Source organism: Peromyscus maniculatus, chromosome 3 (assembly GCF_049852395.1).
Source record: "Peromyscus maniculatus bairdii isolate BWxNUB_F1_BW_parent chromosome 3, HU_Pman_BW_mat_3.1, whole genome shotgun sequence".
NCBI lineage: Eukaryota > Metazoa > Chordata > Mammalia > Rodentia > Cricetidae > Peromyscus > Peromyscus maniculatus.
This window is the reverse complement of record NC_134854.1, coordinates 149,709,816-149,781,904: the sequence shown is the minus strand read 5'-3', so window position 1 is coordinate 149,781,904 and position 72,089 is coordinate 149,709,816. Positions and strand designations below refer to the sequence as shown.

The 72,089-nt window shown below is 43.3% G+C and overlaps 1 protein-coding gene across 11 annotated transcripts; it reads right to left on the bottom strand.

Moving 5' to 3' along the window:
- Positions 1-18,498: 18,498 nt before the first annotated feature.
- Parp11 (poly(ADP-ribose) polymerase family member 11) lies at positions 18,499-63,645 on the bottom strand. 11 transcript variants are annotated; one of them, XM_076568027.1, is made up of 10 exons: positions 63,443-63,622; positions 41,076-41,196; positions 38,963-39,091; positions 38,091-38,211; positions 35,486-35,561; positions 33,922-34,092; positions 32,191-32,263; positions 31,974-32,104; positions 22,871-23,022; positions 18,499-21,161 (listed from the first exon to the last, which is right to left on the bottom strand). In XM_076568027.1, exons 7-10 carry the CDS (start codon positions 32,233-32,235, stop codon positions 20,845-20,847), a joined length of 645 nt encoding a protein of 214 aa, XP_076424142.1. In that variant the 5' UTR covers positions 32,236-32,263; positions 33,922-34,092; positions 35,486-35,561; positions 38,091-38,211; positions 38,963-39,091; positions 41,076-41,196; positions 63,443-63,622; the 3' UTR covers positions 18,499-20,844. The 11 variants fall into 11 exon arrangements, with proteins under 11 accessions (XP_076424142.1, XP_076424136.1, XP_076424143.1 ...); XM_076568021.1 differs by lacking the exon at positions 33,922-34,092 and adding an exon at positions 40,865-40,978 and having other exon boundaries at positions 63,443-63,598; XM_076568028.1 differs by having other exon boundaries at positions 33,922-34,110; positions 63,443-63,598.
- Positions 63,646-72,089: the final 8,444 nt, after the last annotated feature.

Sequence of the window (72,089 nt, the reverse complement as noted above, 5' to 3'; positions counted from 1 at the left end):
GGTTCCAGATGTTTTATAAGGAAGAGGGGGAAACGATCATATCTGTGATTAGTAAAATGGGCAGTAAAGTAGGAATGAAGAAACTTCTATCTAGGAAACAGCAAACTAGGGGAGAGAAGCTCATGGTAATTTTGCTGTTGTTTCTTAAATAACAAGCCACTGCCACAGTATGCAGTATGTGCAGTGGAGGAGGGAAAGGCATCAAGGCTGTGGGCTGAAGACAAGAGCAGAAACATGTTCCAGCTGATGCTAGTCATGTTTAGTTTGCATCTGTTTCAGAACCCACCCATGGTCCCAGGATACCTACCCTGAGGATGAGGGGCCTATGGTTAACTGCAACTTCTCTGATGTTCTTGAGAATGGTCACTACTGGTCATTGTCTTCTGAGTAATCACCTACTGTAACAGGCCCTCAGACCTAAGCACAACTGACGCCATGTTAGAGGCACCAAGGCACGATTTTGGCCTAAGAGCCCAGCACATCTTAGTAGTGCTGGGAAAGTCCTGAATGTCATGACCTTGCCTTTTGGCGTCTGCAGCTCTGCTTACTGCTAACTGTTCTTGCTAAATGAAGTGTGTCCACCAGAATGTGGTTTTTGTGCATAAAAAGCCAAGAACTTTTGGGCAAGTTCCCTATGTAGCCCACTGGCTAACGAATAAAGACTTTCTATTGGCTTTAAAAGTCCCTGTCTTATCTGAAGGAGTTACCTCACACAAACCCTCTACTCCTAGAGGCCGTTCTGTTCCTCTTGAGCTCTAGAAGCCTGACCCATCTTGACTGCCAAGAAAACTGAATGCAGCCTTCATTTTCATCGCTGATGAGCTCCTAGGGGAATGGGCTGTCAGCGAGAACAAAAAGCATTGCCTTTGGGCACAGATGTGACATCAGGGTAGCAGCTACCAGGTGGCCAGTGATTATCTCCCAAGAACAGTAAATAGGCCGTTCTATAATATACCCCATCAAATACTCCACCTCTGTTAGAACTCACAGAAGGGGAGAAGTCCATCGTACCCTTCATACGTGGCCAGCTATTGTTGTTGGTTGTTTTTTCATTCTTTGACTCTTTTGGGGGAGCTGCCACCCAGCTCCCAAATAAATACACAGAGACATATTCTTACCCATAAATGCCCAGCCTTAGCTTGGCTTGTTTCTAGACAGCTTTTCTTAACTTAAATTATCCCATCTACCTTTTGCCTCTGGGCTTTTCCCTTTCTCTTCTGTATATCTTACTTTCACTCTTACTCCATGACTGGCTGGGTGGCTGGGTGGCTGGGTGGCTGTGTGGCTTGGTGGTTGGCCCCCAGCGTCGTCCTCTCTTTGTTCTTGCTCTTCCTACTTGTTCTCTCTACCTGCCAGTTGTAACACGAATTGCTAAATGGTCTTAATAATAAAAAACCCAGGAGCCAGGTAGTGGGGGTGAATTCTGAAAGATCTGAGAAGCAGAACAAGCCACAGCTAACTTCACCTCGCCAACTTCTCAGCCAATCCTGTTTCCTCAAACTGGAAGCCTCTGAGTCCTCATCCGAATGGATCTCAGCTGAACTGCTGCTAAAAGCCTAAAAGCTTAAAAGTTTCTAGTTCCTGGTCCTCATGCCTTATATACCTTTATGCTTCCTGCCATCACTTCCAGGGATTAAAGGCATGTGTCTTTTGAAAGCAAGACATGAGATCTCAAGTCCTGGGATTAAAGGTGTATGTGCCACCATTTTCTGGCCTCTATGTCTATCTAGTGGCTGTTCTGTTCTCTGACCCCAGATAAGTTTATTAGAGTGCACAATATATTGGGAGACACAATATCACCACAGCCAGCCCTGCCTATCCTTTCTCCTGCCTTGCTATTGGCCATTCAGCTCTTTATTAGACCAATCAGGTGTTTTAGACAGGCAAGGTAACACAGGTTTACAGAGTCAAACAAATGCAACAAAAAGAATGCAACACGTCTTTGCTTCATTAAAACAAATATTCCACAGCATAAACAAATGTAACACATCTTAAAATAATATTCCACAACAAACCATCCTAATAAGGCGGGCGAGCTGGTGACAAAATAAGGAGTGGAGAGAAGTCAAGATTCCATTTTAGTTTAATGCTAATTCATTTTGTTTTCTCTATTCCATGGTGCTCTGACATCCTGGGAACCTCGCTGGCCAAGGAGACTGCCTTTCCCAATGCTGAAGAATTCCTGGAGAAGCAGAGGCTTCCCTGAGCTTGCCTCCCATGTGCAAACCGACCAATGCCAAGGCCCCATATCCTTACCCTGTCCAAAATCATCATGGGGCCAGATACCGAACAACAGAGGGCACTCTCCTACCCCAGAGCCTGATAAAATTCAAACTGCCCAACCCCACATTTGCTCAAAGCCTCAAACTTGTCCTTCTCACCTGCATCGTTCCTTTTGTCCCCAGAAAACCACAATAAAGACCACAAGCTCTCTTGACTCATGTTGATTATTTCAATGGCTTTGGCCTTTCCAGATCTGATACCTCTACACACTGATTAAATTAGACCACGAGCACTATGGTCTGCTGTGTGCTGCTATAACAAAATGCCCATGATTGAGGAACTTATAAGTATAGATCTTTGTTTTGCACAGTTCCAAGGGCTAGAAAGTTCAAGAGCAAATTCTGGTGAGGGTCTTTCTTGCTGTGTCCTCACATGACAGAAGGCAAGAGGACTGAGCACATTCTCAAAAGCCCTTTATAGTGACAAGTAGCTTTAACCCTGTGACCTAACACCTCTCCTTAGGTGCCACTTCCCATCATTATTCCATTGCAGATTGAGCCTTTTGAGACAGGGTTTCTCTGTAGTTTTGGTCCCTGTCCTGGATCTCGCTCTGTAGACCAGGCTGGCCTCGAACTCACAGAGATCCACCAGGCTCTGCCTCCCGAGTGCTGGGATTAAAGGTGTGCGCCGCCGCCGCCTGGCCAGATTGAGCTTTTGAAAGGTGGACTTTAGAGGAAACAATCAAACTATAGCACTGGGCAAAACCTCGAAGTGATTTACCATCTCTTTACTCACTTGACTAAAATGTCCTGGGTGGTCATTTTAATCTATAATATGGAATGTTGTTGGACAAGAATACCAGTTTCTGGAGTAGTAACTTCAAAGTAAAAACTGCTTTGCTGTTGGACATAATGGCTCATACCTTTAATTCCAGCACTGAGGAGATAGAGGCAGGAAGGAGGATCTCTGAGTTCAAGACCAGCCTGGTCTACCTACACAGTGAGTTCCAGGACAATCATTGCTACAAAGAGAAACTCTGAGGGAAAAAAAGAAAAAAAAAAAAAAGAAAAAGAAAAAAGAAAACAAAAGAAGGGAAAAAGAAAAGAAATGCTATGCTATTAAAATACTGAGCATTAAGCATCCTTGCATTTTAACACACTCCCCTCCTGGAAAGCCCATGTTTTATAGACATCAGCTTTCAAGTAGTATTCAGAAGGTCACTGCCTTAGCTGTTCCCTGATTAATATTGTGCAGACATGTGGGTCTCTTCTGTCTTCAAGAACTCTGTGAAAATAAAGGGTTTGTTAAGGACAAAGAATGTTTCCGTGGCATGGAAAATGATCACTCTTTTGCTGTCATCGAAACAGCGGAGTCTGCAGGTGCCTTGCACCCCCCTTTGTCAGAACTCCCATCTTCCTCTTTTGCCTGTCCTTCGTATTTTCCACCCTGTGCTGGCGGAGCTCAACTCCCATCTGAGGCTCCTTCAAGGTACTTAGCCCGTAAGATGAAAGAGCTTTCCTGTAATCCACTTGTCTTCTCTGGCAGCAGAATTCAAGAGTGTCTTGTTTGTACCACACTTGTCTCCAGGGACCAGATAGACACAAAGACCTTCACAGAAGAAAATCCCGTTTTGTAGATGGGGAGACAGCAGCCTCAGTTACAGGTCTCAGTTGAAATCATACAATGGAGCACCAGGGAATTCAGACTTTGAACTACTAGGCAAACAGTCAGAATCTGGACAAAAATGCTCATTATGGGGGTCAAGATCATGATGAGGAAACCCACAGAGACAGTTGACCCAAGCTCGTGGGAGCTCACGGACCCTAGACAGACAGGTAGGGAGCCTGCAGAGAACTGACCTAGGCCCTCTGCATGTGGGAAACAGTTGTGTAGCTTGGTCAGTTTATGGGGCTCCTAGCAGTGGGACCAGGATCTGTCCCTGGGACATGAGCTGTCTTTTTGGAACCTATTCCCTATGGTGGGATGCCTCACTCAGTCTTGATGCAGGGGGGAGGAGCTTGGTCCTGCCTCAACTAGATATACCATGCATTGTTGGCTCCCATGGGAGGCCTTACTCTGAGGAGTGGATGGGGGTGGGTAGAAAGGAGGTGGGGGTAGGGAACAGGAGGAGAGGAGGGAGGGGAAACTGTGGTTGGTATGTAAAATAAATTTTAAAAATTTAATAATTAAAAAATGCTCATTATGGCCAGGCTATCAGTATCCTCCCCAGTTTTCTATTTTGAAGACCTACTTCCTTATGAGGTAGATAGTTTGGGAAGGTCATGAGGTCATGAAGAGTATTCATGAATGACATTAGTGTCCTGACAGGAGACAGAGACTTGTCTGTCTCTTCTAGCAGCCACTGAGAACCTGGGTGTAGGCCCTCACCAGACACTAGACCCTCCAGCACCTTCAGCTTGCAGTTCTCAGCCTCTGGGACCGAGAAGAGTGGATTTCGAGTGTTTAAGCCTCGGTATAGAGCACTCTGAGATGACAGACCAGACTAAGGCATCAAGTCTGGCAAGCGGTGGGAAGATGGATGAATCTTTTTGTTTTGGGGGATGGAACCCCATGCTTCTGCACATGCTAAGCAAACACTACCACTGAGTTCCAAGCCCCTGATGTGAGCCATTAAGAGGCTTTCAGTCTGGGTGTCCTTCCAAGCAATATACTGTAATAGAGTAAAATAATCATTCAATTCAGGTAGTTCTGGGTTACTTTGACCCCACATGCAGGGCATTCCCCAATGTCTCCTCTCTTTTTGCCCAATGGTGCAAGCACTTTTATGTCTTATTTAGTGGACCAATTTTTTTTGGATAACACAAAGGCATGAAAGATGGCTGATAGTTGAGAAAAAATTAAGGTGAAAAAGTATTTTTTGAAGGTGGGATCATCAGTTAATCCAAGTCAGGTAAAACTTGACAGGAACATTCCCTTCCTTCCCCATGGCAGGAATCTGGACTTGTTATTATTACATGTAGCTTGAACTCTGATTTTTTTCCTAACAGAATATCATGAGCATGCTCCCATGACATCAAATATTCTTCAAAAAGATCCTTTCATAAATATGTGAGACTGTGTCACATGTGGATTATAAGAAATTCAATGCTTCCCTATTTGAGGGCTGGTATATTTCCAGTTACTTATTATGCTGTGCTACAATAATCATTCTTTTGTGTACAAAATAAATAATAAATTTGAGCCAATATAAAGGCCTTTATTTAGGCTTTAAAAATGAAACCTTAGGAGCGAGAGATGGTTTACCAGTTAAGAGCACTTGCTATTCTTTTAGAGGACCTGAGCTCGGATCCTAGCATACTTGTCAGGTGGTTCTCAACTGTCTGTAACTCCAGCTCCAGGGTATTTACTACCTTTCCCTAGTCAGCCTTCATAGGCGCGTGCACGCACGCATGCATGCATGCATGCATACACACACACACACACAAACACACACACACACACACATGCTCACATATAAAAATAAATCATTAATTAAGAAATGTAACTGTATAATTACATACTGCTGTAAGTTTGTGGGTTTGGCTTTTTTTTTTCAATTTTTGAAGAAAAAATTCTGGGATTTTGTTGTTATTGTTTACAAGTGCAACAGTGCTGGCAGGGAAGGGATGTCAGTCTTCCCACGCTGATCTATGTCAAATCTGCAACACCATGTCTGCCCGGCTGCACCTCCCATAGGAAGATCTTAGGAGAATTTCAAAGCCAAAAAGCATGGTATTTATCAGATGATGGATGCTGGAAAAAGTGAGATCTGGCCCCGAAGAAATTTAGAGCTAAGGTCATGAGATTTTAGGTTCTGGATTTCTGGATGGCATAAAGCTGTGAGGGATAGCTGATGGCTGAGCAATAAAGATAAGAGCCATTCCTGAAAGCTTTATGAGGCAGATCATAGAAGCTGTGACCTACAGCAGTTAAAAAACTCCACGGCTGGCAATGACCCGATGGGGTTCACCGTACTGTCTGCTTTGGGCTGTGAAGCATGAGGCCAGAGGGCTGGAGCACCACCAATGCGCCCTCCTCCTCTGCACACTCTTGGGAGCTGGAGTTCTTCTCCTGGCCGTGGCCTCTCAACCACGTCCCTCTTAATCTTAGGGAGCTCAGCCACTTCCATGCCTGTAAAAAAAATAGTCACTTCTCTGAAGATGATCTATATCTATCTATCTATCTATCTATCTATCTATCTATCTATCTATCTATCTATCTATCTATCTATCTATCTCATACACAGATACATATACACACAAACATACACACATGCATGAATTACATGGTTACCTTTGCCATTTTAAAATTTTATTTATTTTTCAAACATATATAGTAAATGCTAAAAATGTTCACCCTCCTCTCCTTTTTTCATCCTTCTCTTCTTTTTAGCCTCCTTTGTTTCTCTAGACCAGTGATTCTCAACATGTGGGTCATGACCCCCTTTGGGGTCAAATGATCCTTTCACAGGAGTTGCCTAAGACCATTGGAAAACACAGATTTTTACATTATGATCCATAACAGTAGCAAAATTACAGTTATGAAGTAGAAATAAATATAATTGTATGGTTGGAGAACACCACGATATGAGAACTGCATCTGAGGTCGCCTCAGGAAGGTTGAGAACCACTGCTCCAGACATATTTGTTTCTACTTTCATGTCATAATACATAATATTATGTATCTATATAAAACTTAGAAACCATAAATGAGAGAAGATACACACTATTATCCTGTAGTGGGTAGCCATTCCAGCTTTGATCTAGAAGTTCCAACCCCCATTGAGGCTTTGGTAACTGTCACGCCTACAAGGTGGGGCTGAGAGAGGACCCTGAAGACCCGAGATCTGGATGGGCTGGCTCTCTTGGTTCCTGGTTCCTGGATCCTGGATGCTGGAGGTAGACCGAGCAGAGTTCTCCAGAGAACACCACTGGACTGCGCTACACCTTTCCCAGACCCTGTAACCTATCCCTTCACTTGTGAGTTACCCCACAAAACAAACCTCCCTTTTAACTACGTGGAGTGGCCTTAATAATTTCACCAATATTAGCCTTTCTGGATTTTCTGTTGTGTTCAATTATTGGGGGAGGGTCTTTTGAAATGTAATATATCAAAATCAGAGCTGTCTTCCTGTCTTCACTAGTCAGGACTCTTGGTTGAATGTGTCCGAAACCCAAACTAGTTTGGTCAAAGGAGTCTCAGAATAACCTCAAGGCTACCCTGGAACTATGTAACCTAGGTTAGCTTCAAACTTATGAACCTCCTGCCTCAGCCTCTTGAGAGCTTGCAGCACAGTACTCATCCTAGAAAGAGTAATGTATTGGTTCATGATAACCAGACCACAGCAAGGGTTAACCCAGCCTCAAATACCCAGAATCATGAAGAAGCAGGAGACCACAGTGGATCCTTTCCACCCCCAGATGGGCTCTGCTGGTTTCCCTGGCTGAAGGCCAGTCTCCTGCACATTACTATTTAATATTGTGCTTGGCTCCGCCTCCTTCATTTGTTTCCACGTGGATGATGAAAGCATGATGCTCACCTCCTGTGAGCCCCATACAGTATCCTCACTGCACTTTCCTCTTTCCCACCAAGCAGTGTCAATTACAACTTCTGCTGTGTCTACAGCACATTTGGGGACATTTTCTCAAGATCCAGATCCCTCTGCAGCTGTTTTCTGCCTGTGGTCACCTAATCAGCTGGAGGAACGGCTCGGCCGTTAAAGGCTAAGACCCACATGGACACAGTGGGGGCAATCATAAGTGACACTGTGGGCCCTGTGGAATGGAGTCCTCAGATGAGAATGGAGAAGGCTTCTCCAACTCTGTCAAGAGGGCAAACTATTGTTTTCTAAAACCACCCGGGAGACTACTCTGGAAGCGCCCTCCATTACTGAACTGTGTATCTTGCACACTAGTGTTTTGGCTGCTCTCCATTTTTTATGGCCTAAGTCTGATCCTAAACCAGAATGACTATGCACGCCAGCCTCTTTGCAGGATTATTATCTTACTCCTACCACAAATCACCACAGGAGTAGAGGAGGCAGAGCTGTGTGCTACCACAAATTTTCTCTGAGAGGGACCACAAAGCCCACTCCTCATCTCACAAATGTGAACCAGGGCTCAGGACAAGGGTGCGAGCTGACAGCCTGATAGAAGAGCCAAGATTGGATTCCAAGTTGACCTAAGTATTTGTAAAACCATCTATGTAAACGTGGATATCTAAGACACTGGGTAGCTGCCACAGAGACACAGGCCAAGAGGACCTTCCAGAACAATGACGTCAAGACACTGGACTGGATGGTACAAGCATCTAAATGCTGTGAGAGTGGTAGTTTCCTGTCACTGCTGGCAGTTTGAAGATGCAAGACCTGTCCACACTCTTCATATCCAAGGCCATGCCTGCTTGCTGCTCAGTCTCTGGAATGGGTGAGATACATGTGTGACCAGATGCCAGGGGTGTAAGGACCCTGAAATACTCTTCTGGTCTAGTTTTTGTTGCCTGGCCTTTAGCTTAGTGTTTCTCTCTTGCATCCCAACATCTGCACTGTCTTGAGATACAGATGGATGGGAAATCTGACACTACATCGTCTCCATCTTCTGGGTCTTTAATCACTGCTCTTCAGAGGCCCTGTCCAGCTAAGTACTGAGCAGCTAGCAAATGTGCCAAGGGCTTCACACCCTCAAACAGCCTCTGGGGTCTCCCCAGCAGCACTAAAAAGTGAGGAGGTAGCAGTTCCAAAAATCAGATCAACTTCTATGTGACTAGTAAGTCGTAAACCAGGGTCGGTAAGTGGGGCGCTCTGACAGATGCCAGTAGCTGACTAGGGTACTTGGCTTTTCAACACAAACTATTATGAAGTGTAGGCACTATGGCTACAGAGCAACAAAGGTACAATGGAAGTAAGATCACAGCAAAAGGAATAAAGATACAGGAAGAGAAGGGGAGGGTCTTATGCCGGACTCTGACATCGAAACATCAGACCCTCGGTCCTTCACTGTGGCAAATTACCTGATCTTGCCTCCATTGTGTAGGAACAATATACACATCACGGCTTTAAACATTTTAGCTTGCCCAAGTTCACCACCTCAGGGAGGGAGGCTGAAACGGCACAGGTTCCACTTTTAAACTAATCTTTTCAGATGCACATTTTATAAAGAGCATGCAATGTGCAAGCTGAGTGCCCAGGTGCTCTGAGCGGCTGTGTGAGAAGCTGAGAGCCTGGTATCTTATCTGCACGGAGAGGATAAAGGTAAAGCTTGCAGGCTCTTTAAGTGAAGTCAAAGGGCAGGACCATAAGCAGCCCTGGGGAGAAGACTAACAGATTAGGAATGAGGGGTGGGAGTAAGGTTTAGTGGAGGGTTGGTGACTCACAGAAAACCACCACAGTGTTCACCGGCTCAGAAAGTGCCAAAAACACTTCCCTGGATTAAGTCACATCTCAGATGAGGAAAGAACACGAGTGAACTCGGGTGTTATTTAGTATGTGACATGGTTTAAGAAAACTCAACTGGCCAAATTGACAACTATGAGTCTGGGTTATTATTAGGGTGGGGCTCAGTTTCCCTAGGAATTGCTATAAATGGGGTAAATACACAACTCAGTCAAAACAAACAATGCTCTACACCCATCTGACTACATGGTTTCTGGAGAGTCCGTTAATCTTCCCTAAAATTTAGACATGAAAGTGGGTTTTTTGCTGACCCAGTCCACAAGTTAGATGCTGCCACCTAGTGGATGCTGCTCTCACAACACTGACCTGTCTAGACACTCACGTGTCTGAAAGCCTCCCAGGATGCCTTCTTTAACATCTTACCTGGGCAAAACAAACCCAAACCGTAAAACCAGTCAGAAAAAGCAATCAATACCAAAATGTTTGCCTAACTAAAATGTCCTTTTGGGGCTGGAGAATGTCTCAGCGGTTAAGAGGACCTGTCACATTGGGTAGCTCACAACCACATGTAATTCCACCTCTAGGTGATCAGATGGCCTCTTCTGGCCTCCTGGAACAACTGGATACACATGGCATACACCATACACACACACAGACACACAGACACACACACACACACACACACAGATGCACACACAGATCATACACACACACACACATGCACACACGTGTGCACATATGCACACACAGAGAAAATGTTTAAAAATTGAAGAAAATTTCTTTCTTGAAAAATAAACCATTCTTTTGAGAAGACTGTAATAAGAGTAGGCAGGATATCACAGTTGACTTGCATCATCTGTGCTGGTTAGGGTTGTCTGGTTTGTTTGTTTGTTTGTTTGTTTGATCACCTTGACACAAGCTGGTCATCTGGGAAGAAGAAATGCCAATTGAAGAATTGCTTCCATCACTTTGGCTTAGGCAAATTGGTGGCATATTTTCTTGATCAATGATTGGCATGGGAGGAGCCAGCCATAGGGGGTATGTCACCCCTGAATAGGTGGTCCTGGTAGATATAAGAAAGGTAACCTTGGAGTGAGCCAGTAAGCAGCATTGCTCCATGGCCTCTGCTTCGGTTCCTGCCTCCAGGTTCCTGCCTGGAGTTCCTGGCCTGACTTCCCCCAGTGACGGAGTGTGACCCGAGAGTTGTATGATGGAATAGACCCTTCCTCCCTGAGTTTCTTTTGAGCAGTGTTTTATCACAGTAACAGGAAGCAAGCTTGGATATCACTCATGGACCAACCATGCAGAGGTACCAGAGAGCAAACACTGGGAACTCTCCTGAGGGTAGACTGGGGTCTCAGAGTTGTAATGTACAAGGAGAGAGATTACATATGGTGATATTTTATTTGTGCTGAAATGTGATTTTATTTGTATGTTAATAAAGTTGCCTGGGGGGGGGGTCAGAGCTAATAGCAAGCCATAGCAGAAGTCTGGCAGTGGTAGGACACATCCTTAATCTGATCACATGGCAGTCAGAGTCTGTGTGTTCAAGGACACCACCAGCATGGAGACACATGCCTTTAATCTCAATACCAACCATAGAGACCTGGAGGTCTATATAGACAGGCAGTAACAAGGAGGTCAAATGGTTGGGTTTACAACTAATGAGAAAGCAGAACAGAAAGTCCATAAAAAGACAGACACACAGGAAGTAGGTCTCTTTCTCAGGGAAAGGATGGCAGCAGCAGCGGGTGGTAAGGTGGTCTTGGTCTCAGCTCTTGACTACTGCTCTTTGACATCTGGGGCTTTTAACTCTGCATTTGGCTGAGTTTCTTATTTAATAAAACCATTCAGAATTACATCTACAATTATAAATCCAGGAATGAATCCACATTAACTGTTTAGTGTGGTCCTCAGCAGGCACGAGCTTCCTGAGAATCTGGACACAGAGAGTCTTTGCAGAAAGCCAGGCAAGGCATAGAAACTAGCAGAATGGCTGGGTGTCTACACCCTCCGATTCTTTCCTACTCCATACTTGGAGCTACTTCCAGGTCGGGCTTGTGTATTTTGCACCGCAGTAATATGTGGAGGATAAAGTGCTTTGTGGAATGAATGAACATATTCACTTACAATTCCACATAGGGAGAAAAATAGCTGAAATCAAAGGTAAGTAGAGAAAGAAAAACAAAGACACCAACAAAAGAGCCCTGACATTTGGAAATGGCCTGGCCCTCTCAGCTAAACCATCTGACACACCCAAACCAGAAAACACCCCAGTCAGACAAGGTTACTGAGCCCGTGAGGAACTGAGACAAGGCAAGGACACCACTTAATTTTATCTAAGCAGACACAGTAAGGTCACTGTGGCACCCACCACCAAAGGCAAATATTAAACGTCCACTCTTATCAATGACAGCTCATCTGGAGTCAGACTTTAGAGATGATGTCTAGACATATCAGATCCAGCTCTCTGATAGTATCCAATCTAATGTGAAATCTCAGCTACCCAGACCACTCACAAACCACAGGACCCAAGCACACGGCCCCTCCCAAAAGCTTCCGCATTCTCTTCCCTGGAATACCCAACCCACAGTGCTCCTGGTGTGTGTCCCCTTGGCTGTGGTAAGCATTAAGGCGGATTTGGTTAGCTTACAGAGTTGCTCCTGTTGGGGTTTGGCTGAAAGACCCTGAACAAAGTGAAGGGTGTGGGAGAAAGCCGGCCCCTGACTCTAAGCGCTGTAGGGCTCCCATAGGAGCCCCGGTTGTGTGAGGCTGTTAGATGCAGCACCCTTCCCAAAGAGGAGAGTCTTGGCTGTCATTTTGCACTCACATGTCCTAAGATGGTATGATACCGTTTCGTGTCTCCTTTTCCCAGTCACCCTTCGGGGTTAACACACCACAAAGAACCAAGCTCAGAGGCTCAGTCCCCTCCCCAAGGCCAGGCAGTAAGTGGTATGGCCAGGAGTCCACTCATACGTGACTCCAAAGTCACCACTTTGAGACAGAAGAAAGGAGTCACCACTTCTGCGAGACAGAAGAAAGGAATGTGTGTCCAAAGCAGAACGGCATGGCTGATGGCCTGAGACTGATCTTAGACTCATCAACATCTGGATAGCAAGACTGCCCCCAAATCTACAGGATCCCTTCTGCTCTCCCCATGGACCTCAGTGCTCATCAGGGTTCCCTGGAAAATGAGTCCCTAGGCAAGGTGCAGGGCTTGGGGGGCAAGACATTTGATTGGTTTTCATTCTGCTACCTTTAGCTTCTGCTTGTTATCTCAAGGATAAGGTGGGTGGAGCCAGGGGGCCATCCTTCATCTCCCATCTCTACATTCCAATGTCACTCCTCAGGGGAATGTTCTATCATCCCCCAGGACTCGGCTTCTTAGAAACTGTGGCTATGACTATTTAGTGCCTCATAACTGAATGTGAGCTTCAGAGTCATATAAATGTGATGCCTGTGGAAAATCTGGTAAAATGTTTCCAGACATGCAATGACCAAAATCAGATGTGTGACGAACCTTTGGACATCATACAGCATCGGCACAGCTCCTGTTCTGCACACACACACAGCATCATACTTCAGTGTGTAAAGCTGATGTACCATACAATGGTGGCAAACGCTGCCTGCCATGCCTCAGCTCACATTTGAGATGTTATAAATTACAGTGCTTTTTTTTTTTGATGACTTTATGTGTATTGGTATTTTGCCTATGTATACTTATATGTACCATATGCTTGCTGGTGCCCTCCAGAGGCTGGAGTTAGAGAAGGTTGTGAGCCGCCATGTGGGTGCTGGGAATGAAACCTGGGTCCTCTGGAAGAGCACTCAGTGTTCTTAACTACTGGGCCATCTCTCCAGCTCCGATCCTAAGATCCCTTATCCTCTCTCATATACCCCATAGTGTTATATAAAGTTTCCTGAACTAAGAGAAACATGATGTTTTAATTTATAGAAAACAAAAACTTCCAGTATTTCCCTACCACCGTTTGTTCAGCCCATAGGCCTCAGAGCCTCGGAATGCTATGTCTTTGGATAGGACTGTGTTAGAATGTTAATTTTAAATATTGTTTGAGTTACTGACTTGAGTTCATAAAAAAAAAATCATTAAATACATTTTGGCTTTGGATTCAGATAGAATTTGCAGCAATTTCTGAAATGGCCCTAAACAGATTTCTGCCCATTCTGTGCTATCCACCCATCTATGCAAAGAGGAATTCTCAGCACTGGTGCTTATAAAATCAAAATATTGATCGAATGAATAGTGCTGAAGATGCTTCACATCCTGCAATATTGAGGATTCAGCCCAGATTTAGTTCCCTATGGAAAAATAAACATATCCATTTTGTTAGTATATAAATTTGCTTTTGTCTTTAATAAATGGTATAATTATATGTATCCCACAGAATTGTTTTAAAATAAATACCTTTATGATTATCAGTACACATTTGATTTATGTACCTATTTACTATAACTATATACCTGGGGTTGCCTAACGATTTCTTGGGTAAGAAAGAGTAGTGAGCAGACAAAGTTTTCAAAGTCCTCTCTGGGGCACAGAAAGCAGGCTTGGCGTTAGAAACACACGCAGAGGACTGGAGTTCAATTCCCAGCACCCAAGCCTGGCTGAAACTGCCTGTAATTCCAGCTCCAGGAGATCTGATACTGCACTCTCTCTGGTCTCCTTGGGCAACCTGCACACATGTGATCATGTACACACACACACACACACACACACACACACACACACACACACACACACACACACTTTTTTTTTTAAAGATCTCTCTGGGATAGGTTAAACACCACCTTTGTCCCAGGTTCTCCAGGGGGCTAGCCACTGTCACCTTTGGCAAAGGTGATGCTCTGCTTGCATACCCTCCTTGCTACTATGAGGGTACAGACCAGGTTCAAGTGGTTCCCCACCTGGCACCCCACACGCAGGAGCGCAGAGCTGTGAGCCTGACGGGCATGGGAGGACGGCTGAACGGCAGGGTTTGGATGAGGCCCAGGGCAATCCTTCCTTCTTCCTACTGCAAGTCCTTGCTGGGAATTCTGTCCCAATCCAAATCAAAATGCATTTAATGATTTTTTAATGAACTCAGATTTAACTCACACAGCAGTGTCTAAAATCAAGCATTCCTTCTCTGCAGGTTCAGGAGGCCTCCAGCTGCATTTTCTCCACCCAAACTGGAACCCGCCCCTTTCAGTCAGACAGCACCCAGCCAAACCCAGCCATGGGCTCAGAGCCTTGGCCTTTTCCTGCTTGGTTTTTCACCAGTTTCACCTTTGTCCTCTGGTGAGTTACCCAAGGTCACCCTGAATCAAACAGTAAAGCCAGGAATAAAATTCACATCAGCTGGCTCCCAAATTGGTACCTAATGTAAGCGGAGCGAGCAGGTTTACCGCTGACTCTCTGAGAGGCTTAATCAAATGTAGGCTTATAAAGCCTGCAGCTTCCCTGGTATTCAAGAGACAATGCAGCATAAAAAGACCCACAGGGAAAGGTATTTTTAAAAAGGGATGGAAAAGTACAAGGCGAACCATCTGGATTTATAATTAACACAGCAAAGCGATTTGAATTCAATTCTGGATTGGGACTCTGTTAAACTACATCACAGAGGAGTCAGCATACGCCAAGGGAGCAGGCAGCCTGCTGTCTGGTGGCTCGGCAGAGGGCACAGCAAAGCTCAGAAGCTGCTGGAAATACTAATGTCTTTGGCATAAAACCCATGTTCTGCTCTTGTGAGACGACACTTGAAAATGAGCAAGACCGATGCTAAATTCCAAGTTACATGGCCGCACAGTGAGAGATAACTGAAAGCCAAGTCCCTCTAGCCTGCCGCGCTGAAGAGCGGGAGCCAGGCAATTAAAGTTGAGAAAGAAAGACAGGAAACTTAGGTCAGACACAGGCAGGACCTGCTGTCTGGTGCTGGGAACCCTGGAGGTGCTTCCTACCTGGGATGGAGCAAGCCCAGGGCAGTAAGCGAAGGGGCAAGAGTAGAGAGGGAGACTGCCTGGACTCTCTGGAGTTCTCCTCCTTCCACCAGATGGGGTGAGAAGGGGAACTACCTTGGGAAAAAGTAAAGATAAAACACATCCTGTGAGATCCTGCCCAAGATGTGCAAGGCTTGTCCCTCCCTGGATGAATTACTCACACTACACCTGAAGCTCTTGGTTCCTTGTCCACTTCTTACTTCTCTGCTATGTCCAGGTCTTCACCTGTTGCCCCAAGTGACATCATAAACTTGTCTGGGGGGAAGTGATGTAGGCTATGTATCACCAAGATTCTTAGGATGTGTGAAGAGATGTTTTTAAAAGAAGGGTTACAAAAAGGTAACATAGGGGGGCTGGAGAGTAGCTCCGTGGTTATGAGCTCTTGCTGTTTTTCTAGAGGACCAGAGTTCAGTTCCCAGCACCCACATCAGGTGGCTCATCAACCCTGTAACTTCAGCTCCAGGGGATCCTAATGCCCTCTTCTGGCTTCTGAGGGCGTCTGAATACATGAGGCATATATTTCAACACAGACACACAAATAAAAGTAAATATTAAATGTTTTACACACAACAACAACATCACTTTGCTGAAGTTTCCCACCAATCCAATTTTTGTCAGACATGGTGGTTGATGCCTCTAGTCCAGTTACTCCAGAGGCTGAGGTAGGAGGATTTCTTGAGCCCAGTATGGGTAACGAGACTCTGAGGACATTTGTTTTACTTTGCTATCTTTCATGACCTTTTGTTTCCTCTTTATCGGAAGATATAATTTCACTGAGAAATTATCTCTTATCTCGAGCGAAAGTATTTGCATGCATATGCATTTTTGTGTGTGCATGTGAAGGTGTGTATGAGTGTGTGTGCACATGCATGCATGTGGAGGCCTGCCAGAGGTAGACTTCAGGGTCTTTCTCTATCGGTCTCTACCTTATTCTTTAAGGCATAGTCTCTGGTTGAACTTAGACCTGACTCAGCAAAAGCAGCTGACCAAAATCAGGACCAACAGACACTCCATGTTCCCAAATTCTGGCAGTTAAACTTGTGAAGCTGGTTCTCTGCTATCAAAAGGAGCCATGTCCCTTATCACTGGCAAAGGGACAAATGGCTGCTGTGGTGCCTATGAGCATACAAAAGCACAGCTGACCTCCAGGCTCCCTCAGCATCTATCTCAAGTACCTGTTACACATTTCAGAGTCCATGCTGGCATCCTGATTCTTCTCACCTCCTCTCCACTCAGCTGAGGAGCTTCCCTATGCGCCCCCACTCGCTCAGCTGAGGAGCTTCCCTATGCCCCCCCACTCGCTCAGCTGAGGAGCTTCCCTATGCCCCCCCCACTCGCTCAGCTGAGGAGCTTCCCTATGCCCCCCCCACTCATTTTCCTTATGACAACACTATTCCTGCTATGCCCCCTCTTTTGCCCTCTCTGTCTTCATCTCTCACCTTCTCCCAGTCTGCCTCCTCCTCCTGCCCTGCTCCTGCTTCTCTCCTGGCCAGGTCCAATCTGCTGGCCATGATCAGTCTACTACTTCTTCTGCTCTGGATTCTTCCAGATACCTCTGGCTGTTTTCTCTTTCAGATCTACAATAAAAACCTTCCCCTTAACCATATCATAGAATGGTCATGTCAGTTTATAGAACCAGCAAATCCCAGGAATCCTGTTTCCACTTCCTCAACACTGGGAAGGCAGGCATGTGCACCATGCCTGGCTTTTCCCAGGGTTCTAGGAGTGTGAACCCAGGTCTCCCTGTTTGAATGACAAGCGCCTTCCCTACTGAATCGTCCCCAAATAGTTTTTAAGCATTTGTTTTTATTGTTATTTTGTGTGTGTGTGTGTGTGTGTGTGTGTGTGTGTGTGTGTGTACAATGTGTGTTTGCATGTGTGTGTGTGGGGGGTATGAACACAAAAGTATAGACGCCCAGGGATACCAGAGGCACTGGACTGCCTGTGGAGCTGGAGTTACAGATGGTTGTGAGCTGCCCAAAGTAGGTGCTGTGAACCAAATTCCGGTCTTCTGGAAGAGTAGTAGGCGCTCTTAACCACTGAAACATCTCTCCAGGCTCCCCAAAGCAATTTTAATAGTAGTAAAGAGCAGACTGGGCAAATCCTGTAATCTGATGCCCGGGAGTTAGTTAACTTACCTGGGCTGTGCACAGTTTGAGGTCACACAGACTATGTAGTAAGACATTATCTCCAAAGAAATTAAAAACAAAGAAACAAACAAATAAATAAAGTGAAGCTGAACAAGCAAGATCCCCTTTCTCCAAGGAGAGAAGGAAGTCTAGAGAGAAGGCTGCTGCCAGGGACAGCGGATGATTACTTCTTAGGTGACTCTTGGATGATCCCTCCAAACATTCGAGGTGACTCCACAGCCTAACTATGCCAGGAAAAGTACCTATGAAGATGGCACACTTACTATCAAGCAACGGCCAACTCAATGTTTATCACAATGATGCTTACCATCAGTTGAACATGTAGACAGGAAAAGACATAATTTTAGGGGTTGCAAACCGGGCCATGGTCACAGGTGGCCTTTGTTACATTTAGCAAGGCTGACTGTGGACAGCTGGGAGTGCTAGTGAGTGGAAGTGTCTGGCACACCCCCAGAACTGACCCACTGGACCAGGACCCTTAAGGGAAGGGTGATGTATCCACCAGGCCTTGATGTGTTCCAATTTCTAACAGCAGAGGACATGACTTCATCCCCAGGTTATCTGATCAGCCATTGCTCACAACAACCTAAACAAAGACTAAGAGGACCTGGAATGAGCTCCACGGGAGATATAGGCAGCAAAATCCTGGAGAGTCTACGAAGTCTGAGAGGAAAATTCCAGTTGGAACTGAGACCCAGAAATCAGAGGCACACACACAGCACACACCAGCAGCCAAGACCTGATATAGAAAACTTTAATCAACAATTGTGGAAACAATACACTCAGACATTAAATATCGTAATTCTCCATCATCACCACCACCACCAGTCTGGAAATAAAATGATCCATTAATCTCAACTGTTCCTGGTGGGAGATAAAAGATTTAGGAAAATGTTTTCCATAAACACATTTCTTTTTACCCCAAGTGTAGACTCCACACAGAGATAAGACAAGTTTGTACTCAACGGAATTTATTCAGCCAGCTTTGTAGCACAGCTCACCACTATGCAATGGCTTCCCCCACTCTCCCCTCCCACTGGATTCGATGAGCAGGGGAAACGATGGTCCACTATACACTTACCAGACAAAACAAGTAAAAGTTTAACATGAGTGAATTCTATGTCGTTATAGTTTAAAACACATATCAAATCACATCTTTCTTGTAAAAGGGGCTGGCAGTCCACCAACAATGCAGTGCTTCCTTAGGGCGACCCTGTGACGGATGTGCCCTGCTGCTCTCATGCAACCCACAAAGGAGACTGACTGCACAGACCGCCTGCTTTCTCAGTCACCTTGACACGGACACACAAGTCTAAAGGAAACAACCCCAACTACAGGAGTCATCCCATTCAAGTACTGAGAGAAGTGTGCATTGAAAGCTGGGGGAGACAGCCTCGAGAGAAGAGGGCCTTCAATACTTCACATGAACACAGCTGTAGAAGAGATGGTTAGATCCTGAATGCCTAATGCCTCGAACACTGGTTTGGTGAGCAGGTAGGCAGCCTAGCCTATTTGCCTCCAGGCACTTCTGCAGTGACTACAGTTGGTTTTAAAATGTGTCCTTTCTGTCCTTTCTTAAACCAGTGGTGGACCTACTCATTGGAGCCAGGAAGTCATTACTGCCACAGTGCTCCCAAGTATTGTGCATACAGTTTTCTGTGTGCTGTTTATGTACTACCCACCGTACACATGTTCAGGGCTATAAGGAAAATCTGGTGATATACGAAGCTGAAAGAATCACCATCCCTAATCCTGTTCTACACAAGTATTTTTTCTAGATGCTTCCCAGTTCAAATGATAAAGAGAACAATACAGGCAGGGGTACCAGAAGCTAAATTGTGCTCACTTTATCTCAGCTAAAGCTGAATGGGGATAGTAGAGACAAGATGCAGTATTGAGAGTTAGGCAAAGGTTCTGGGTGAATGGCCTGGGGAGTGATCTTTCCCATGGGGAATTATGGAAAACTCAATGCTGGGTAGACAATCAGACAGGCAGCTCCTTGTCTAACACTTAAACACCTGGACAACACCATGCTAGGATGTTGTCTAACCTCTGCTAGAACACCGGCGGGCAGCAGGAAGCTGGTACTGTCCACTTCATCTTCAGGACAGCACAGCAGGGAAGCGGAGAGGCAAAGCCATGAGCACAACTCTGTTCTACAGCTGCTCAGGAGTTGGGATCTGTCAGTCGCTACTCTAAAGAAACCAGACTTCTTCCCAGCATCCCATGCTCTTCACATACAATCATTCAAAACGGAGATACCCAGCTACTAATACATGTGGATTTTAGGAATCACAGTCGAACAGCTATATGTGTGTGGGGGGGGGGGGGCGTGGGGGGTGGACATAGATAAAGCCTCTTAGAAATGATCACTGCAGGGCCTGGAAAACAAAGAGAAAATAAACATCTTGGGGCAGGGACCACAGAGCAATTGGGGCTGAACTGTGAGCTAGTGACCACTGGCAGCCACGGTCAGCTCAACTGTGGGAGGTAGGTGAGAAGGGTGTGAACTGTTCTAGGGCTGCAGCCCGCCTTCCCACAGCAGTGGGAAGCAGGCTCTGTCTTGGTCTCTCTTCTGCTAGCGTATCTGCCAGCATGGCAGACAATACCTTTGTTTCTTTCCTCTGGGAGCACCAGGGCCTGTTTCAGGGTTTTAATGCCCCCTTTAGAAGACCAACAAAGGGACATGCTCATTGACAGACAATAATGCCAAAACTCAATTTATAAAGGGCTGGTTCTCCTACTGCGGAACGCAAGCTTAAATCACTTGACCTGATACAAACATGTGACCTTTGAAGACCACCTGGCCTCGGTAATGAGACCTAACCCGTTTGGTTTTACGTGGCTCTCATTGATGTATGTTAAATGGCAACAGTATTGGTCTTTAACAAAACTGTAACTGACAGAAACAGAACAACATGTAACCAACCTGACAGCCAGTACTTCTTTATATATCCAGCCGCATTCTTTCCTGCATCTGTTTCAAAAGTAGCCAATATTTATATTTAGCGGCTAGAAGACAGGGGGCCAAATCCTCCTGCAACGAGAGAGCAAAGCTTTGACCACTGAGCCTGGGAAGCGGGGTCAGTGAAAGTCTATCAAGTACTCTGGGTAGATCTGGTTGGCATCAAACACCACAAAGATCTTTGGGTTCCAGGTGTCATCCACACAGCTGTCATACAAATTCACATAGCTCCCATCTTTGGAAGGAGGTCTCATGTATTTGGAGTCTCCGTTTATGTAATCCCCAATTAGCACTCGAGCAAGAAACATGGATTTATAGGTTCTGAACAGATGTCGCTGCTGCACGCTGACCCCGTGGATCTGGAACGTGTTACCGTGCTTGATGTCATCTTTGCAGAAACGGCTGGAGTACGCAGCGTCTCTAGCAAAATAGGTTCCTTCAACAGAAAGGGCCAAGGTTACTTTGGAGAAAAGATGAAAGGCGGGGACAACATTCTGAATGACAGGAGAACAGACATGAGCAGGGGCAGATGTGGGACCTCCTCCTCTGCACACCTAAAGAACAGGACACAATTCCCACCCTCACCCCATGGGGGCAGCTGTAGGTGTCCCATGCCTCACTAGTGCCCTCTTGTGCCCTGGACAAACTAGGTGCCACACTTGTGTTTCCAAAAGAGCTTGCAAGGCAATCCAGGAAACAAAACACAAAAGCATTCTGGGATGAGAGGTGTGGCAGGTCTGGATTTCACTGGAGGCCGTCCTCCCCAGCTGGGTCCTTCCTCAACCTCTTCCCCATAACCCTCACTCAGCATCCAGTCAAGCTCTTTAGAATACTGCTCTATCCAAGGAGCTCACACCCAAGAGGCTGCTGGCTATAACAAGGGCAATCCAGAAGTAACTCTAGAACCAGGAAGTATACTCAGGAACAAAATTCTGAGACTGTACAAAGCTACAGCTGTGTCTTGGCTCTTCAGTCTCCCTGGGGCCCATGGATCAAAGGCTTAATCTTCTGGGAGCTTGGTGCTAATGAGAGATGTGGGGACTTTAGAGAGGGCACCCCCTTAGAAGGGGATTATGAACCAAAGACCTTCTTCTTCCTTACACTTTCCATGGTCCAGCTGCCAGGAGGGATGGACAGTTCACTTTATATGACATACTCTGCCATGATGGTCTGCCTCAAAACAGGCTCCACAGTGCCAATGGAGCACAGACTGAAATTTCCGAAACTGTGAGTCAAAGTGAATCTTTCCTTTTTTGAAGCTGTCTTGGGTGTTTTGTTACAGTAAGAGGAAGCTATGGAGCACATTTTTTCCTGCCTGAGCATTCCTGAACACTGTCAGTTACTGTCATGAACGCTCAATAAAACGTTCAACGCTCTAGAAATGATTGACACAATCAATCAAGTGCCTCATTCTAAAACATTGGACGCGAATTGCAAAGTCTCATAACCAATCAATATTGATGGAACTGGTGTCTGACTTTTCTGACCTCTGACAGCTACAGTGAGCAGCCCTTATCCTTAAATTAATTCACTGCTTCAAAATTAGCACCTCCTAATCCTACACGCGGGGAGTCAGCTCTTGCTGGAAGTGAGGCACGAAGGAAGGACTGGGAGAACAAATGCCCACCCTTACCCTCCTCAGCTCTCTCCCTATCTGCTAGAGCCATGCCACAGGGTGGAGAACAGAGACTTGCATGGCACTAGAATTAAGGTGGAGTTTTACCCATTTTTCCCTTTAGTGTATGTTGATATTCTTACCTATCATTTTCTAACCAGCAAAACCAACCAAACAAAACACCCAAACCACTAGATGCTCTACCAGAGCGTACTTAACGTGTTTCTATCACTCTGTGCATTTGCTATGGAGCAGTTTGGTGTGTGTAGGCTCATCCATGGAAAGGGCTGACTCAGAGACTACAGGTACTGCAAAGCTTCTCTAACAAGGCTCCTCGTCAGGATAGCCAGAACCCAGGCAGCTACTGACTATGGCAGATGTGCAAGTCCCACTTCCAGCCTGTCTGAAACTAGAGTTCACTAACTTGTAGCTTCATCGCTGCCAACTCTGAATCATAAAGCAACTGATTTTCCCTAGAGAGAGGGAATGCTCCCTATGATTGAACCTGGACCTGAGATTTGGATTATTACCTTTTCCAAAGACAGCACCGTGTACACCATTGATTCTCCAATCAAAGTTGTGAATGCAAATTGCTTCCACAAATTCACTGCTGGTGCCATGAAACAGCATTTGCTCATTGATCTGAGGGACACCTCTCTTTTTCTTGAGCTGAGCCTTTTTCCTAAAATCATAAAACATTCAAATACAAAAACACAGAAAAATATACCAGTGAGTGGTATTTCTTAATTTAAAATGTTAAAGGGCAAAGTTCAAAAGAAAGGGTGAGATAACAATATAAACAAATTATACAAGATAAATGAGTAGACAGAACAATTCTAGCAAAGAAATTGTTTCAAATGCTCTGGGTTACATAAATATCATGTCATCAAATATGACAGCTATCAGTGAGGTGTGGTACTTAGTGCTTGTAATCCCAAGGTACAAGAGACAGAGACAGAAGGATCAGAAGTTCAAGGCTATCCTAGGCTAAAAAAAAAAAAAAAAAAAAAAAAAACATTTTGAAGTTAGCTTAGGTTGCATGAAACTACTTAAAAAACAAAACAAAACAAAACGAACAAACCAAAAAGTATAGCTAACATTGAGACTGAAGGCTAAAAATTACATCCAAAAAGACCGAGCATATAGCTGAGGGGTACAGTGCTTGTCTGGCATGTGGGAAAGCCTGGGTTCCATCCCAGCACTGTGGAACGAAGAGGAAAAGAGGAAAAGGGGAGGGAGGTCAGCTGATCATCTAAAGCAGCTAAGCATTAGAAATGGTTACAAATGAGACTAGAAACAAATAGTACAAAGTTCTTAGATATTTAGACAAAGAATTCTGTCTTTGAGCTGGGACCACATTTTATTCTTTTATACCCACAGTCTATGTCAGTGACTGAATTTTAAAGTTTAAGGAACATCAAGCTCCAGTTTAACATTCTCCCTAGTAAACAAATCTTCAGTGCATCAGAGCTGGAGGACAGATCATATTAATAACAGAAAGACAAAACCAAAAGGCCTAAAACTTTTGTAGAAAAATGGGTCCTTATCTACTTGTATATGAAAATAAAAAGCAGGAGCCAGGTATGGTTAATTCCAGCACTCATGAAGCAGAAGCATGAAAATCTCTGTGAGTTCGAGGCCAGCCTGGCCTACATGGCCATAGGTACAGGGTGAGACCCTGTCTCACAAAGACACAAGTTCAATGTAATAAACTAGGTCTAGGTGCACTGAAATATAAAAAATAATAAGCCTAAATAGAATGTTGTAAAAATCAATGTATTTCTCAAAATGATACTGTGTGTTATATAGACATACATACCCATGAAGTAACAACACAAAACTATAGGCCAGAAAACATCTCCTTTTGAGAAGAAACAAGAAGAGCTTAGGATGGAATAAACACTTTGCCTCTATCAGAGAGATGTGAGATAAAGATAATGAGCCAAGTACTGGAATGTCAAATCTGATGATGGGAATATGGGGTTTGGAAGCTATTTGCTGCATTTGGGGTTTTGAAATGCTTCACCCAAAAGATATTTAAAATAGGGCACCCCCTTACATCTTTGCTAGCTCACTTGAGCTATGCCTGAGACTTCCTTAAAAACATAATACATGGAAACACAAAAGCACACGCAGGACCGGTAAGCGGCCCTTAGGATTTTAAAGAGGAAGGTTCAGCAGGAAGGCTGAGGCACACAAGTCTTCTGTAACATGAACCATGAATGGACAGCAAAGCAGCTTTCTGGAAAAGCCAAGAGTTGCTTAAATCCATTCTAACAGGGAGGACTTGTGGCTGGGTCGTTCTGTGACCAACACTAACTGCTACGAAGTGCATTCATCCCAACAATGGACTAGAATCCACATCCATGTCTACTGACTGGCCTATGATATTCCAGACAGCCACTCCCCAAAAAGCTATGAGCAATTCCCTCAGCTTTGTTCTCTGGGAAATACACATTATCCCCCCAGCTACTCCTCACAATTCCAGCCCTTTCTCCACAGCAAAACACCTTTACTTAACCAGAATTTGCTGGATACCTCTTAACTTACAATCCTTGGGAGGGAACAGAATCCCAGCCAGCTGGTGTGACCAGAGACACTGCACTGGGATAACAGTGTCATTGAATGTCTCCCATACTATGTGCAGTCAAATAAAATTCTCAGAATTTTTCAAATCAGACCTCTCCCAGCTAATCATATTGGGACGACTGACAGATAAACCTGATACTTGAGACTTATTTCAGTTTAAAAATTAAAGTTAATTAGCAAAGTAAAATACCCGTATTATAAATTGACAAATTTTATTGTAACAGGTGACTAAAACACATGGATTCAAATGATGACAGAAATGAAAATGCATATTCCTCAGAGGTCATTTAGTACTATTTATCAAATTTCAGTGCATGGGCTTTGATGTAGAGCGACTGTCTTTCCAGACCACTGCTCATACAGGAGGGGATGCATCAAGCAACTCTTCCATTCACACAGTAACAGCACATTTCCACTAAGAAATTCTACCTGGTTTCTTTTTCTAGGACTGTGTGTATGAACTGTCTCATTATTATTTTTTTTTTTAACAATGCACATATACTTCCCTTAACAGCTAATGGAAAAGAATGCTTTAAAAAAGTAAGCTATCTGTTTTGGTCCATTTCCAACTTCCCAAAGTCTTTTGGACTCGAAGTTCCCTCAGAATTCAAGCTGCCCTTTCTGGTTTTGAATCCTTCCTGAGTGTGACAAGCAACCCACACCTTCACTAAAGTGCCTGATAGCGTTGCTGGGCTGAAGAAGCAAGCAAGCTTGACATTCAAGCCTTCCCAAAGGACTTCTCACCACCTGTTACTCATCCTCTTTGTACCATCACCTGGATCATTGTTTCCGTCACAAAAAAACTTTCTCAACCACTTTAGAGAGGCTGAGTTAAATTATCCAAAAGGCTTTCTCTATTAAGTTTGGTATTCACTAAATCTATATCGTGATGGTTGTTTTGTGGAAGCAAACACCTGATTAATACATTTACCTCTAGAGTCAAGGTTTATGAGCTGTAATGACTAGATTCCATTCTAAAAAAATGAAGATATTTGGGGCTAGAGATGGGCTCAGAGCCTAAAAGCGCTTACTGCTCTTGCAGAGGACTCAGGTTCTGGTCCTAGCACCCCACTAAATGATTCATAATCACTTATAACTCCAGGTTCAAGTGCTCTGGTGCCCTCTGGCTTCTGAGGGCTTCTTACAACTGTGGCATGCACAAATTCATGCAGGCACACACACATAGATGTTTTTAAAAGATGCTCACTTGTCATTACATGTCGGACACAGGTTAAAGCGAATCATGGTTTGAAATGTGCATTTCATAGGTATTATAAACAATGAAATAAAGAATCTTGTGTGGAAAATTCCTTTACACTGTGTGACTATATATCAACATAATTGGCTTAATAAAGAAGTTCACCAGCCAACAGCTGGACAAGATAAAGTTAAGGGAAGAGCCAAATAGAATGCTGGGAAGAAGGGTGGAGTCAGAAGAGTTGCCAAGAGACACAGTGGGAGCAAGACATGCTGGAGGACAGGTAAGGCCAGGACATGGCAATATACAGATTAATAGAAACGGGTTAATTTAAGTTGTAAGACCTAGTTAGTAATAAGCCTGAGCTATTGGCCAAGCAGTTATAATTTCTATTAAGTCTCTCATGGTTATTTGGAAGCAACTGCTGGGACACAGAAAAACCCCATCTACAGTCTGGCACTGAGCATCCGCAGGCCATGAAACACTGCATGGCTACTGGAATGGAGGGAGCACATATACCAGCCAGAGGCAAAGTAGACAGGGTGGTTAAAGGTTTGCACCCCTACTAACAAAGCCAGGAAATGTGGGCTCACAAACCATGCCTTTGGTCTTCCAGAAACCTGACTCCTGAATTAAACTTGCAAGGAAAGACATAAAACTACAGTAAATGCTTCCTAACCCTACCCACTGGATCAGACCGCATTTACTTCTCAATCTACACAAAGGACTGTGGCACACAGCTCTCAATATTGTTGTCTCAATATTCGCATCCTCTAAGGATCGAAGTTCCAAAAAGCCCAGTCTCTGGCCCACACACTGTCACAGAGCAGCAGTGTCTCCATGCTCTGGACTGAGGACATTCATCTGGGTTTAAACCAGTGGCCCTCCATTCCAGAGGAACATCAGAAACATTGTAGAATCGGGGGTTCTGAGTCAGTGGATCTGGATTGGGTGATGGATCCTTCCACCTGTTAAAGAGCCCCAGAGAGGGCTCTGATACACAGCCAGGTCAGGCATCTCTGCTTGATCAAAGCCCACATACTTATCAGACAGGGGCTCTCACTGCTCTAAGACTCTGCTACTCCAGCCATGTTTACCTTGCTGCTCTTCCCCTGTACCTCTCAAGTAAATCACATGCAGCTCCTCTTGGACTCCTCCAGACACCCACATCTGGACTCCTCCAGACACCCACATGCTCTACCTTCACCTTCAGCTTAACCCTCAGTGTGGGAAATCCTGTGGTTCCCAGCTCTTCTGCCCCACTTCCCACAGTGGGCACTGAAGTCTCTCCTTTTTCTATGCCCTTTATCTACATCTCCACAGTGCTTCACTCTATGTAGGTGACTTCACTTATTTCACCATGGAAACTGAAAGGATTACAGTCTGTAGGATAGCCAGGCTCTCACCTCCACGTAAGTCTAACTGGACACGTGTCTACCTCTTCTCTGGCACATGGTCATTGAATCTCATCCCATCATGCTTCTTTCAGAGTTTAATCAATCAACTGCCCTCCCCTCTTGTCCTGTTCTCTCACCTCTCCTTTTCTGTAAGTTTCTTCCAATTATAATGTTAACCATTAAAGAAATAATAATAATAATAATAATAATAATAATAATAATAATAATAATAAACCCTAACAGAACAAAAATACTCTTCTCTTTACCCACTTTATTTTCTCTCCACCTTCCAATGCCAAACTTCCTGAAGGAGTTGTCAAACATTACTTATCCACATGACACAACATCAAATAACTTTCCCTTTCATTATGGTTTGTTTCAAACCCCAAGAACAAGCCTAATATTCATCGTCCCTGGCACTTCCTCAGGATGTGACCCTGCAGATTACCCTCTGATTCCATTAGCTTCTGCAACTCGACGTTCTACTGGTTTCCTTTCCTCTGCTCATACTCTCCAGAGTCTGGTCCTCTTTTCTTAATGTATACACACATACTCTGGTCATCTTATCATTCCTAGTTGCTAGCATCCCATATCTTCTAGCCTTCATCACTAGTCTAGATCAATTTCCTGATGCAACCATAGAGTATCAGCTGCTACTCCCTCCCATGGTCTCTACAAAGACAAAGTCTTCTGTTTACTCGTATTCCTTTAGTCAAGTAAGACAAACCAGGATCTGGGAGTGGCACTGCCTGTCTTCCTCACTCACCCAGTGTACACCGAGAATCATACACCGAGCCCTATGATCTTACATCGTCAATACCTCCAAACCACTGCCTTTGCTCCACCACAGCAGACACCACTTTGGTTGAAAGGCTGTCTGTCCAAAGTGTCTCAGTTTAATTACAGAAACCATTTCCTCAACTGCTCTCCCTGCTTCAAGCTGTGACTGTTTTACATCAGGGCTTTTCAACCTTAGCAGAATGCTATTTGGGGATGGAGAGGTTGTTGTTGTGGAGGCTGACCTGCATACTGTCAGATAGTTGTCATTCCTGACCTCTATCCACCAGCTGCCAATAGCCCCTATACTCCACCACAGACAATCAAAAATATCTCATTGCCAATGTTCCTGGTAGGAAAAATCACTACCAGCTGAGAGCCACCACCTTACAGCTTTTCCTACAGTATTGCCTGGTGAATTATCTTTCTAAACTCTCTCTCTCTCCCACCTGAAGTTTTACAGACTTTCCACTATTTCAGAAAAAACAAACAACAGTAAAGCATGACCAGTTTGGCTTCTAAAGTGCTGCCTGGAAGGCACCTGCAAATTTTAATTTACGGTCTGGACATTGACTGGGAGCTACGGAGGGAAGCTGCAGTCAGCTAGTGGCACCATCAGCTCCTACGTACTCACTTCTTGACTAAGTTTCTAATGCTACTCACCCCAGGGTTCTTCTATGTGAAAGTCTCTGAATTTTCTGTGTTCTAATTTTTAGATATATTTTGGCCCATGATGACCCATGTCTAAGATGCCCTCCTTCTCCCTGGCCCATGCCTAGTATAAATAACACCAGCTTTAGGAAGCTCTCCTTAGTACCCCTGTTCACTACACACACCCTCCTTTAGGGCAAGGGGGAATCAATGCCCTCACTTTGTGTTCCCATACATCTTTGTGCTCACCTTTACATCTCGGTTAGCAGTGGCCTGGTTCTTTGACCTACAGACCTATACATCATCAAATCCCTAGTACCTAGAATACTGCCTATCACAAAGTGGGGGCTAAGACAACTTGCTGGGAAGAGAAGGAGAGAAGTAATAAAGGAATGCATAATATGTAGCGAGGTGGACTCACTCAGGGCCTGGCTATCCAGATGATGAGTTACAGCTTACACGTCAATGAGACCAGGGAGGCTATTTTAGTTCTGCAGGGAGATTTCTGAGTGACAGGTTGCCTATACCACAAGCCGCAGTATTTTGCACTGTCATGGCAGGTGTCTGTGGGTTGACATTACAGAAGATCACAAAGGGCATAAACCAAGGAAAATTTCTAGTAAGTTCTTAGTATAAAATGCTATAGGACTCAGCACTACGTTTTTATGCTTTTCCTGAGAGCTCTGAAGTATGAAGATGAGTATGAACTCCACCTCAGAGACTGAAATTAAGAATAATAGCAACAGGGGCTGGAGAGATGGCTCAGCAGTTAAGAGCACTTGTTGCTCTCACAGAGGATCTGGTTCAGGTCCCAGAACCCACATGGCAGCTCCCAACCACCTACAGTTCCAGGGGACCTGACCCCTCTTCTGACACCATGGGCAGCAGGGGTACATGTGGTGCACATACATACATGCAGGACAAAACTCACACACATAAAATTAAATGTCTAATCATTTAAAGAATAAATAAGTTTCACCAACTCACTTCAGAAAAACTAACTGAATCACTGAAAGAATAAAATCATAGGGAGCAGAGGCTTCTATTTTCCCCTAAATAAATTGAATAAAACCTTCTAAATTCAGGCGAATTCAGTGACTGACAGAAATATAAGGTTTTTGGTCAAACACTCAACACTATAAAAAGCACGAGCTGAAAGCCCCACTGTTACTATAATTTCTTACAACTGAGGCCCAGAGACTTGGAGCCACAGAAGAGTTCCATACGCCATTAATGTGATGGTGAGCTTTGATTGAGGACTTTACATAATGCAGAGTACCTGGAGATGGAGTCTCATTTAGGAGCAGTTTAGATTAGGCTGATCTGTGGGCATGCCTTTGAGGGATTTTCTTGGCTAAGTTAATTGGAATGGGTCACTGTGGATGACAGGAGAATCTGAGTAAGAGTGGAGAAAGCAAGCTGAGCACTAGTAAACATTCATTAATTCAAGACTTGACTGTGGATGTTTATTTATTATATATAAAGTGTTCAATCTGCATGTACACCTGACCACCAGAAGAGGGCACCAGATCTCACTACAGATGGTTGTGAGCCACCATGTGGTTGCCAGGAACTGAACTCAGGACCTCTGGAAGAACAGCCAGTGCTCTTAACCTCTGAGCCATCTCTCCAGCCTGCTTCAATATTCTTAACCTTCATCACCACCTTGACTTCCCTGAAATGATGGACTGTAAGCTGGAATTGTAAGCCAAATAAATTCTTTCTCCCTTAAGTTGTTTTGGTCAGGATATTTTACCATCGCAACAGGAAACAAAACTGTAACAATCACCAAAGGAAAATCAGCCTAATTCTCAAGTACATGCAAATGAAATGGTGGACAGAAATACGTTCCAATAACAAAGCAACTGACTATGTGTGGTTAATCTTGGTCTGTTTTTGGCAAATGTTTATTTGTTTGATTGTTTTTTTGAAAGTCTCACCACAGAGTAGTGCAAGCGGCCTCCAACTTGCTCTGTAGCCCTTGAACTCACAGTCCTGCTTTAGCTTTCTGTGTGCTGGGCTAACGGGGTGTGCCTCCTCATCTGCCTGGGTAGCAAACCCTGACAGATGTTGGACAGGATCACAAGTACACAGGGCTTATTATGGTAGAATTCTACTTCTGTGTTGATTTGAAATTCTTCTGAGTAAACCCTTAAAAGCTTATAATAAAAATGTCAGAAATCAAATCTCATCTACAAATGTTTATTTAAAATATTTCAGAGAACCACTTATTTAAATATCATTTATTACAAAAGTACAACATAACAGGTTAATTTGGATAACAAATTAAGTTTTAGGTAATAAGCTTTATATTTAGGTTAAAGGCACACTGAGAAATCTAACAGTCATTACTAATGTAGATTTAGAAATGAATAGAGATTTTTAAATCCACAGCATAAACTGAGTGAAGCAAGAAATTTGAAGGTAAATTGTAAAGTGTTCTTTCAAACAAAACAAGCAAAAAGCTGCAGGAAGGATACTATTAACTATTTGTTTGTTTGTTTTTTAAGTCAGTATTTCCAGAGAGTTCTAATTCAATCTAAAGTGCTGAGGCAAGCAGCCTCAGCAAAGCTAAAGAGCTCCATTTCAACCTCTAGGATGCAGTTTCAGACCTAGTGAAGGCGGAGCTTCTCCCACTGTGCTGGCTGAACGCATTCCAGGAGACCCTGTGTGCTGTCTAAGGATGGAGAGAGGGCCAAGGGCCAGCAAGGGCCACAGAGATGGCTCGGGTGTTAGGAGCACTTAGTCTCTCGCAGGACTCCCATAGGCTCACAACTGCCTCTAAGTCCAGTACCAGGGGACAGAATGCCCTCTCTGACCTCTGCAGACACCACACATGCACAGGCTGCACAGACGTACACACAGGCAAAACAGTCACACCCATAAAGCAAAATAAATGCACAAAGAAATTAAGGCATGGCAAGAGAAGGGCAGCAGGAGAACACAGCTAACCTTGTGTGGCTATCCCCGCAGTTTGGAAGAGTGAGACAAGGAGAAAAGAGGGACAGGAAACCCACCTACCTGCAAAAGAACTCCCATAAGTCTAAGTTTTGAATCCTTTGAATCCTTTTAATTCGGTTCCGATCCATTGTTTTCCCAAAGAGACTGGCAACTTCGTTATATTCATGGGTTTGGTTCTGCAGGGAAACCAGCTGGGAGAAGAGGTTTGCAGAGTTTAGCAGTGGTTTTCCCACCTACTGCCCCAGGATGGCCTGTCCTACAGTCCATCTGCCCTTACCTGGTAGGGAACCTCAGTATTCACATTCTCCCAGTGGGTTGGCATGGGGATGGCCTCATTTTCACAGATGTAACTTCAAACAGCAAAAGACAGAGCAGAGATTCAGAAGCAGATAATTAGTGTTGGGGATTTAGCCTTTTCTCCACAGCTGAGTGTTCTGTTTGCAATGTATTCATGACAAACTCAATTAAGTTTAACCTTTGGCTTCACTTAAAAATATTTACTAAATGTCTACTTTCCTAATTTTTAAATGCTGAGTTATAAATTTTGATAGGAATACACAAATCTACATAGCTTCAACACTTCAAAAACTGCTAATTCAATTTCTTTTTGTTGTGATTTCTATAAAATGTGAATAATATTTTAACCAAAGAAAAGGAATTTCTAAGAAAAATTAGGCTGACTTAAAACAATATCCCAAGCATCTACGATATTTGTATTGAATGAAATCGGAACCTCCAGCAGCCACTGCTGTCCTCTATGACCTGACTCAGCCCTCCCTTCCCGCCTCCTATTTCCTCAGACAGGGCACCCTGACTTGCCGAGTGCAGTCAATTACTCGGCAGCAAATCTTTAAAAGCCATGTAACATGGTCAGGCCACAGGACACCAACGCACAGATGGTGGCAATGGAGGTTCACCGGGAATGTAAAACAGGCACACTAACCTTCCTCAGAAACTCGGAGTGAGACTAACCAACTTCAACCTATCCTTAGCTCACTTCTGTCAAATTATGGGGGAAACCCCAATATAATACATAATTTTTTCAAGATTTTTATTTGTATGTGTGTGTATCTGTGTACAAGTGTGCTTTCACATGTGTAGGTGGCTTCAGAAGCCAGAAGAGGGCATCCAATGCCCTGGAGCTAGTCACAGTCAGTTGTGAGCTGCCTGTGTGGATGCTGGAAACCACTCGGGAAGGTCTTACAAGTGCACTAAGTACAGCGTGGGAACCTTTGTTCCTGCTCCAGGCAGTGTTCTGGGCAGTGCTGACTCTTCAATCCCCCACACAGTCACTGTTTCTAGACCCAGACGTCCTTTAGAGCTTCCTTAGCTTCAGAAAGCAGAGTTTTACTCAACACAAATGGTAGCACAAAGCACACATTTTTGCCCCTAGGTTGTTCTGTTCATTTAATCAATTCTTATCATGATCTTTATCAATACGAATGCAATCTCCTCATTCCCAGGGCCAAGGGGAGTCCCAGCACATGGCAGACACTCAGTTAACACTCAATAAATAAATGCCTTCTCTGCTGCACACACATGCAATTCCGTTCATCTGTGCATGGCCACGGGGAGCAAGAGGTAATGTGCAGTCCAGGTGCAGGGAACGGGAGCTGGGGTACTTCCACGGTGGAACATCTTCCCTAGGCCTCTTTAGTCACTAGGAGCTTGATGTGTCATCTAGGGACTGCCCAGAGGGGTTCTGCATTGATGCAGGAACAAAGTGGGCGGTTCCCTAGGATTTGGGGCCCAAATAACAGAAGAGCTCGGAGATAGAACTGTAATTTATTTAGCCGCTTGCTTCTGGTGATACTTAGCTTGTTTCAACTTCTGTGACTCCATTCAGAATACTGCAAAGAACAAATCTGTCCATTTGTTATTTCCTATGTCCAGTAATTTATTATAGAATGACATCTCTGAAGTGGCATTTCAGAGTCAAAGGATGCATTTACTGATGGCTGTGATAGATACTGTCTAAATGGAGTCTTGGAACACTGTACTTACTAACCTTCTCACCAGAAATGTGGAGGGTGCCTATCTTCCAGCAACCTCTCCAGAAAGGCATTTCTTCCAGTTTTGAATTTCAGTCAGTTAACAAAGGACTCTGGCATAATTCATACTTTCCTTCATCATGAGTGTAGGAACATTGTAGCAACATTCAAATGGTCCTAAGAGAGTCCTAGAAGAACTTCAAATACTATAGGAAATATTATTTAAATTAACTTAAAACACTGAGTTGTTTTTTGCAAGCTCTCCATTTTCTCCCACTTTGTCCAATGTATCTTTTAGCTATGGGGGCAGGGCTTAACTAACTTGTATGGACCCACAGGCTTAACAGGACACACATTTGCCAGGCTTGTGACGAGAGCCCAGTGTGGTCTTCGTCAGCACCTCCTGACCCCCACCCCCTTAGCTTCCACACTTAACTCCTCCCCTTTCATTACAGCCTCAATTGCTGTCCTCTGCTGTTTACTCCCCCACCCTTGTGTCTTTGTTCTACAGTTGGTACACCCTGGGACAGAAGAAAATGTTTGACCCTAGCATGGACTTCTCACCCGCTCCTCAAAGGGATACCGGCTATACCAACACACAACTGTGAAACACTTCCTGTTACTCTGTCTCATTCCTGTATTCTATTCCTGGCACTGAGGAATGCATACATGATGGAGCAGGTAAGAACAGATTCTCTGTGTCCCAGATGCAGGAAAGCCTTCATTATCTTTTAAATCGTGATGTTAAAATATAAGCCAAACTTCTTGAGAAAGAACACTGAAAGTATTTCCCTCCTTACTAGTCCTTTCAATTCCTTTCTCTGCTCGACTTTCTTAAGAGCTCCTTGGAAGGAGCAGCAGGGCATTCCTTACAATTCACACACTACTGTTTTCTTTCCAGCTGCATCTTAAGTTCTCCAAAGAAAAATAATTCGATATTCGCTTGAGGAATCATTCTAGAAAACAGGAGATACACTCTTGGAGTTTTCCACTTGTCTTCCATTCCTATGTGCAACAATATTTATTTGCCTCTGGCACTTCACAGTTTTTTAGTCTGTATATGGCAAGGGAACCAAAATGAAAACATGCAAGCTGGATCCAGGGAAGATGTACTGCCGCCCGTGGTAGAGCATCCTCCCCAGGTCTCTAGTCAATGTGGACTGGGGTTATATCTAAGAACTGCCCAACAGGGATCTACATCAGTGCAGGGGCAGACAACATGGGCAGTTCTCTGGGGTTTAGGGTCAAATATCTGGAAAGCTCTGTGAGAGTATGTCCAGTTCAAATTCAGCTTAGCTCAATAGGCCATGTTAAGGGTTTTAAACAAAAAACACATGGCATCTTGTAATTATTATGCGCACTGGTCTAAGAATTGAAATATATATATACATATGACAGAAGAGAATGAAAAGAAACAATGGCAGAAGACAATGATAATTTTATCAGCAAATGAGAGGTTTAATATTGGAAAAATCACTGTTAGTCCATGAGATGAATATTAGTCTACTTGATCTCCTGCCAAAGAGTAAGAAAGAGCAGGGAGAGAAAGGCCCGCTCTTTGTGCTACCCCATTTACAATACCTGAAGGCACTGATGGAGAAAGGAGCCCTTTTTATCAGGCGCTGTTTTCCAGTGACGAGATTCATCTGCTTCATTTCTGAACACAAAGACAGACATATCAGATGAGCCACAGAAACACACAGTGCTCCCAAGTGTCATGCAGCTTAGTAGCCACAATACATGGTGGCCATGTGGCTTTGGGAGGAGCTGACAGCTGGGTAGTTATGGTCTTCCATCATCCACCTATTCATCATGTTGTAAAGGTGCCAGTGCAGGGCCCTGCTTCAGTGATTGATCTGGGCCCACAGCACGATGCTCCTCTCACAGCCTGCTCTATGTGCAGGGTGTGTACTGCTGTGCATCACACCTCAGGTGATGATGACACTAAACCACAAGAATTCTAAAGGCAGGAGACTTAAAAGCATAGAAAGACATCATACTAAATCTTCCATTGGATTTGTTACATGGAGAAATGCACTCTGGTTTCTCTAAAAATTTGGAAATTAGAAAGGGGTACATTTCCATATAACATTTGCACAACTCACACAATTTCAAAACTGTGCGTTTCTTTACTCTTTAAACTGTACACCTAAACCAAAGAAAAGGAAAAGAAAACCCGTCCAGAGACAACACATATTTACACAAAGATGGCAGTGACAGAGGCTACTATCTAGTTAGCATCTTCCGCCTGCACCGTGGCCTTGGCAGTGTGTACCAGGTCCCGTTTATCCTCCAGGCAGGCAGTAAATCTTAACAAACGCCACTGCATTTGTCAAATGTGGGCTCTGCCACTCCTGCATTCTCCTAGACTCGGCGCACCACGGCATTGCCACCACTCAGGGAAAAGCAAGATCGTCTCAGGACATGGCACAAAACCTGTGGAATCTTCTTCACAGACAGAAGCTGGACAGTGGCAAGATGGCTGGAGTTAAAGGTCCTGGAAGCAGTCTATGGAAAATGCTAGCAGCTGCACCCTAGACCGGCACATTTGTTTGTCTGTTGCCACATACCACTGCCATACTTTACTATGATTTTTTTTGTTTTTTAATTCAGGGTCTCATGTAGGCAAGAACGGCCTGAACACATTAAGTAGCTGAGACTGGCCTTGAATTTGTGATCCTCCTATCTCCACATCCTGAGTGATGGAATTCCAGGCATGTACCATCATGCCTGGTTCATGCTGTGCTGGGGTTTCATGCATACTAAGAAGGCACTCTACCAAGTGAACTACATTCTGAGCATCTACAAAAGCATTTAGGAATCTTCCAGAGTATAGTTCACTAGTGAATATTCTTAGTCAGAAGTGGCCTGCTGAATTACCTACCACACACTTCAACAATGGCATCCCCTTTACAAAGCCTCAAGTCTGTGTATATCACACTGTGTCTGTTCTGCCTCCAAAACTGTGCTTGTATACAGCACTACACAAAACACTAGTAGCATCTGCCAGACACCTTCTGCTGGAATAGAACACCAATGTCAGCATTCCTTATGAGAAGCCTGCTTGCTTAATGCTACTGTTTAAAGTCAGGATTAATTGGAAGTAAAATGAAATTGTTTTCACTCTTTTCAAATTTAACTTATTATCTATTCTTTGAATCATTCTTGATAATCAGCAATTGCAAGAAAATCAAGTTTGGTAGGATGGTATTTCTTAGCTATGTCTATACTGTCCTTGACAAACCCCTTACCACTTCTGGGAAAGCATTTCAGACTTACACTCCATCCTCAGCACACTGCTACCACCACAGTCAGAAAGACACCACTCAGCAACTGGGAAAGAACAGCTAGAAGACCAAGTGTAGAGTGACTACATGGGCAGTTATTAAGAAGCTGCCCATCCCAATCTCCTTTGCCTCAAGCCATACACAGTGGGTGAAGGCAGCCTGAGAGTCACGGACTGAATCCAACAGTTTTCATGAGACACCTGATAACATGACCCCACATGGCGGGTGAATCCAAAGAGGCACAGGTCTAAACTGAAGCTGATCGGCACAGTAGCTGGGTTCATCTATGAAGGAGCCAGCGAAATGAGGAAACATCAGGAGCAGTATCCATTGAAGAGGCAGCCATCTAAGCAAACTACCAAACAGGAAGCTCATCTGGCTTCATTTTGGTCTTGAAACAACTGCCAGCTACCAGTGACTTTCTCGTTTAATATCAGTTTGATGTTTAAGATAAAAAAAGTTCCCAATTCCAATCAATGTCCAGGGATGGGGTGCTGAGTAAAATAAGCGCTATAAGCTAGGTGCAGCAGTACAGGCCTGAAATCCCAGCTGCTCTGGAGGCGGAGGCAGGAGGATTGTGAGTTCAAGACCAGCCCAGCAATGCACAGAGACCTCATCTCAAAAATCAAAACACGAAACAAGAGCTATAAAGAGCTTTACATGAACTCAAAACACACAGCCAACACCACGTATGTTAACACACATGAACACAGAAACATGCTTTTATAAATGGCAGTGCTGCTCAAGACTAACAGTGCAGTTTTACAGAGCTACTTCTGCATAGAACAGGAGGATTTACTTCATGCTTCAAGACATCTTGGCTAATCCTAAGCTGCAGACTGCACTGTGCCGATAGTCTAAGAACACTCTAGAAACAGACAACTAGGAGGGAAACATACCTGCAAAGTCTATCTTGTAGCTGAATTTGGAAGTAGTAAAGGAAATGGAGCCACAAGGGTTTGTTTTGAAGCTTTTTTCGATATCTTCACTGCTAACTGAACATTGAATGTTGGTATCCGGCTTTAAGACAAACCAGAAAGTTGCATTTACCAGCTGTTCACGGTGATGGGTTGGCCACAGAAGTGGAGCTGAGGTCACAGTGACAGAGAACAGAGGAATGAAGGATGCCTACTGCCTCCTGTTCTACCTCCCGCACACACAGGGAGCACAACCAAACCTGCACGTGGAGAACGATTAACGGCATCCAGGGGAAAACAGCTACTGTTATGATGGTCTCTGCGACAGTCACCTCACATGTCATCACGAGTGTCACACATTACCTAATGATTACACTAAGTGGCTCAAGTACACCTTTCACCAGCCTGATAACCAAACAATGGGAGGGGAAAAAAATCCCCAATCTACAAGTTCTTGTGTGGAGGTTCAAACCTCAGCTAAACTCTCTCTGCCACTTGGACCAAGCAAATGAGCTTTCCTGAGTTCCCCGTTCTTTGACAGCAGATGGAACAGCGCCATCTGCTTCACAGCTGTTGTGAGGACACCCAGGATGCATACAGCACCTAAGAGGACACCCAGAGCTTCCCACCCTCTGTTTCCATCAGATCAAAGCTGGATGTGCTTGTATGCGCCAGAGTCCATCCCCCAGGCCTGCTCCCTGTCTAAGCGTACCACTGCTTCTAAGAGGCTACTGCCAGGGGGAAGAAACAAGACTTCTGGCTACTTGGGTTTCCATCAGGGCTGGTCTCTGCAGGGCCCCGTGAACATGACGACACACCAGCGAGCCCTTGCCTGGGAAGCTTGGCCAGGGTACCTGAAACATGTGCCACTTCCCACACTCCGCCAGGTAGAACCAGCCCCACTGCGTGTCTGATGTGTCCATGTCATCCACATCACTCTCCATCTTCTTGGGAAAGAATTCCTCTGTCTTGTGAAACATCTTCTGGAAAGCCAGTGAGAGGTAGAGGAGGAAACACCCATTAATGACCAATGTGCTTGCTACGGAACATTCTACTTCATCACCAAGAACCAGGTTCCAACTTCTTTCCCACAGTGACATTTGACAGCTATCTGCAGACTGGCCTTGAAGATAAGCAACTTAAAATGTTAGTGCTGCTTAACACATCAGGCTGATGATCCTCCTTGGGTGGGATAAGTCAATACCCATAGAGCCCCAGGAAATAATTCATCATTCCCTTGACTGTCAGGTGCCCCTGCACCACAACTACTTAAGACCAGATACATCTCTTTTTCTATTTCGAATAGTCATCCTATTTAATGTCATGAAGAGACATTTCAAAAATATGACCTGAGGCATAAAAAAGGCTATAAAAGGAAAGAATACTATAATAATAAAGTTTTAGTTAAAATATATCTATACTTGCTTTCATAAACACATGGATATAGCATGAGTAACACATGCACACATGTACACAGGAAGGGAGTTTGAATAGATATGATAACCTGTCATAGTGTCTTCTAAGCACCAAGATGTTAGGAGGGTAATGACAGAGTGACGACAATCTCTGACCCTTATGTGGCTCTTACTATATGTCAAGTGTTGTCTAAGAACTGCAGAGATGACTTATTTAGGCTTAACAACAACCTATATGAGACAGGTACTCCTGGTAGAAATTAGGAAACTGAGACAGAGAGGTCACACAATGGGGAAGCTAAGCTCAGGCAGACTGGCCTCAGGATCTGTACATATAGGCAACATGTTATATTGTTTTATGCTTCATGATCAATGGGTTATAATGTTGACTAGAACATTAACTCATGTGTACCTAATCTTTGAAAAAAGAATTGACATTCTTGGGTGGAAACTGTGATGAAGTCACCAGAAAAGGGACCAAGTGGCTGATCAAAATAATTAACTTCACTTGGAACTTGACTTCCTATCATCATTCTCTAAAGGTTTTTACATTATTGATTTAAATTCACGCAACTAGTCTAGTCTATGGCCATATCACTCTGAACATGCTTGATGTCCAAAGCTGAGAAGGGTCAGACCTAGTTAGTACTTGGATGGGTGACATCCCAGTCTAGACTACAATAGAGAAGCTCTGTAGCTTCTTATAAAGGAGATGTAGAAAAAAACTAAACAAAGCACTTCCTGGGCATAGTGGCACATGCCTTTAGCCCTAGTATTCAGGAGACAGAGGCAGGTATATCTCTGTGAGTTCAAAGCCAACCTGGTCTACAGAGTGAGTTACAGGACATACAGGGCTATACAGAGACACCATGTCTCAAAAAAACCGAAAATACATAAATGAATAAATACATTTAATAAATAAATAAATTTGTACAACTAGCATATGACTTGCAAAAAAGGCAGAGTACTCAAGCTGAAGGCTTGTCTGCCCCCCACAGGCATTCTCTTACCTTCCTTTTCCAGAGTTAACCAATGGTATCACAATGGTATTACAATGCATCTCTCAGGGGTGTGTGTCTGTGTGTATGTGTGTGTGCTATAGAATCTTGTATATACACATCTACACTGGTGATATACCAAAAATATAATCCCCTATACCTTTGATTGTTTTTAACAAAGAATCTGGATTTCTCAATAAGCTGAAAAATATTTTTATGCCACTATATAAAATGTAAAAGCTGTGTAACCCAGGATAAGTTTCCACTATTTTGTCTAGGCCACATTCCCCAACACAGAGTAGAAACTAAAGTTCCTTCCTTGCTGGGTAGTTAGGATGAGTACCTGTGCTCCGTGAATGGACTAGTTAATTTTGATTTTTTTATTCATGTCCAGCAACTTTCCAAGGAATACTTTTCTGATATGTCCTTGGTTTCATTCCTTCCTGTTTTACAACTGCTGGAAAAAACAAACAAACAAACAAACAAACAAACAAAAAACAGAACAGAACAGAAGAGCCTGGTATCAGGGTTCCAGGTTAGAATGCACTATTTACCTTGTGTGTCTCCACTGGATGATAAAGATGATGACTTAGAATGTAGAATCAACGGTCCTGCTAACTAGTCCACACACCCACTCTCCTCTTCCAGCACTCTTCACACTGCTTGGCCATTGCACTGTGAGAGAACAAGAAAGAAAGCCAGGGGGACCCAGGGTTAGTTCTTGTTTGGGAAATACCCTGAAAAATTGCAAAGACAAGCTTGAAGCAAATACCTAAGATAATACTGGGCCATGGTTCGGTATTAGAAAAGGAACAGAGCCACAGAAATATTCCCTCCTATGGCTACAGCCCAGTGTGTGCTCTGTGCTTTGACTCTGCGCCTGAGCTGGCACTGCAGGCCAGTCTACAAGCCAGGCACTGCAGCCTGTCCCAGCTACTGAGGTTGAAGTGGGACCATCACTTGAGTCCATGAGTTCAAGGCCAACCTGAGAAACACAGTGAGATCTGAGGGAAGGAGAAAGGAGAGAAGAATAGAAAAAGAGGGAGGGAGGACAGGAAGGGAAAGAGGGAGGGAGGAAAAGAGGGAGGAGAGGGAAAAGAGGGAGGGGAAGGAGGGGAACTCCCTGCCATAAATAACTTTGACTTGCTAGGCCAATTCCCGGTCACAATTTATACTATTTTTTTCCTCCATAGTCCCATGTTCAGGAGAGAGAAGACATTACTTTCCAATTAAAGTCAGGGAAAATACAAAGCAGCAAATGGTATGATTATTTTGTCTAAAATCACAGAGTGTGCAATACAGAGAAGATTAAAGAAGCCCATGAGACATGCTGGGGTTCTATCTCCCTCCAGGTGTCCGCCCCTCACCTCATTTCCACCAACAGTCAGTCCTCATCTCCTTTGCTGCCAAGCTTCACAGATGCACTGGCTTTCTTTCAAACAATTCATTTCATATCATAAAAGCCACAGCATCTTCTACAGTGCATTTCCTCTCCAAAGGAATGGCTATTTTGTATAATTTGGCATCAAGAGAAATTTGGCTTAAATGAAATCATTTAGAATGCTGTCACTATAGTAAGGATGGTTCTAGTTAGGATACGTCTACAGGTCATCAAAAGGGCACGTCCAAGTTATCTAACACGGAGAAGCACTTAATGCATGTTAGATGAATGGGCCAGTTCAGTGACAATGCCACATTCGGCCCGAGTTTCCTCTTTCTAACTGGGAGAAAACGATGCTTCCTGTGCAGAAGGCTACAAAGAAGAAACAGCCAGCATCAAGTGGCAACGCATCCTTCTCGTTTTTCCAGTGTGCACACTGGTGGAGCCTGTCTCCAAGGCCATCCATTCTAATGAAGAGCTGTATTCACAGCACCTGGACACATTCCATCTGAATCATGCAACTGGAAAGTAGCAGGGAAGATGAGTTCAAAGTCAAATCCTGATCCATATGCTGGAACACAATGCTGCACTGCAGACTTACCATTTCTAGTGAGAGTGTTACTACAAAGTGTAAGTTATTTTATTAGCATAAGCATACTTGAGGAAGTCACACTTGGAGATGAAGACATCTTTGCCTCTCTATAAAGAAGAATCGGCACTGAAACTCATGACACACCTGAATTCCCAGCACTTGTGGGGCTGAGGCAGGAAAAGGCAAGTTCAAGGCACGTATGGGGTATGCTGGGAGACATTGTCTCAAAACACATGTGCATGCACATACACAAAGTAACATTTTGTTTATTTATTGCATTTGTGTGGGCATGCATGTACCATAGCACACACATATCATGGCACATGTGTGGGGGTCATTAGACAACTTGTAGACGTCGGTTCTCTGCTTTCACCATGTGGGTCCCAGAGATGGAATTCAGGTCATGGTGGGGGGGGGGTCTGTGTATATGTGTACATATATATGTTTCCAAAACCTGCTACTAAAAGTTGGTAAGGGGTGGACTTTCCATCCTAATAGAATAAGGAACTCAGGAAGTGGATCCTCTTCCCCGAAGATTGGCTGTTCAACTAGTAAAACTGCTTTCAAATTCATTCCACTCTGGAGAGTGCTTGGGGAGTTTCTGCAAGTGACAGAACACACACAAGAAACTGACCATCATCTGTCCTGGGGCTCTTCCGTGCACAGCCAAAGATGGGGCCCCTGCACCCCCAGGCTGAGGAAGGGCAGACGTTCTGTTCCAGACAAAAACAAGAGAAGACAAACTCCCTCCCCTCCCCAAAGTCGACTTCTATTTAAGCCAGGCAGCCTGAGACACTGTGTCCTGATTGCTGCCAGTCCAAACTGCTCCCGGGGAGAAGTTTCACACCAAGAGGATGGAGCCAGGAAGGTGAAAGAGCTGCTAACTCCCTCACCTAGTGTCCTCTCAAGGAGTAGAATGCCACCTTGGGAAAATAGGGATGCCACCCTGAGCTGCAGGTACAGAGACACAGGGACTCTGCCCAAGGGCAAATGGACACAAGGAAGAAGTCCTCAGCTCTGCCCACAGGAGCAGCTCTGTTTGGAGGAGAGAGCAGAGGACCCTGAGACTAAGGGAATTCTGGGCTACAGTGGACGGCTTCATGAAAACCGGGAAAGGGAGGTGTGGGCCCGAGTGGAATGGCAGAAGCGGCAGTTCATACAGAGGAGAGGAGACTCCAGGGAGGAGCCCTCTCGGATCAGGCACTGCTGCAGATGAAAGACTGTGAACAGCCCGAAGCTTGTACCCACCTAGGAACGAGCAGAGCAAGTCACCGGGCAGACCTGAAAATGCTCCTACATGACAGACATCCCCGCCAACACACAAAGGCAAAGGGCTTCAACATCCCCGCTGACAAACACTGACTACACAGGAAGTTACTCTCATCCATGGGCAAAAGCTGTGAAGAAGGGGCTGATTTTTTTTATTGAATTTTTCTAATCTTGTTGTTTATTTAGTGTGCGCACATACATGCATTTGTGTGCCCTGCACATGTGTGCCGTGGCTCAGAGGACAACTTTCCAGAGTCATTCTCCTTCCACCATGTGGATCCCAGGGGTCAAACTTAGGTTGTCAAGCTTGGCAGCAAGGATCTTTATCCACTGAGCCATCTCACCAACTCCAAGAACTAATGTATAAGTTAGCTTACAAGTAGCAGGTTTCATTATGGCATTTTCATACGATTGAATATATAGCTCAGTTACCCCCAGCAGTATGGAAAATGGTAAGTCCATGATTAGTCCTCTGGGGGAGTGGTCCAAAAGGAAAACCTCTGCCAGGCGGTGGTGGCGCACTGGGGAGACTGAGGCAGGTGAATCTCTGTGAGTTCAAGGCCAGCCTGGTTTACAAAGCAAGTTCTAGGACAGCCAGAGCTATTATACAGAGAAGCCCTAGCTTAAAAAAACCAAGGAAAAAAAAAAAGGAAAACCTATTTCTGGGTAAATATTAATATAGCACCTCTCCAAAAACAAAAACAAACAAAGCCTCCCTCAACCACAACAGCAGCATCTGAAGAGTTCAAACCTGACCACCTAGGGGACTCAGCACAACCTTCACCCATCACTTGTCAACTTGGAAGTGCTGCCTGAGCAGTTAGGACAGGAGGTGAAACAGTGTGAAGAAGGCTCCATTCATACATTCAACCAAGTAACCAAACCACACAGTGACGGAGCCCAAACTACAGCAGCCACCAAGAGGTCAGAACTAATACAATAAACTAACCAGTTTTCAGAGTCAGACATGGTGTTATTTGCCTGTGATCCCACCACTTAGGTGGTGGAGGCAGGAGGATCTCTGAGTTCAAGGCTAACCCAGGTTGTATAAGGAGGCTCTGTCTCAAATGAATTAATTGCTTTAACTGAATACCTAGCTTTCCACACACATACAAAGAAAGGAATGTATGAAACATGCAACCAAAACCAGGGCAATTAACAATGAAAATGTCTAACCAAACAGAGACTATCCCTAAATATGGTGGTGGATGTCTTTCATCCTTAAGCCTGAGGCACAAAGTTTGAAAGTTCAAGGCCAATCTGGGCTACAAAGCAAGCTCCAGGTTAGCCTGGACTACAAAAAGAGACTTTGTCTATTAATTAATTAATTAAAATTAAAGAAAAGAGATAATGTAACAGTGGTCATTCCTTTGGGAATTGCCCTTTGCAGATTCATGTTATCTCCCTTGTACAGTATTATAAATTCTAAAGAAAAGTCACACCTAAATGACTAGAAAATTAACTCTTTCTTTGGATTTATGGAACCCAAAACATCTGGTGGTATTCAGACAACACCATGCCCCTCCTTATTTCTTTAGTTCTGGGCATGGACTGACACAAAGCATGTAAACTGCCATGAGTTTTAACTTAGAGAAAAAGTGTTTGTCTAAGGAATTACAGCACTAGTCCAGAAAGTCAAGGCTGACTGCAATGATCTGGTCAGAGCAAAGAACAGTAAGCAAAGATGTGACCTGGATGAGGAAGAGCCTAGCAACTTACAGCCTTCCACATGCTACCCCTTGAACATCCTTCCCTCCCTCTAAACGCCTGCTCCTGTACCTGAAGTTTCTTCCCCTTTTCTCAGGGTTCTGGCCTTGAATAAAGCTGATTCTTTTCCCAAGAGCTCATGCCCCAAGTATTAGCTTTGGAGTGGCACACAGATCGAACAACAGTGGGTATTATGAAAACAACTAGAAGTTCTGGATTTGAAAAGTACTAATAGCCAAAATGGAGAACTTACTAGGCTCCGGATTAGAGGAAAGGCCCAGCAGAAGCAGTCAGCAAAGTTGCAGACAGATGGGCAGGCATTCTGTGATAAATGCCTCCTAACAGGAGCACGGCCTGAGAATCGCCCTTGTGGCCTTTCCATCTTTCTCCTAGCATCTCAGTATCTCTTGTGTTGTTTTCTTTTCTTAGAACTTCTAAAGCAATTTCCAATAAGGAATGGGCATCATGGCCTTGTTCTTGATCTTAGGGAGAAATGTTGAGTCTTTCACTGAGGTGTATATCAGGAGCCATGCATGGTAGCACCTACCCGGAATTTCAGCATTAGGAATACTGGAGGTAGGAGAATTAGCTTGGGCCCAGCCTGGGCTACACAGCCAGATGTTGTTTTCAGATGTCACCTATGCCTCTCATTCCTCCTTCAGGGTGAATGATTTTCTAGGACTCAGAAGTTGTTGACATTGTAGATTTTATTACAGACAAGGATAGAGAATACAATCAGCAAAGGAAAAAGAAAAAACAAAACAAAAAGCACAAGAGATAAAGTCCGCAGAAATCATGTGCAAGCGTCACAGTGTCACTTCCCAGTACACAACACACAGTTGCTGCTCAGTAAACACTGCAGGATTTCTACTGAGAATCACTGGCATCCGCACACAGTATCTATGTGACAGACCTGGGTGAAGCTCCATACTATGAGGGAAAACAGACATTCCCCTGACCCACTCCAGGCATAAACATCTGGACAAACTGCTGTAACAAAGCTCAGAGGCTCAGGGCCTCAGGCTGTACCTGTGCTTCTCTCAGGGCAGACATTTCCAAAGCTCACTCCTAAAGTTACAGACTACAATGGAGATAAGCTTGTAATCGCCTTACTGCATAGAGCAAGTTCCCTTCTACCCCATGTTGCCTATAGAGTTTTAAATAACTCCAACCTACAACTTCAAGGCCCAAATACTCTTTAAAAAAAATAGGATTTCATTCAGTTCAGACTAGATTCAAACTCACTATATTGTCAAGGACAACCTTGAACTTCTGATCTTCCTGCCTCCATCTTACCAGTCCAAAGATTACAGGCGTGTACCATCATGCCCAGTTTATGTAGTTTGGAAACCTGGGGCCTTGTGCATGCCAGGGACATACTCTTTTATCAGTGAGCTCCACCCCTAGCCCCAAAATAGTCCAGTTTTTAATGCTGAGATCAGGTTTTCAAACCCTAACCCAGTGTTACACTTTCCCTACACTGAAGCAGTCAAGAAATGACTGAAGAATCCGTTTGTTCCTATGTTTGAAACACACCCAGAGCTGTTTAATAATGTAAGGTCGTTTAATCTGACAACTGACAGAGCACTATAAAGAGTCTTCAGGGAGGAACTACCCAGGCATCTCAAGCTGTGTTTGATCTTCAGTCCAAAAGACCTCACGGGGCAAGCAAACACAACCCACACTTATGACATAGGACTTTCTAATTTAATTTTAATTTAATTTCTTTTTAATTCAGTGGGGAAAATATTGACGCACCTGGGTCTAACCTACATCTTGGGCTAACCAGAGTCAAGTGAGACATAGGCACCTTACAAGAGGCTGCAAAAAATGTGGGAGACCCACTCCAACATTTATGTCCAGGGAACCCCTGAGGAGGGAGAGGTAAGAAATATTTAGATAGAAAGAGATACCTAGACGACGAGAGGAAAGCCTCGGGAGGACCTGGATCCTTATCCACTGGCCCAGAATTTTATTCCAAAGGGCTTTTTATAACAATGCCAAGGGGCGAGGAAAAAGACCTCCCCCTTGCTACATACAATCAAGTGTAGACTCTTCCAAACACCTGGTACCCAGGCCCATGGTCCAATCATTCTCTTATTCAGCCCTGCTGGTAAAGCAACCTCCAATCTCACCAGGAAACCTCTATGGGCTCCCACCAAAAAAAAAAAAAAAAGAAGAAGCCCTTTTTTGGTGGTGATAATTTCTTTGTACTCTTAACAAAATTTGCCTGAAGATCAGAAGGCAGAGCCAACCACTAGATTAAACATACAGGCCAGGCGGCGGTGGCGAACACCTTTAATTCTAGTACTTGGGAGGCAGAGATCCATCTGGATCTCTATGAGTTCAAAGCCACCCTGGGCTACATGAGCGGTGATGGCTCACACCTTTAATCCCAGTATTTGGGAGTCACACGCCTTTAATCCCAGCACTAGGAAGGTTGAGACAGCAAGTGATATGGCTGGGTGGAGAAAGAAATATAAAGAGGGAGGAGGCAGGAACTCGGGGATTTCCGGCTGAGGACTCAGGGGCATTCTGTCTGAGGATTCGTGGAGACAGGATCTTCCCTTTAGGCTGAGGAGTTGGTGAGTTGAGAAATGGCTGTGGCTTGTTTCCTCTGATCTTTCAGCATTTACCCCATATCTGGCTCCAGGTTTTTATTATAAGACCAATTAGAATTCATGCAACATCTGGCACTGAACATGGGGCATGAATTCACAAAAAAAAAAAAAAAAGCTGCTTACCTTGCAGACACAGGCTGTTAGCCACAAAAGCCACAGGAGTTAGCCACTTTCAACCAAGTGCAGATGGCTGGCTTTTTGGCTTCTTCCCTTGACCAGTGGGTTGTGGCTTTCCCTGGACCCCCTCCTCAGGCTGCTGCCACACTAGGTAGCTGCCTCATTTTACTGTCACCTGAATCGTCACTGTTAGCAGATTTGGTGAGCCAACTGAGATTTTTTAAAATGGGGAATTAGTTAAAAAAAAAGACAGAGTTTATTCCCACCTTTAAAATGGGAAACATGCCGGGTAGTGGTGGTGGCACATGCCTTTAATCCCAGCACTCGGGAGGCAGAGGCAGGCGGATCTCTGTGAGTTCGAGGCCAGCCTGGGCTACCAAGTGAGTTCCAGGAAAGGCACAAAGCTACACAGAGAAACCCTGTCTCAGGGGGAAGAAAAAGGGGGAAACATTATTACAATGAAGGGAGTTAGGTCTCTGTTTGATAATATGCTAGATGGTTTGAAAATGGAACAATTAAAATGACAGGATAATTAACTTGGATAGGATTTACATAATGTCAATTATAAACATGATCAGTTTGGTCATTCTTGTTTTATCCCTAAAAAAGTTGGTTTATATGAGTGTCAAGTTGGTTGATATGAGTGCCAAGATACAAGTCTTAGAAAAACTTACTAAAACAGATCGTAGAACTAATCAGACCCAGACAGAGGAATCTAAAGGAAAAACAATCTCAACAATGCATTATAAGGTTTCAGAGAAGCAGCCTAAGGCTTTTCAACAGCAATGTTAATTTATCCAGTAACCTTACAGGAACAGCCAAATGATAGATATCCCCAACTGTGTAAGAGATGAATGGACTCCTGCGCGAAAGTTAGATTTGAGGAGATTCAAGGAAGTGATAGTTTTATATGGCATGTACTCACCTTCTGTGAAGCAGATGTTAAACTCGTAGTCAACTTGTAATAGAATTATCCTCAAGACTGGAGAGTTGGTTACAGCAGTCTTTGGGGTTGGTCCCCAATTACAATGGAGGACTTGGTGGAAGGATGAAGCTAAGACCCCTGAACAATGGAGGGCTAGAGGTATTGAATTTTCCCAACTTCTTGGAGAGGGCAATTATGCTGATGTACAAGGACAATCTTTATGTGATAACTACACCCTGGGTTTATGTCTCACAGAAGACTTGAATGTTTGGAACAGAATTGAAGAAATAGGAAAGAAAATTGAGTCATTTACAAAAGTTATACAGAGCTTAAAAGAAACCCTCACTGATTTCTTACAAAGACTGACTTCAGCAGTAAATACAATGAAGCCAAATTCAGAAACTAGACAAATAATAATTGAATCTCTGGCTTTTGAAAATGCTAATGTACAATGCAAAGGGGTAATTAGCTATTAAAGGCAAGATCAGCACCCTTGGAAGAAATGATCAGAGATACAATCAATATTGATTCTCATGATCATGATGATGCTTGGATAGGAGAAGTGATTTCCAGAGGTTTGAAGAAAAATCAAAATGTCAAATGTTTCAATTTTGGTAAACAAGGTCACCTAAAAAGGGACTATAAACAGGGCATTCCTAGAAACAATGTTTTTTAAAGGAACAATGGCTACAGAATGCCCATCCCTTCTGGATTATGCAGAAGGTGTGGTAAAGGCAAATATTGGACTAATGTATGTACATCAACAAGGGACAGAAAAGGTAATCCTTTGCCTCTGAAGTCGGGAAACTCCCTCAGGGGCCTGTCGCAGGCCCCCATGACAAATTCAGTTCAGTCATTTCCTGCCATCGTAGAAGAAACCCCTTCCCAGAGCAATTAAATAACCAAATGCCTATTGTAAAAAACCATACTGTTCAGGGAGATAGAACAGCTATATCAGAGAGAACAAAAAATTCAAGAGAAACCATAGAGTGAATTTTTTGGCAAACTTTTATAAGTAAACAAAGACCAAAATTAAAAATACAAACAAATTACGTTTTCACTGAAGGCCTTGTAGACATAAGTGAGGATGTAACAATAATTGCACCGGAATCTTGGCATCCAAATCTGGCCTCTTTAGAAGGTAAATATTCAGCTGTTAGGGACTGGAACATTATTTCAAGTGAACAGAGTGCAAGATGGGTCAAATTTATAGGGCCAGAGGACAAAGAGGAAAATTAAAGGCATATGTGGCTAATATAGCTATGAATCTATGGGGCCGTGATCTATTACAAAGGAATACCCAGATCAACATTCCTCCAACCGCAGAAACAAACCATAAACTAACACATATTTCTGAAAGAAATATTAGGAGGTATTATAAAAAACAGACACTGACCATCCAGATTGTGCAAGAACAGGGCACAACAGCTCTACCTTTAAAATGGTTAACAGACAAGCCTGTATGGGTTCAGCAATGGCCTTTAACAACAGAGAAACTGCAGGCTTTAGAAGAGCTGGTACAAGTGCAGTTAAATGCTCAGAATATTGAAGATCAACCAGCCCTTGGAATTCTCCTATATTTGTTACTAAAAAGAAATCTGGTAAGTAGAGAATGGTAACAGATCTAAGAACAATGAACAAGGTTAATTCAGCCAATGGACTCTCTACAATCTGGAATTCCTTTGCCTACTCTGTTACCTAAAGGATGGCCTCTTATAGTTATCGATCTAAAAGACTGTTTCTTCTCAATACCCTTACAAGAAAAAGACAGAGAAAGATTTGCCTGATCAGTATCTACTCATAGTAATTCCCAGCCAGTCAAGAGATATCAATGGAAGGTTCTCCCACAGGGAATGTTAAATAGCCCAACCCTGTGCCAATATTTCATACAACAGCCATCGAAAGTAATACGTAAACAATTTACCAAATCTATAATTTATCATTACATGGATGATATTTTGCTAGCTGATTCAAATATAGATACTTTAGAGAGAATGTTTTAAGAAGTAAAGAAAGCCAGGCGGTGGTGGTGCACACCTTTAATCTCAGCACTCGGAAGGCAGAGCCAGGCAGATCTCTGTGAGTTCGAAGCCAGCCTGGTCTACAGAGCAAGATCAAGGAAAGGTGCCAAAGCTACACAGAGAAACCCAGTCTCGAAAAACAAACAAACAAACAAACAAAGTAAAGAATGCCTTGTTAGAGATAACAAATTGCTCCTAAGAAAATACAAAGAAGAGATTCTATTAATTATTTAGGATATAAAATAGGTCTACAAAAAATTAGACCCCCAAAAGGTGCAAATTAGGAGAGATCAATTAGAGATTCTAATGACTTTCAAAGATTACTCAGAGACATTTCATATCTACGAAACGCTGTTGGGGTAAAAAATGAACTGAGTAATTTGTTCAAAACCTTAGAGGGTGACAAGGACTTAAATAGTCCAGGAGAATTATCAGCCGAAGCTGAGAGAGAATTGGCCTTGGTGCAAAAGAAAGTACAAGATGCACATGTGGATCATGTGGATCCAAAAACTTGATTGCATTCTGGTTATTTTACCCTCTAAGCATTCTCCTACAGGAATTTTAATGCAGAGGGAAGCTAAAACATTGGAATGGATATTTCTACCAAATAAACAGAGTAAAAAATTAAAAAATTATGTGGAAAAGATCTCTGAGTTGATTTTAAAAGGAAAATTGGACCTCATCAATTAGCAGGAATAGACCCAGCAGAAAGTGTAGTACCTTTAACTAATGATGAAATTGACCAATTATGGGCAGAAAGTGAACCTTGGCAAAGAGCTTACAGTAATTTTTTGGGAGAGATTAACAACAAATATCCCAAAAGTGATAGAATTAAACTAATAAAGAAAGCTAACTGGATCCTGCCTCGAATTGTACGGGAAACACCAATATCTGGAGCCCCTACATTTTATACAGATGCAAACAAACAAAGAAAGGCAGGTTGTAAATCAGAAAATTTAAGTAAAGTGGTTCAAAGTCCTTATAATTCTGTCCAAAAATTAAAATTATAAGCTATTCTGATGGTATTAATGGATTTTTCAGAACCACTCAATATAGCTACTGACTCTCAGCATGCTCAAAGAGTGGTCTTAAACATTGAAACAGCAAAATTTATCCCTGGTGAGTCAGAATTTACTTGGCTATTTATTCAGTTAAAAGATATAATCAAGAATAGGAATCACCCCTTATATATAAGTCACATCCGATTCCATACAGGTCTGCCAGGCCCTCTAGCACAAAGTAATGATGAGACGATAAACTATTGATAGGAAATGTGCTGGAGGCCTCAGAATTTCATAAAAAACATCATGTCAATAGTAAGGGTTGAAAAAAGGATTTTTCCATAACCTGGCAACAAGCCAGGGAAATTGTAAGGAAATGTCCTATTTGTTCTTTTTACAATCAAACTCCACTACCAGCAGGATGTAACCCAAAGCATACTCAGAGGAATGAAATCTGGCAGATAGATGTATTTCATTTTGTAGAATTTGGAAAATCGAAATATGTACAACCACACCATTGATACCTATTCAGGATTTCAATGGGCAACTGCTCTGAGTTCCAAAAAGGCTGATTCTATAATCACGCATTTACTAGAAGTTATGGCCATCATGGGTATACCTGTACAAATTAAAACTGACAATGTTCCAGCATATGTCTCTGGTAAAATGAAACAGTGTTTTGCGTATTACAATATAAAGCATATTACAGGTATACCACACAATCCTACAGGCCAAGCAGTCATAGAAAGATCAAATTGAACTCTAAAGGATATGCTAAATAAACAGAAAAGGGTAACAAAAAAAACCCAGAAATAGACTACAGAATGCTCTATTAACTTTGAATTTTCTCAGCACTAATGAGAAAAAAACAAATCATCCTGTATACTTTAAAGATGTGCTGACCTCAAAATGGAAACCAGGATATGTGTTACGTTGGAAATGAGGTTTTGCTTTTGTTTCTACAGGAGAAGAAAAGGTATGGATACCATCAAAACTGATACAGGTTTGATTTGAACAAGAGAGACCTCTTAATTAGAAGCAATGATAGTTCATCAACCAGCATGACCATTCAATTTAAATTAACTTAAACCACTAACAAATGCTTTTCATTTGGTCAGACAGAATTTGCCAAAAAGGAACCACCCCAAAGTTAGGGTTGGGGAAGGGTTTTTGTTTTTGTCTTTCAGGAGAATGAAGGTTAAGGAATCTGAAGAACACTGGACAAATGAGACATCTGAGGAAAAAGGACAAATCATCCAGAAAAAATGTCCCAAGAAAAAGAGTAAATTGGCCTATTGTTATATCACATATAAAAGTTCAACAGCCGGGCGGTGGTGGCGCACGCCTTTAATCCCAGCACTCGGGAGGCAGAGCCAGGCGGATCTCTGTGAGTTTGAGGCCAGCCTGGGCTACCAAGTGAGCTCCAGGAAAGGTGCAAAGCTACACAGAGAAACCCTGTCTCGAAAAACCAAAAAAAAAAAAAAAAAAAAAAAAAAAAAAAAAGAAAGAAAAGTTCATAAGTTGCCAGGCAGTGGTGGCACATGCCTTTAATTCCAGCACTTGGGAGGCAGATGCAGGCAGGTCTCTGTGAGTTCAAGGCCAGCCTGGACTACAGAGTGAGTTCCAGGAAAGGTGGAAAGCTACACAGAGAAACCCTGTCTTGAAAAAAAAAAAAAAAAAGTTCACAAGTCGGGGCTGAAGAGATGGTTCAGAGGTTAAGATCACTGACTGCTCTTCCAGAGGTCCTGAGTTCAGTTTCCAGCAACCACATGGTGGCTCACAGTCATCTGTAATGAGATCTGGTGCCCTCTTCTGGCCTGCAATCATACATGCTGTATACATAATAAATAAATAAATCTTAAAAAACAAAAGTTCATAAGTCTTCCTAAATGTTTGTTTCTGCTATTATCTATACACTTAACACAAATAATCTTTATGTAGTCCCAATTCAATTAAAAATTACTCTGAAAAAAAGATACAGAAATGATAGGATAAAAGGGTAGATTATTTAATCTACTCTGAAAAGGAAAAAGGGGGAAGATATAGATATTATAAGATAAAAAGGCAGATAATTGAATCTACTTTTAAAAGGCAACTACTAGTTTTAAATATTTTACATTGGATTGGATTTTTGTATACTTGATAGCAAATTATGTATATTGATACAAATTTGAAATTGATTTGTTAGTAAATACTGTACATATACTTATAATCTTGTTCAAGGTATTGTACCTATACAATTCATTTAACAACATAATGCAGTTTTCTAGTCCTTGGAAGTTATTACCAACTATTTAGGATAATAAGGAAATACAGGTTAGAAGTTAGTCATTACAATTAAACTTATTACGTATGTTTTCAAGATTAAGCAGAAATATATTTTAGATATACAGGTTATCTTCAAACACTTCAGAGATCTACAGAATATGGCATTTAAGATGTTTTAATAACAGATTTTTTTTATGACAGTGAGATATGTCTGCTCCTGGCAGTACCAATCTACTTCAGAGATGATGATGGGCACTGAAAAAACTCCATATGGAGTTTACTTTCATTGTGGCAAAAGCTAGTCACTAGGCAAGAAAGTGCCCTTGCTTCGACTGCTGACAGTATGCTGTCCAAAATGGACAAGCAGGACACAAAAGAAAGGACTGCCGATTCTTGCCAAGACAAGGTAGGAAAGCACTTTAGAAAATTCTGCTTCACAGAAGAGTCTGTCAAATTGCTAAGCCTGTAGGCTGAAGATGGATGTCCCAACATTGCAGAGAAACCTCATGTGACTGTCCAGGCAGCCAGCTGTTTCTGTCATTCCTCACAGTTTTTGGAAGTGGCTTGTTTGCAATTCCTGTTTATTCAGTTAATATTATGTCCTTCTCAGGTCTCTGAAGGAGTTGAAGATTAGATGGTTAGATGGTTATAGTTATAGTTTTCCTTGTTAACAAATTCAGAACAGAAACTCACTAAAGAGGTGTAAAGTGTATAAGTTTAAAAGACATCAAAAGACAGTTTTCAGTTGGTAATACAAGTTAGGATAGAAAGTGAATTGGGTACATTTGGACTCACCAAAATATGATAGATAATGGAATATTTTCACTGAATTTGTTAAATGCAAATGGACTAGACACTGTTGATGTATTTATTGCCTATACATCGTATATAGTACATTGTATATTGTACTTATTGTATATAAATTTTCTTATATTTTTTTTTATTTTAGACAAAAAAGGGGGGGGAATGTGGTGATATTTTATTTGTACTCTAACAAATAAAGCTTGCCTGGGGATCTGAGGACAAAGTCAGCCACTATATTAAACATAGAGATCAGGCAGTAGTGACACACACCTTTAATCCTAGCATTCAGTTGGCAGAGATTCATCCGATCTCCGTGAGTTCAAGGCCACACTGGGAACAGAGCCAGGCATGATGGCACATGCCTTTAATCCCAGTACTAGTTAACCATGGAGGTCTGAAAGTCTGTACAAACAGACAGGAAGTGATAGAGCTGGGCAGAAAGAGAAAGTGATGTAGCTGGGTGGAGAGAGGAAGTAAGATGGCAGAAAGGTATATAGGTGTGAGTATACAGGAAGTAGCTCTCTCTCTCAGAGGCTGAGGATTTCAGTCAGAATTCATGGAGTTGGTGAGGTAATAGTTGGTGGCTGTGGCTTGTTCTATTCTTCTGATCTCTCAGTTTCACACCAATATCTGGCTCCAGGTTTTTTATTAATAAGACTGTTGAACAGTGTTATAAAACACGATGAGAACAATTATAAAGAATGCCAAGAATACAAAGACAGCTGTGTTATTCCTAGAATCATAAGAGAACAAGCTACACCTTCAAGACATCCATCATCACCCCAACCTGTGAGTATATGTATAAAATGTACTTTCAGACTCAGAGGAAACAGCCCACATTTCAGCTGCCAATGCCCACATATCCCCTGTGGTGGACTGACTAAGAATAGGCCCCATATAGGCTCATATATTTGATTGCTAAGTCACCAGGGAATGGAACTGTTTCAAAGGATTAGACAGACTAGGAGGTGTGGGCTTGCTGGAGTAGGTGTGGACTTGTTGGAAGAACTGTGTCACTGCGGGTGGGCTCTGAGGTTTCTAAAACCCATGCCAGGTCTCCCTCTCTGTGCCTACAGATCAGGATGTAAAACTCTCAGCTACTGCTCCAGTGACTGCCTGAGTGCAGCCATGTTCCCTGCCATGATAATAAACTAAACTTTTGAAACTGTCAACAAGCCCCCAGTTAATTACTTTCTTTCGAATTGCCTTGGTCATAGTGTCTCTTCACAGCAACAGAACAGTGACTAAGACAGAAGTTGGTAACTGGGGTTGGGGCACTGCTGTGAAAAGCTGGCCAAGCTACTTGTTAGTGGAATGTGGATTTGGGGCTTTGGGTTAGGAAAGCAACTGAATGCTTTAATGGAGGCTTAATGAGCCATCCTAGTAGGAGCACTGAGGGTACCAGTGCTGAAAGCAATGGGGCCCAGCTCAAGAAGTTTCAGGGGAAGAATACCATTAAGTGGCCTAGGGACCATTCCTGTGATTTTATGACAAAGAATGTGGCTTCTTTCTGTCCTCAGCTTAAATATCTGCCTGAGGCTAAACTGAAGAGTTTTGGATTAATGGTGTTGGCAGTGGAGCGTTCAAGACAGTCTACTAATGACTATGTTGTATAGTTATTAGTAATTGCTCTTATGCAAATCTATAATGAAAAGGAGCAAGCTGGACAAAGAAAAACACAAAATTTACAGTTTGAGGAGAAAAGGAACATATTTATCAAGGAAATAAATAGAAAAATAGAATAAACAGAATAAAAGAAGTAGTGACCCCAGGGCAAGACCCCACCCAGCTAAGATTCCACCTTTTGAAAAGGAATTAAAGAAAAGATTAATCAGTGAAGGAAACCATCACCAACAGAAAACTGGTGCAAATGTAACTGAAGGAGGGAGTCAAGTTCCATTCCCATTAAGCAGCAAAACTTGGCAGCTTCAGCCATGTGGTTCTGGCTTTAGAGTCAAGAATATAGAAAGGGGTTGTGGAATCTCCCTCCTCAGCTGAGGCCTGGTGTGTGTGTGTGTGTGTGTGTGTGTGTGTGTGTGTGTGTGTGTGTGTGTGTGTGTGTTGTTCCTGCATGAAGGCTGAGAGAGGCCGCTGAGTGAAGCCGTGAAGTGAAGTTTGGATTTCAATGGAGACAGCAAGATGTTGGATATGCCAAAGTCATGGGATATCTGCTAAGGAGAGCTGCAGACCGGGTGTGGAACCAGCCCAAGATAGAAAAGTATAATACAGTCAACAAAGCTGAAAGGAGTTGGAAATCTGAAGAGCCCTTTAACATCAGACATAGTGATGCAGAGTTTGGAGTCTGCCCTGCTGGCTTTCAGTCTTGCTTTGGTCCAGTGTTTCCTCACTATACTCCGTTTTGGAATGGTAATGTATATTCTGTGCCATTATGTTAGAAGAATGTGACCTGCTTTTTGATTTTGATTTTACAGGGATTACAATGAAGAGACTGCTGAGTCTCATAAGAGACTTTGAACTTTGACACAGTGATAGTCTGTGATAGACTATGAGGATTTTTGAAGTTAGGCTGAACACAGTTTTACATTATGATATGGCTATATGCCTATGGGGGCCGGGGAGTGGAATGTGGTGATCTGAATAAGTATGGTACCCATAGGTTCAAATATTTGACTACTTAGTCACCAGGGAGTGGAACTGTTTGAAAAGGTTAAGACAGATTAGGAAGTGTAGCCTTATTTGAGTAGGTGTGGCCTTGTTGGAAGAACTGTGTGACTGGGAGTGGGCTTTGAGGTTTCTAAAGCCCATGTCAGGTCTCTCTCCATCTACACACAGATCAGGGTGTAAAATGTGAGCTAATGCTCCAGCGCCTGCTTTCATGCCACCAAACTCCTGGCCATGATGATAATGGACTAAACCTCTAAAATGGTAAGCAAGCCCCCAGTTAAGTGCTTTCTTTCATAAGAGTTGCCTTATTCATGTGTCTCTTCCAGGAACAGAACAGTGACTGGGACAACCCCTCCATCTTTAGTTGTTTGAGTGGTTGTTTGAGCCATGCATGAAGCACCACCCCTAGTGAGGTGGCAGGTAACTGTTACACCTGCCTATGACCTTGAAGTACATGCCCCTGGGGCTTGGTCCCTGGAGGACCCTTAAGGCCTGGGATGCACCTCTCTTTGCTACCTTGTGGTTTTAGAGGCTGGAACAGACGAGGGCAGAGCTCGCCAGAGAACAGCATTGAACCATGCCTTACCCTTCCAAGATCCTGCAACAAATTCCTTTATTCTGTCTTGTGAGCTAACCCCCAAATAAATTCCTTTGCCCATTAAATAGACTCTGTGGATTACTAGTGATATAATCCCAATATTTAGTCTTGGACACACTTTCTCCATTTCTCTGTATTTGACATCTACTTTCCATTCATGGGCTTGAGTCATTTTGCTTGCTTTGGTCTTCTCATATGATTCCTTTCCATAAGGATTTACTCAAATGTAACTTACTTTAACAGGTCTTTCCAGCATCCCAGACACCCTCAGATACCACTTTCTTCCCACAAGTCACAGTGCATACAGTGAGTGCCCTCATGGGCAGGCAGGCTCTGATTCAGTTCATGTTTGCACTCCCCTCTTTAAGTATCAGAATCATGCTGATTTAGTAAGTAGAAAACATTTCCTGATGACTTGCTGAGTGAAATGAACTAATGACCAAGGGTTTAGTTTCACCAAAGGGACAAGCAGTGCGAGGAGTCAAGATGAACGATGACCCCTTAGCAGGTATGTTCACAGGACAGCCTTGGAGCTTACTAAGAAAGGATTGTGCTGAAGAGAAAAAACAAAAAAACAAAAAACCTCAAAGGTGGGATGTTTCAAGAGGCCGTGCAGCTAAGTTTAAAACTATAACTGAAAACAAACCTCAGAAAAGGGCAGGGTGACTCAGCCAGCAGAAGCACTCAGCCTGACAACCTGAGTTTGATCCCCAGAAGTCACACACATGGTGGAGGGAGAGAAATGATTCCCACAAGCTGTCCTCTGACATTTTATTGTGCTATGGTATGTGTGTCCATGCACACACACACACAATAAATAAATAAATAAATAAATAAATAAATAAATAAATAAATAAATAAATAAATAAATAAAATGAAATCAAAATAAAGTCAGGTGGTGGTGGCACATGCCTTTTAATCCCAGCACTCGGGAGGCAGAGGCAGGCAGATCTCTGTGAGTTCGAGGCCAGCCTGGTCTTCAGAGTGAGATCCAGGACAGGCACCAAAACTACACAGAGGAACCCTGTCTCAAAAAGCAAACAAAAAAACCAAAATGAAATCAAAATAAAAAGGGGAAAGAGAAGAAATCTTTCTTCTGTACTAGAGTGTACAGTTCCAGGAACAATGAAAAAGAAGGTTTGAGGGGAAATCTGTAATTGACATCCAAGTTGCTGAAAAACAGAATCAGCCAAAGGTACCTAAGGTACTGTATGTGGTGATTCAAAGAATCTTGGAGACTTCCTGGAAAGCATTGTTGGCAGAAGCCAGCCTGCAGGAGTGGACTGTGGCTAACAATGACAGCAGTCTGAAAGAATGAGAGGGACAAAATGACAGCTCCAGGGAAGCAGGAAACAGCTGTGAATATAAAATAACCGTGGAAAAGGTGGATGTGCAGACAAGGCAGGGACCAACATCTGAAAATCATCACTGCACCAGGGGTCAGAACGGAGCAGAAGGAGGGCTTGGCTATGAAGACAACTGTGGTGTGTGATCTCGGGTGAAATCATTCTCCTGTCCTTAGCTAACTCAGATTATTCTAACAATATGAGTCAATAAACAGAAATGGCTTTTGGAAGAATTTAACAATTTCTAGAAAGACATTGTCAGTGTAATAAACAGTGTGTACCCCTGTGGTAGTTTGAATGAAAATGGCTCCATAGGCTCATAGGGAGTAATACATTTAGGATGCGTGACCTTGTTGGAGTAGGTATATAGGTATAGCTTTGTTGGAGGAAATGTGTCACTGGGGGTGGACTATAGATTTCAGATGCTAAGCCAGACCCAGTGTGTCTCTCTCTTCCTGCTGCCCGCTGATCCGGATGTAGAACTCTCCTTCTCTAGTACCATGTCTGTCTATGCGCCACCATACTTTCCTCCATGGACTAAATGGACTAAACCTCTGTAAAGCCAGCCCCAATGACATGCTTTCCTTTACAAGAGTTGCTGTGGTCATGGTGTCTCTTCACAGCAATAGAACCTTAACTAAGACAACTCTTAAACAAATGTCTATTACTTTTCAGTCCCTTCATCTAGGTGACAGAGAAAACCTAAAGCCTGTCCTGCCTAACAATTCCAGGGAAATACTTAATCCATTCCTAGCAAAGAGAGAAGACACAACATCCTAAAAAGGAAGGATAAAATCAGGGTTCAGAGTCAAAGCAGGGACAGTAACTTCTAACTTTTCCTACAGGCTGCCATTTTCGTAAGTGCGGAAATGTCCCAGAGTCTTTCCTGGGACAACAGATGGAGAGATACCAAGAACTCACAGAACTGCCTGCCACCCATCAACCTGACTCACTTGGGCAGAAGACTTGGCTAAACAAAACAATACAGACATTATGTTTGTATTCAAAAGTAAAATAGTGAAATGGGATAAGACTTCTTTATCACTCCTTGGGTACCTCAATTTGGGTTGTCATCTTTAGTACCTAGGAAATACTGTAAAATCTGCAGTAATTTTCCATGTTCTAACCACTTCCTGGAGACTTTAAACACAGACAAGGAGACTGCTTCTGAGTCTACACCAGGGTCAGTGTAAGATGCCCTCGAAACATTTGTAAAACAATTTTCACACAGTAGCTATTTTATCATAGGAGTAAGAAGGGGTATTATTTTCAGGTCCCAGGTTGTACCTTAAGGCCATGGAGACTATCAAAACTACAAGGGAAACTAGATAAAATCAATTAACCATCATTTAACAAAACCTTCCCTCATTACAAAAAGAATTTGGCCAGGAATGCAAATATTATCTGCACTGAAATTTATAGTACACTGTGGTGCTTTACTTTTCTATTTGGATTTTAAATCTTTCCAGATGTACATGGCTTAGGGTGACAATTTTACTTCCTGGAAAAGCTAAACAAGCTTTCCAGATGCCCCTTCTATCAAAAGAAACTCACAGATGATTAGTGAAACCCATAAATGCAAAGTTTACTTAAAATAAAAATGAAATAAAATAAAAACTAAGCTGTGGGAGCCGGAGAAATGGCTCCAGGGTTAAGACACTGGCTGCTCTTCTAGAGGACCAGGGTTCAATTCCCAGCACCCACATGGCAGCTAACTCCAGTTCCAGGGGATCCAATACCCTCTTCTGGGGGGCACTGAATGAATGTGGTGCACAAACATATATGAAGTCAAAACACTCATACACATATAATAAAATATTTTTTTGAAAACTAAGCTGTGCTTGTTGACAACATTTAGATGCTCACAGAAAAAGAAGAGGAAAAGGAAGAGGACAAAGATAACAGTACCAGCAGGTAATAAAACACAATAGCGCTCAGCCATTGATAATGGCAGAGGGCCAAAAAAAAAAAAAAAAAGAATCCAAGGCTGTATGTTCATTATGATTAACAAAAGTCAGCTTGCTTAGCAAAACTTAAGAAAAGTCTTACATACGACTTCACAGAAAACTGGGCCTTTTTTTTTTTTTTATACAAAGAAATAGTGACATAAACCAAATACATGAGTCATTCACTAGATCCTCTGTAATTCTCACCAAAGTATAACCGGCCCGATAGTACAAATATAAGTGTGATCCTGAGGGGAAAATGAACAGGGTGAGAAGAGACCTCTTAGTACATTATTGAGCCAGTTACTGTCAAGAATTCAACAAGTATTTGTTATGCAACAGGATAACTATATTCTAGTTGAATATACTAAACATACCACGTTCACATAGAGACAATTCAGAGAATTTATAGTATGTGACCTTGAACACAATTTATACCCTAGAAATGGGCGTCTGTGGGAAATCAATAGGAAGGGACTACTAATAAAAACCGACTCCATATCCATATATACATGTACAGAGTTAGATATAGATGCAGATATAAAATGAAGATACCTGTTAGTTAACAATGAAAGTGTGTATGAACATCTATAAGCCAGTTTTATCCCAATGCTAGTCGTTTTGCTAAAATCATATTCAAACAAGTACCTTCCTCTGACTTGAACTGATTGCAATATTATAATGTATGAATCAAAAAAATCTGATGACTATCATGATGGAATGGAATGGAACCACATGCGCACCCGAAATCCAATCAATGGGGTCATTTGTTCTGGGTACGAACTTTAAAACATCGGGGGACTTTCTGATAAACTTAACCGGAAATACATTCCAGAAGCGGGAAGAGAAGAGTTACTGGTTATAGCAAAAGGGTTATTTCAAGCATAGAGAGTGGGGGTTATTAAAGTCAACTTAATGGTTAGCTCAGCCTCTGAGGTTTCACATAGTAAGCCCACAAATTTCTTGAAATGCAATTCTGCCGGTAAACTCCTACACTCTTACTTGAGTGTACATTTTTTTTCCTCACTACTATATTCCCATAACAAGGGCTGAATATTCTTGACAAATAGATCTCACTCCTCATTCGTGGCGGGCTGGAGTTTGTTTGAATGAATGAATGAATGAATGAATGAATGAATGAATGAATGAATGAATGAATGAATGAATGAAAGCAAACTAGCAAAAATGCCTGCAGACATAGGAACTACTGAAGGCAAACAAAGAAGGATTCCAGATCATTGTTCTAACAACGGAAAGAAAACATCCTAGAACGTCATCCTCTGAGACTCAGTACATGAAGAGGAGCCTAAAACCTCTGTAGCTTCAAAAGCGGGGAAGGAGCAATGAGGGTGAGGGGCCGAAAGACATTAGCAGGTTCGAAAGCCAGTAATTCCAACCAGAAAGCAAAACACAAAATACAAAAAATTAAATAAAGGGAAAAGCCAAGACGGAGAGGCCCCCGGAAGTAAAATCAACAACCGAGAAGGGTAAAGCAAAAGCGCGGAAGCGGCCCCCGAACGTCCCCACGGCTCACAGCCACGGGGACCGCGACCCGCAGGAGGCCCGAGGCCCAGGACACCCGCGACCCGGAACGCAAACCTCCAGCCCGAGGCACGGCGGGGGCGAGTTCCCGGGAACGCCTCCCGCCCTTCTCAGGCAACCCCGCCCACTGGGCCCGCCCCGTCCCGCCGGCTACTCACCGGATTCGCTTCCCACATAACGGTGCGAAATCGAGCGGAGAGAGCCTGAGGGAGGGGTGAGCCGCGGGGTCGGTATGGTGGGCTTTTTCCGAGGGTCCCCGGGAGCTAAGGGACCGATAGGCACCCTTTACGGAAGCCTTCCTCCTCCCCCTCCCCGTCACAAGCTGGCGTCTTCGGACCATCGAACCTCCGGACTTCCGCCTAGAGATAGCCAATCAGTGGTGGTCCCGCCCACCACAAAAGATAGCTCCGCCCCCGTGGCGCCCTCCGGAATTTCTGCGCAGGTCGTCGCGGGCGGGGCTCTTACCTCGGTTGTAAGGGAGTTTAAATCCAGCCGTCCTCCCCCACGGTGTGGTCCTCAAGCCTGGCGGGTTGTAGCTCTTCCCTCTAGAACCCGGGTTTATTAAGATCGCCTTATACTGAGTGTGGTGGCCCCAGTACTAGGCCTGAGAAGCTCAGCTCGACCAGTGGCATTTGGGTCAAGCTTCAAACCTCTTTGTTTCCTTCTCCTCGAAGTGGAGGTGATAGTTCTACCTAGGGGTGTAGCAAGCTGGCTAACATCAAGTACTTCCGTGTTTGCAATGTAGGGGGAAAAGTGAGTTATTGGCCAGGTGTCGCTGGGCCTGGGAGTGAACACTGACCCATATATTGTCCCTGCCTTAATGGATTTTAGAAATGAGAGAAGAAAGCAAAAAGTAATTTGGAAATGCAAGAAGGTGTAACATGAAATTATAGACAGCATGGCGAGTACAGCGGTCTCTGAGCACATTTACCTAGTGCCTTGAAAGCTAAGGCCACAAATGGGTACACGCACTGAAGTCACCTGGGTAAAAAGAGCTAAGACAGCCGAATTTTTTGGAAGGGGCCGGTGTTAATTGCTTACATTTTTTATTTTTTTTTATTTTTTATTTTATTTATTTATTTATTTATTTATTTGTGGTTTTTCGAGACAGGGTTTCTCTGTGTAGCTTTGCACCTTTCCTGGAACTCACTTGGTAGCCCAGGCTGGCCTCGAACTCACAGAGATCCTCCTGGCTCTGCCTCCCGAGTGCTGGGATTAAGGGCGTGCGCCACCACCGCCCGGCTAGCTTACATTTTTTTTTATTAATCAAAATTTTTCATCCAACTGCAGCTTCCCCTCCTTCCTCTTCCCATTCCCTCCCCCCATCTCCCCTCTGCCCCTTCTTCCCAACCCACCCCCCTCCACCTCTGTTCAGAAAGGGGCAGGCCTCCCATGGGTGCCAACAAAGCATGGCATATCAAGTTGGGGTAGGACTAAGTTCCTCCCCTTGTATTAAGGCTGAGCAAGGCAACCCAGCATTAGGAACAGGTTCCCAAAAAGCCGGCCAAAGCATTAGGGACAGGACCTGCTCCCACTGCCGGAAGTTCCACAAGACCAACCCACACAGAAAGCAGAGGGCCTAGGCAGTCCCAAGTAGGCTCTCTAGCCATTGGGCCATAGTCTGTGAGCGCCCATGAACAGGCCAGTTGCTTCTGTGGGTTCCCTTGTGATGACCCTGACCCCTGGCTCCAAAATTCTTCCTCCTTTCTCCTTAACAGGATTCTGGGGACTTGGCCCAGTGCTTGGCTGTGGATCTCTGCATCTCTTCCATCAGTAACTGGACGAAGGCTCTCCGATAACAATTGGGGTAGTCACCGATCTGATTACAGGAGATGGCCAGTTCAGGCTACGTATCCACTATTGCTAGGAGTCTTAACGGGGGTCATCCTTGTAGATTCATGGGAATGTCCCTTGCATCAGGTTTCTACCTAACCCTGAATGCACGGCCCCCAACAAGTCACCCCTCAACCTGATCCCTCATGTTCCCATCCCCCTCTCACCCCTAGTCTACCCAGGAGATCTCTTCTATCTCCCCTGTGTCCCGCCTTGGGTCCTCCTTGTTACCTAATCTCTGGGCCTGTGGATTGTAGCCTAGTTATCCTTTACTTAACAGATAGTATCTACTTATAAGTGAGTACATACCATGTTTGTCTTTCTGGGTCTGGGTTACCTCACTCAGGATGATTTTTTTCTAGTTCCATCCATTTGCCTTCAAATTTCCTGATGTCATTGTTTTTAACAGCTGAGTAATACTCCATTGTGTAACTATACCACATTCATTCTTCAGTTGAGGGGCATCTAGGTTGTTTCCAGATTCTGGCTATTATGGATAATGCTGCTGTGAACATAGTTGAGCAAGTGTCCTTGTGGTATGATTGAGCTTCCTTTGGGTATATGCCCAAGAGTGGTATAGCTGGGTCTTGAGGTAGAGTGATTCCCAATTTTCTGAGAAACTGCCATATTGATTTCCAAATTGGCTGTACAAGTTTGCCAGCAGTGAAGGAGTGTTCCTCTTGCTCCACATCCTCTCCAACATAGGCTGTCATTAGTGTTTTGGGTCTTAGCCATTCTGACAGGTGTGAGATGGTATCTCAGAGTCATTTTGATTTGCATTTACCTGATGGCTAAGGATTCTTCAAGTTTATCTCGGCCAATTGAGATTCTTCTGTTGAAAATTCTCTGTTTAGATCTGTAGTCCATTTTTAATTGGATTATTTAGTTTTTTGATGTCTATTTTCTTAGAAAGAGTTATTTATTTATATATTTTTGTGTATGAGTGCTCTACCTGTATGTACACCAGTATGCCAGAAGAGGGCACCAGATCTTATTATAGATGATTCTGAGCCACCATGTGGTTGCTGGGAACTGAACTCAGGACCTCTGTAGGAATAGCCAGTGCTCTTACTCTGAGCCATGTCTCCAGCCCTGTCTAGTTTCTTGAGTTCTTTATATATTTTGGAGATCAGCCCTCTGTCAGATGTGGGGTTGGTGAAGATCTCTTCCCCTTCTGTGGGCTGCCGTTTTGTCCTGTTGACAGTGTCCTTTGCCTTACAGAAGCTTCTCAGTTTCAGGAGGTCCCATTTATTAATTGTCGCTCTCAGTGTCTGTGCTATTGGTGTTCTATTCAGCAAGCTGTCTCCTGTGCCAGTGTGTTCAAGGACAGCTGAATATTCTTAAAGGCAAAGAAATAGTAAGAGAAAAGATTTTTCTTCACACATTTTCAGAAATAGGTCTAAGAATACCCACAGATTTAGAACTTGATTCTTTACATTTTAATATGATATCCTTCCATTCCCATAGGCATGAATCTATTTCATTAAAGTAGACTGATGGTATTCCATCATTTACGTGTTACACACATATCTGAAATAATCTACTGTGATAGTCACAAGGTTTTCATGTTCCCAAAAGTTACTATGATCACTATTTTTGTTCAGGCATTTATCCATTAACCTCTTTGGAACTGATTCTTAGAAATGAAACTATTCAATAAGAAATTAAAGCCGGGCGGTGATGGTACATGCCTTTAATCCCAACACTTGGGAGGCAGAGCCAGGCACATCTCTGTGAGTTTGAGGTCAGCCTGGTCTACAGAGTGAGATCCAGGACAGGTACCAAGACTACACAGAGAAACCCTGTCTCAAAAAAACCAAAAAAAAAAAAAAAAGAAAAAGAAAAAGAAAAAGAAAAGAAAAGAAAAGAAAGAATTAACAAAAAACGTTGCCAAATGGTTAACCAGTTGTCCAAATATTTATTGCATAGTATAATCTGTTTTTTACTCACTGCTTTGAAGTTAAATTTGAATGCATATGCATATGCATATGCAAATATATTTCTGAACATTCTTATCTGTCTGCTAGCCATCTGGTTATTCCTGTGCTATGCCATGATATTATAATATGTAGATTCCTGGTGTACTTGCTCTTTCATAAGAAATGTCTTCTAATTTTCTTTTAAATTTTTTCCAAAATAATGAGTTCTCATTCAGAACATACTTCTTCCAGTGTTTAGGTTATGTGTTGATGGGAGGAGGTCTGAGTATTGAACACAGAAGCCAAACACTTGTTCTGCCACTCAGTTATACCTCTAGCTCCTAACTCTATGATATCATTAAATACATTTAAGATATTTTTACAGAAATTTGCACAATTCTTACGTGTTTGTTTTGGATATTTTATAACTTTTTTCAAGTGTAATAGTTTTCATTGCTATAATTTAGGAAAGCTGTTGATTTTTGTGGATTTACCATCTGTCATACCACCTTCAAAATATCTTATTAGTTCTGTACTTTATCAGCCAATCTGTGAATTTTATACATACAATAATGTCATTTACAAATAAGATAATATTCTAAAACCTCAGAAAAATTTCAGAGATTATAGGATAATAGTTATTATATAGATTATAGACAATAGTCATTCAGCTTTAATGTAATAAAATAAGAACAGGTCCCTAGCTGATGTTCAATATTCTAAATACACTATCATTTCTAAAATCAGTTTCTTTCTATCCCTAGTTTACTACAGGAAAGGGCATTAAATGTTATCAATTGTTTCTTCATTTCATTGTTATATCTGTTTCAGTCTGGGTCATCAATATAATGAATGACTTGAATAAATAGATTTACTAATCTCTAGTCCATCCTCACATTCCTGAAATAAACTCTACTTGTCATAGTGTGTTAGTTTTATAAGACTTTCTTAATTTAATCTATCCTTTGTTTAGGATTAAAATTTATACTGAATATGATGGCACATGACTGTAATCTCAGCATTTGGGGTGTGGGGGGCATGGGCATAGAGAGTTTGAGGCAACCCAAGCTACATAAAGAGAGCCTGATTGTCTTTCATAAGTTGTGATATCAGGATGATACTAGCCCTGAAAAGTGAGCAGTAACAATTCAAGCAACTTTGGAATTCATCTTCTTAAATGCCAGAGTGGGAGCTGGGTAGTGGTGGCGCACGCCTTTAATCCCAGCTCTCAGGAGGCAGAGGCAGGTGGATCTCTTAAGTTCAAGGCCAGCCTGGTCTACAGATGGAGTTGCAGGACAGACAGGGCTACACAGGGAATCTCTGTTTTGAAACCTCCCCAACCTGCTCCCCCCCAAAAAAAAGCCATAGTAGGTCTTCACAAAGCAAGTTAACCAGGGAAGTTAGGACAACAACGTCCTCCATCTTTTATGGGGTGGGGGTTACACTTCACTTCCTTGAAGCCTTAGTGCAGGGCTACTAACAGAGGGGTGGGGTGGGAGGGATTGACTAATGTTGATGTATGTTGGACAAATACACTTTACACTGTCACATCCCAAAGTAACAGGAAGGAAACCAAAAATAGCTACACAAATTTCAGAGACACCTTTTCTTATTATTGATTTAAGAAGTTAAGAAGTGAGTATGGGGAAGAATTGTGAACAAATGAATATCTGGTCCTTGAGTCACAAGTTAATAGCTGATAGGCTTTAACAGAATAGGTAATATTAATTAGATGTGATTTTTTTTAAAAAAAAAAAAAAGTATGATTTTAGAAATGGAAATGTTTCCATGAAACTGTGTGTACTTCTAGTTTCCGTTTGCCAGAGATTCTCACTTACCAACCACTGGCTCCAGCCATGCTGACCCCGTTAGACTTGGAAAGGTGCTCTCCATCTTACTGAAATGACCTGCCTGGGCCCGTTGGGGTATTTGGGCTCATAAGTTATGATGATTTAACTTACATTGCTGAAGAATGAAATGGATCTTAGACTTTCTAAAATAGTCCAGTAGAGAAAAACTTCATTACTGCCTCCCTCAGTTTCTTTGGTGGTGGTGGGGCGGGGGGTTCTAATCACTGAGGCTCACCCTCTCACAGCCTTCCCAGGAACCACCTTCATGTGTACTGTCTGCAGTTTCCTTCTTCTGTAGTAACATAGCACCCAGTAGGGGCACACCTCTGTTACATTGTGCTAAGGGCCCAGAGCCCCAGCCACAGCAACCCTGTGTGCTGATCACAGGCACCTGTGTTCTAAGGAACGCTCGGTGACCAAGTGTTTTAGGTCTTTGAATGCAGCAGGGGAACCTGAAAACAGTCAGATGCACTGATGAATGAAGACAGGCTCAAATTGAATTTATGGAGGTAGGGGATGGATTTCTCCCAAGCCAATAAGGAGAAAAGAGAATCAAGCAAGGGCTAGAGAGATGACTCAGAGGTTAAGAGCACTGGCTGCTCTTCTAGAGTTCAATTCCCAGCAACCACATGGTGGCGGCTCACAACCATCTGTAATAAGATCTGGTACCCTCTTTGGTGTGCAGGTATATATGCAGGTAAAACAGTGTATACGTAATAAATAAATAGATCTTGAGAGAGAGAGAGAGAGAGAGAGAGAGAGAGAGGGAGAGGGAGATGGAGAGAACCAAGTAAGTAGCAAGACATTACCTATTATTAATATTACTGTAATTGTCGGTCTTTTCATTATCTTCTTTCTTTCCTTCCTTCCTTCTTTCCTTTCTATTTTTCGAAATCTAGGTATTGGGAGTCACAGACTTCAGACTTTTGCCTCCTACCTGAGTGAGCATTCCCACTGTTGAATTTCAGGATACTTTTAATTCGATAGACTTAAAGAGACAATTTATTGAGAATGCTACGCAGGACTTCCCCATGACTGTTAGTTTCTCCAGCACGAACACTAGAGTTTCCATACCACATGGTAGCTGGCTTTGTTGTAATGATTTCCCACATGCCTGTAACATACTTTGATCACATTCCTGTCTATTCCTGTCTCCCTCCCTCCCCCGGTTGCTTTTCTAAAGGCCAGATTCACAGCCAAAATTTGAGGGGCACTAGGGAAGGATCTGAGGGACAGGCTCCTGTGTCAGAAAGGAGAAGAGGGGCCTGGAAGAAGGCTCAAAAGGAGAGAGGAGGGGCCGAAAGAGAGCGAGGGGGTGCTGGAGAGAGCGCATTTGCACCCACTGAATGTAAAGACCCAGCTCTGTCTGAGAAAGCGCCAACAATGGAGCCAGGGCCCAGAGTTGGCCCTGCTGTTGAAGTCTGACAGTTAACAACCCCAACAGGAATTAAGAGGTGAAAGAAGCAGGTGAAACATTTGCAGAAGCTGAGATAAGCATTCCTGGGAAGGAATTCTCTTTTAAAAACATCAAAATGCAATCCCCATAAATTTTAATTAGGAAACATGACAAGGAATTAAATTCGACCTTTAAAAAAATGAAGTGCTAAGTAACTCGCCCACACTCACTGGAAGGACTCTATTGAAAATACCAGTGATTATTAGCTTTAGCTGCTGGGGGAAATTATCCAAGCACAAAGATGGGCATCAGCATTCAGCTCACAGCAGTGGGCAAAAGCAGCAGCTGAGATGCACGGCCATCCTAATTAGAGGATGCAGCATTCTGAAAAGCCTGGAGCCCACCGCATTCCTGGCCGGGCCTTTCCTTCCAGGAATGCCACATTCAGGTTTGGGTCATCAGCACGTTCCTTTTCTGTTTTTGTTTTTTAAAGGCCTTTAAAGAAATGACTGGAGCCGAGACAGCACATAGGACTTAGGGAAGGGTGCTAGAAGCTTTGATATGGAAAACAAAGCTCGCCAACACAAACGCTGGCCTGAAAAGTGGTCTAGAAAAGCATGTGAGAAGGAGGTGAGGGAAAGAAAGCTTTGGAGTAGCGAAAAGAGCAGGTGGACTGCCCACGCTTATAGGTCACCCCAGATCTGTGGGTCTAGTTTGTTCCTTAAGAGCACACCCAGGGACACTGAGAAATTGCAGCCAATTATCTCATTTGAATTACTCCTCAATTCTTTATTCTCCAGATATTTATGGAACACCTTCCGTTTTCTGGGCAATCTCTCTCTCTCTCTTTCTCTCTCTTAGATCAATAAACTGTTAAAAACAAAACAAAACAAAACAAAACAGCAAAACCCTACCTTTGTGCTACTTACTAGGGGTCAGAAGGCCTTGCTATGGAGCTGAGAGGAAGCCAGCAGCAGTACAGTGTGATAAGTATATTACAAAGGTCAGGGTAAAGAGCATTGTGAGTACTCAGGATAGGTCTGGGGAAAGGTAACATTTGGGAGCAACTCAGAGGAGATAGGAGTGTAGGATTAGTAGAGATCCTAACGAAGTGTTCTAAGCAGAGGCGACAGTCAATGCAAAACTCCTAAGCAGCAACAATGCATGGTTGCATAGGGGCCGGAGGGGAGGACACTTTGGGAACAGAGCGTGTGTGAGGGTTGCAACTCAACTGAGCCCTGTTGTAATAATTAGCCAAGCTTACGTGGAACTAAGCCTTTGCCTGATGCTGTTGTAAGCCCTTTACACGTATGTGCATACCTATGATCATATTTGTATCCATGCGTTTATAGGTGTGTACGCATGTAAGCAAATGTGCTTGCCCAACAATCTCGTGAAAGAGCAACTTTATTATACATGTGTTCTTCTTGCAAGGAAACTGAGGCATGGAGAAGTTAGCTCGCTCAAGGGCAAGGAGCTTGGCCACAGTACTTTACTCCAGAGCCCAAACCCCTAGTCGCTACCTTACACAATTTCTCAGTGTGGTTTTAAGTCACCCACTTCTGGCTGACTACTCAACCCCATGTGGATCCAGATAGCCTCCCAAGATAAGCATATGCTTTTCTTAAAAGAAAGCCGCGTTGCTCACTGCTGTATCGCCTGTGACCCTTACCCTGCCCTTTGTTCCTCTTCCCAGTTCTCGGGCTCTTTTCTGCTAGGAGCCCTTGGTGGCCAAGGCTCCTGCTTGCCAAGTCAAGCACACGCCTGTGGGAGGAGCTTTGGCCCAGTCTGTGGGGATGGTTAGGGG

Excerpts from the sequence above, each read along its gene's own strand:
- Parp11 (XM_006987870.4), bottom strand. The coding sequence starts at position 39,088 with ATGTTTCACAAGACAGAGGAATTCTTTCCCAAGAAGATGGAGAGTGAT. Across the intron at positions 32,105-32,190 it reads ATACTGAGGTTCCCTACCAG|CTGGTTTCCCTGCAGAACCA; the intron begins GTAAGGGCAGAT and ends CTCTTCTCCCAG. Across the intron at positions 21,162-22,870 it reads CGGTGCTGTCTTTGGAAAAG|GAACCTATTTTGCTAGAGAC; the intron begins GTAATAATCCAA and ends TTTCTGTTGAAG.